This window comes from Miscanthus floridulus, chromosome 5, assembly GCF_019320115.1.
Source record: "Miscanthus floridulus cultivar M001 chromosome 5, ASM1932011v1, whole genome shotgun sequence".
Taxonomy (NCBI): Eukaryota; Viridiplantae; Streptophyta; class Magnoliopsida; order Poales; family Poaceae; genus Miscanthus; species Miscanthus floridulus.
This window is the reverse complement of record NC_089584.1, coordinates 108459548-108531080: the sequence shown is the minus strand read 5'-3', so window position 1 is coordinate 108531080 and position 71533 is coordinate 108459548. Positions and strand designations below refer to the sequence as shown.

Sequence of the window (71533 nt, the reverse complement as noted above, 5' to 3'; positions counted from 1 at the left end):
GCTCGGTGTCGGGTTTATAAACCCAGGGTCCCTCAGGGACCGGCTTCCACGCTCAGGCTCAACCTAGGAAAACAACATGTAGTTCATGGGCCAACCCAATAACCTAAAGCATAACAGGCTGGGAGGGCAGTCTGGTTGCCGACCGGAAGGTTTACCCAAAAAGAACAAGCACCCGCTCATCAACTTCTTCGGCCCACCCCTCTGACCGGAGCACTCGCTTCAGGCACCAGCTGTCTTCGAGTGGTCTCTCCAAACGGAAGGCCTGGCCCAAAACACTGCTTCCTACTCCGACCCCACGACTCTGACCCCACGACTCTGACCCGGCGATAGGGGCTCGTGGGAACCCTACTCACCGCTCTTCTCCGACCAGCGCACTGGAGCCGACTGGAGCCATCCGACCGAGGGCACCCTGTTCAGAAGGAACCAAAAGACATGCGGAGAAAGGAAAGGCATGGCTTACAAGTCAAAACCACTGCACTAGGGACCATACCCTGCATGAAACAATGCTCTACAGCCACCCTGACACAAAGTATTGTAGAGGCCGCTAAAACTCCCATACGGTAAGCCCCCCGCGTGTTTCTGGACATCGATCGTAGTATGGGCTCCAGGATTTGCCGTACCAGGAGAACATAGCGCGGCTCCTCACATGCCACTAGACATCAAAAAGTATTTGCAGGTACCGGCGTCCATCCTCCCTGAAGAAGATAGCTCGACCTCCTATGTGCATCTAACATTCTACAGCAACATCGACAGTGTTGGGGGGTGCCAACCATGATCCACTCTTCATCAGCGTGGGCAACAAGGCTTAGAAACATCCGTACTCTCTCCCTCTCACCTGTAAAGCCATCCCCTTTATCTATAAAAGGGGATGTGCTCCCTCCAACCAGGGAGGTCGACTTCTTCAAGTTTAGACTCACTAGATCGATAGTTTACAAATCCTCAAGCACACGCTCGAATACCTAGCTCGTAGCAAACTTCCTGTCACTCTCGGCCCTTCCGATCGGAGCCGACCGGACCTCTTGTACACCCCATCTTTCTCCCTCTTGTTTGTTACCCCATTATAGACTTTGAGCACCTAGGCTCAGGAATAAAGTCACTGACCAACCCCAACTGGACGTAGGGCACGTTGCCCGAACCAGTATAAATCCTATGTCATTGAGTGCTAGGCCATCTCCGATCACAACGTACAACAAAACTACAAATATTTACTAGTTGGCCACTTTCTGCACCGACAGTTGGCGCCGTCCATGGGGAAGACATTGTACGTTCAACACTTTTTGGTCATTGGATGGCCCACCTTTCCGCTAACCTCGCCGTGATGGGCTCGGGTGATACGATTCGCTTTGGCTCGTTGGAGTTTCCCGTGCTCTCGCCCGCCGGAGCATGGGTTCCACCCGTCTTCGAGCCATCCTAGGCCTTCCTCTTCAAAAGCCTAGACTTTGTCGCTGACCAACTCGACATACTCCACCTCCGCGAGGAGGCCCGCAACCAGGCACCCATCGGAGGGATGTCCTCCATCGACTCTGGGATGCGCGACTTTGACGGCGCGGCATCTGCGCTTTATTCTGAGTAAACTCTCTGCTCAAACCCTGTTGTAAGTAATATGCGTACTACTACTCGCTCTTTATTTACTATCTCTCACCAATCACTCGGAGGGAATGTACCGCCCACGCCACAAACGCCATCTGATCATTTCCCCTACGGTCTAGCGTCCTCCATGGGCGCATACGCTTAGGGGCTCCGAAGGATGCTGGCGCCATCCCTCCCTCATGTCCGAGTTCGTGGGAATGGCAGGCTGCATTCCTGCCACTTCCCACGAACTCCCGGATGGTGATAGCGAGAGCGATGGTTCCAGCATTAGTGACCTAGCGCCCTGCCACTGTCTGTCCCAGGAGTGCGCTATGGCAGACGCTCCAGGACAACCGCCAATGGTTGTAGAGTCTGCGCAAACTCATAGCCCTTCGGACCCGTGTGCGGGGGCCCTCACGTCTATGCAAGCACATGCTGAGGAATTACGACAATGATGGTAGAACCAGCCACCGCCTACACTGGCGCCATCAGTATAGCCCATTGCGCCCCATGCGCATGGCCCGGCGGCCGGCGCCTGAGGTCACACTCGTCAGGTCCAACACGACATCATGAACGAGGGGGACGATCTCCCTCAATTCGCTCGGGCTAGCCAGAACATCGCCGTCGTGGCAATGCTTCTATGCGGTGTTCCCGAGCCCATCGACCCCTAGGAGCGAGCAGTCCATCGAAACCTCCAAGTTCTGGTAGAAGCCGCTGCCGTCCAACAGGCATGGGCACCAGACGAATTGCTCCATCCACTCGCCACCACAGCCATCAGGCCCGACTCAGGGTGCGGCGGTCACACCATGGTCCAACCTGGTGCCTGCCCCAAGCCAACCACTGGTACATGAGCGGCCCTATCCACATCAGGATGCCCACAGCGTCATCAACAACCGGCGTCAGGCTCGACGTGATGGTGACGTCCACCGTGCGGTAGCAGGCGACATGGACCCTGGCCAAACCATCAAGGGAAGTGGTGAAATGCACCCCAGGCGTGGCCGCTGGCCAGACTATCGGAGCCCCAGCCCTGAGGGCCCAGGGCCATGGGCCTTTAGCTGGCGTATCCAGAGAGCACCGTTCCCGCAGCGTTTTCGGCTGCCCACCAACATCACCAAATACACTAGGGAGACCAACATAGGCATTTGGCTCGAAGACTTCTGGCTCGCCTGTCGGGCCGGAGGAGTGGATGATGACTATTTCATCATCCAATACCTTCCCATTTGCGTGGGGGAACATGTTCGGGCATGGCTCGAATTCCTTCCGCATGACAACATCCGCAACTGGACGGACCTCAAGAGGGTCTTCATTGGGAATTTCTAGGGGACGTATATTCGCCCAGGAAACTCCTGGGGCCTCAAGAGCTGTCACCAGGAGCCCAACAAGTCCCTACGGGATTACATCCATAGGTTCTCCTAATAATGCAACTCCCTCCCCGATGTCGTCGACGCAGACGTCATCAGCGCATTCCTCTCCGGGACAAACTGTGAGTCCCTAATCCATAAGCTTGGCTACTTGAAACCCCGTACCACCCATGACCTACTCGACATCGCCACCAACCACGCCTTGGGCAAGGAGGCGGTTGGAGTGGTCTTTGGTGGAGGCCAGGACAAGCTCGAAGCCAAGCACATGGACCCGAATGAAGGCCCCTCTATGTAGAGGGGCAAGAAAAACAAAAAAGATCAACGCCGGTCGGACAGCCCCGCGCTGGTTGCCGTGGCTGATCACGCGGCTAGGGAGCCCCAGCAGGGACTGCCTAACCACTTTAACAAGCTTATGGATGGCCCGTGCCCCAACCATACATACCCCATCAAACACCTCTACAAGGAGTGCAAGCTTCTCAAACGTTTCCTCTAACAGGCTGGCAGGCCAAAGGACGGAGACGGCAAGGAGCCGGTAGCCAAGAGGGGAGGCGCGACAGGCAAGGACGAAGATGGCTTCCCCAAACCCAAAGAGTGCAACATGATCTTCGGTGGGTCCGACGCCATTTGGACTAAATGCCAGCATAAGGTACGCTACAGGGAGGCATGCGCTGCTGAAACAGCCATCCCCTCCTTCCTCAGCTGGTCAAAATCCTAGATCACTTTTGATCAGAGGGACCATCCCTCCTACATCGCAAGACTGAGACACTACCCACTCGTCATCAACCCCATTGTCCATAAGAAGCGCCTCACCAAGGTGCTAATGGATAGAGGTAGCGGTCTCAACATCCTATACATCGACACCCTCAATGCCATGCGCATCCCCTCGATTAGAGCTCCACCTGACGGGCTCCCCCTTCCACGGGGTAATACCAGGAGCACAGGCATACCCGCTTAGACAGATCGATCTGCCCGTCATGTTCGACAGCTGGGCCAACTTCCGCTCGGAGGTCCTCACCTTTGAAGTGGTGGACTTTCTAGGGTCCTACAACGCCATCTTGGGGCGGCCATGCTACGTGAGATTCATGGCAATCCCCAACTACACTTATCTCAAGTTGAAGATGCTGGGACCAAACGATGTCATCACCATGAGTAGCACCTTCTCGCATGCCTTTGAGTATGACCGCGAGCACTATGAGATCGCCACCGCAGTCGTTAACTCGTCTGAGCTCCCGTAGCTTGGGGAATCGTTAACCCTAGCAGTCCCAGACTGGAACAAACCAACCTCCTCGACAGCCTTCCACTCCCTCAAGGAAACCAAGGCAGTGGGTGTCGACCCCACTGACCCAGCTAAAATGGTGCAAATCGAGACCCAGCTCTCGGCCCAATAGGAATGCGAGCTTGTCGGCTTCCTGCGCGATAATCGCGACGTCTTTGCATGGTAGCCTTCTGACATGCCGAGGATACCATGGGAGGTCGTCGAGCACGCACTACGCCTTATCCCAAGCTCAAAGCCTGCCAAGCAATGCCTGTGTTGTTTTGATGATTAGAGGCACAGGGCCATAGGCGAAGAGATTGTTAAGCTCCTAGCAGCTAGATTCATCAGGGAGGTTTTTCACTCCGACTGGCTCGCCAATCTCGTCATTGTTAGGAAAAAGACCGGGAAATGGAGAATGTGCGTTGATTATACTAGACTCAACAAGGCATGTCCAAAGGATCACTTTCCTTTGCCACGCATAGACCAGATAATTGACTCCACTTCGGGTTGCGAGATCCTCTCCTTTCTAGACGCCTACTCAGGCTATCACCAAATCGCGATGAAAGAGTCCGATCAACTTGCAACCTTGTTCATCACCCTGTATGATTCATATTGTTATGTAATCATGCCTTTTGGCTTAAAGAATGCTGGCGCCACCTTCCAAAGGTGCATGCAGCAATTCTTCGCCGACCAAATTGACCCGCCCGATCAGCCTGATCAGGCAGAACGGCCGAAACCAACAATCGTCGTCTATGTTGATGACATAGTGGTCAAAACGGCTTGAGCATGCGATCTGATCGCAAACTTAGCCGCAACATTCGCGAACCTCCAAAGGTTCAACATCAAGCTGAATCCCAAAAAATGTGTTTTTGGGGTTCCGAAGGGGAAGCTGCTCGGATACATCGTATGTATCCGAGCGTGACGTCGAGGCCAACCCTAAAAAGATTGCATCCATCTCCAATATGGGTCTCATATGCAATGTCAAGGGCGTATAGAGGCTCACTGGCTGCTTGGCTGCCCTAAGCTGCTTCATCTCCCGGCTCAGCAAAAGGGGGATGCCACTCTATAAGCTCCTCAAAAAGACGGATGCCTTCGTCTGGACTGAGGAAGCCTAGCAGGCTCTCAAAAGCCTCAAAGCGTCCCTAACATTGGCCCCAATCCTCATCGCTCCTGAGCAGGGAGAACCCCTCCTCCTTTACGTAGCGGCAAGTAACCATGTGGTGAGCGCCGCCCTGGTCGTCGAGAGGGAGGAACCGGGACACCAACTCAAGATACAGCGACCCATATACTTCATTGGAGAAGTACTTACCGACCCCAAGGTTTGGTACCCTCAGGTGCAGAAACTCCTATACGCCGTACTGATGGCAACTAGGAAGCTCATACACTACTTCACCAACCACGAAGTCATAGTTGTCACCTCATACCCGCTCGAAGACATCATCCACAACCGCGACGCTGTGGGACAAATCTTCAAGTGGGCACTTGAACTCATGGGCCATGACATTAGATATAGCCCCCGCACCGCTATTAAGTCTCAGGCTCTTGTGGATTTTGTTGCCGAATGGACAGAGGTCCAGCTACCGACCCCGGACGTCACCCATGAGTACTAGACAATGTACTTCGATGGGTCCATGATGGCGCCTGGCTCGGGGGCCAGGGTGGTTCTGATCTCCTCGGATGGGAGTAGGCTCCGCTATGCCATCTGCCTCCACTTCTCGGCTTCAAGCCTTCAAACAATGTCACGGAGTACGAGGCCCTTATCAACGGGCTCCACATCGCCATCGACCTCGGAGCTACACGACTCTATGTCTGCGGTGACTTAGAACTAGTCATTGATCAGGTCATGAAGGAATCCTCCTGCAAAAGCCCACTCATGACAACATACTGCCAAGAGGTGCGCAAGCTCGAGGAGAAATTCTAGGGGATCGAACTGCATCATGTCCCTCGAAGGGACAACGATGCCGCCGATTTCCTTGCAAAATTGGCCACCAGATGGGATCCATCCCCAAGCGGGGTCTTCATCAACGACATCCATGAGCCATCCGTCCGCATCCCGGGAGGTCCGACCCAAACACACCCCGATGCCTCGCCGGCACTCGAGGGCTCTGCTCCTAATGCCTAGCCAGCGCCCAGGGACTTTGACCCTAGTACCCCTACGTCACCCGCGAACATCGCCGTACTAGCACTCGATCAAACCGAATGGTGAGTACCGCTACTCGTCTACCTCCTCGAGGAGATTCTCCCACCCGAAAGGGCTAAAGCCCGACGGATCGCTCGATGCACGAAGACCTTCATCGCGCTTGGTGACGAGCTCTACAAATGGAGCCCATCAGGAGTACTCATGAAGTGTATCCCCACCGACCAAGGGAGGCAGCTCCTCCTCGAGGTCCATGCCGGCATTTGTAGGCATCACGTAGCCCCAAGGTCGCTGGTCGGAAAAACCTTCTGCCAAGGTTTTTACTGGCCAACCGCGCTACGAGATGTAGAGGAGGTCGTCCGCAGGTGTGAAGGATGCCAGTTCTACGCTTAGCAAACCCATTTGCCGGCATAGGAGCTCCAAACCATCCCCATCACCTGGCCGTTCGTGGTCTAGGGCCTCGACATGGTAGGACCCCTCAAAAAGGCCCCAGGTGGTTTCACTCACCTACTCGTAGCAATCGACAAATTCAACAAGTGGATAGAGGCCAAACCCATCACCAATGTCCGGTCGGAGGAGGCCATCAAATTCTTCCTCGACATCATCTACCGGTTCGGTGTTCCTAACTGTATCATCACTGACCACGAGACCAACTTCACTGGAAAAAAGTTCCTAGACTTCAGCAACGAATATGGTATCAGGATCGACTGGGCTTCGGTCGGACATCCACGAACTAACGGTCAAGTTGAACATGCCAATGGCATGGTCCTCCAAGGACTCAAGTCGCACATATTCAACCAACTCAATAAGTATGCTGGGCATTGGGTAGTAGAGGTTCCAACGATCCTCTAGAGCCTAAGAACGAACCCAAACCGATCCATGGGATTCACACCCTTCTTCCTGGCCTACGGGGCTGAGGCAGTATTGCCCTTCAACCTCGACCATGGTGCACCAAGAGTGAAGGCTTTCGACCACAACCGAGCCATGGAGGCTCAACAAGACACGGTCAACCTACTCGAAGAGGCCCGTGAAATGACCGTCATCCGCTCCGCTCGCTACCAACAAACCCTCTGCAGGTACCACGAAAGGAAGATTAGGGGAAGGATACTCGAAGTCGGCGATCTCGTGCTCTGGAGGACCCAATCAACAAAGGAAAAGCACAAGCTCTCTCTGTCATGGGAAGGGCCCTATATGGTGATCAAAGTAATCTGACCAGGCACCTACCGACTAGAGGACAACAATGGCAACGCTCTCACCAACACTTGGAACATTGAACAGCTACGCCGTTTTCCCCTAAATATGGTCCAAACCGTTTTTTAGTTAGAACATGCTCCCGAAAGAGCACCCCTGCCCGAAACACTTTCGGTCTAGGTCGCTCGGGGGCTCCATAAGGGTACAATATTGTATATTACCTCTCTCTTCTTTTTTCATCACATAACAAACAAACTTTGTCCCCAAACAGAAACACATTCCATGTCCTTGATTACCCTACATAACTCTGTTCTTACTATGAATCGAACGCACCCCACCTTTTCCCTACGGACACAAGCAGTCGAGCCCCACGGGCCACGCCCTAGACTCCCAAGGTCGCACCCTATGGGACAAATGGGCAGGTATGAGGGGGAAAGGGTAAGAACAAAAGTTATGCTAGGATATGAATAGGGAAAGCACATCATGGTTCTGTCACAAGGACAGTACTGATGTATTCATTAAATACAAAAAATTGTTCACACGGGGACTCACCCACAAACTTAACTTTTACATTTTGTACTACTACAAATACCACTGCGACCGCCAAGGACCCACTCGGTTCTGCTCCCTTGGCTTCGGCAAGCACAAACGAATACCTCAAGGGTGTCGCACCCGTAGATGTTCAGTAGGAGAAAAGGGGATCAAGGCCCTCTGAACCCTGTCACTCCAATCATTAAGGTAAGTACTATTGAACCCCCTCTATTTTATTACAAATCATTCATACATCCATACGTGCATTCATCTCATACGCCTGAACCCCCCAGACGGTTAGGGCATGAACCGCCTAGGGGCTCGGGAACTAAGCATCGCACATGCAGCGAAATGCATCAAAACACTCCGTGTTGCGCCATGAAGCGGCGGTTGCCTCATTTGACATGAGCAAACAATAGAGCTAGGGGAGAAAATTGTAGATGAGCACCGTGCAGTCTTCGCCTGGTCTAGCAAACCGAGTCATCTCAACCTTCTCGTTTGATCTTGAACCTCTTGCTAAGCCCATAGAATCTCCATCGAGGGGAGGCCATTAGGCCACCCGGGTCGGTCTCCGAAACAACCTAGGCATCTATCGGGTTGTAGGTAAAGGAGTAGTGGAATACCACAAGAGGGCTATGCCGACCCCGTCACGAACGATGGACCTAGATTTCGCTCGATCACACCCATTAGCGAGCTCACCGAGCTAGTCTTCGAGCCCAAACGATCAGGACAGGCGACAAAACTCAGCCCCTCCAGTTGTGAGGAACCAGATGGGGTAGCGCAAAACAACTCACATCAACCCCCATGAAGGCCCAGCAAGGCTCGGGGGCTCAAATGCCAAAAACCTTGGGACCGTGACTCCAAACTCGCATTGACAGGATATATGACATCCGGCTATGGCTTGGGACCGCGACTCCAAACTCACATAAACGGCTTCACTTTCGACTACGCTACAAAAAAAATCCAGGGACCACGACTCCAAACTCGTGTAACAACTTCACTTTCAACAAAAAACCTAGGACCGTGACCCTGAACTCACGTTGATAGGATCTACGACATCTGGCTATGACCTGGGACCGTGACTCCAAACTCACATAATGGCTTTACTACTGACTGCACTCCAAGAAACCCTAGCCAGGGACCACAACTCCGAACTCGCATGAAAACTAACTGAACTAACTACCTCGGCTGCCCAGGCCGCACCAACATCAGGACCCACGGGCTCCATCTTGTCCATCCCTAGAACTAAGCTATCTCTGCTCACAGCACGTACCAACGTCAGGATCAGTAAATTCTGTCTCAATCCAATCCCCACTCCTAAAAATGCCTCAGCTGCACATCGACACCGTGGTTGAACAAAATTCCGTTTCAAAAACTAAAAACATGCACGCTCGCTAAGACAACACCCCCTAGATGATTCTGCCCAAACCACCCGGGGGCTCGAAGGCTACACCCACGGGTGCGCTCGCACGCACCCACTGGCAAGACAAAAAATCCCCCGAATGATTCGGCTCAAATCGCCCAGGGGCTCGGGGGCTCCTGTCGGGTTCATAAACCTGGGGTCCCTCGGGGACCGGCTTCCACGCCTAGGCTCAACCTAGGAAAATAACATGTAGTTCATGGGCCAGCCCAATAACCAAAAACACAATGGGACGGGAGGGCAGTCCAGTCGCCGACCGGAAGGTTTACCCAAAAAGAACAAGCACCCGCTCATCAACTTCTTCGGTCCACCCCTCCGATCGGAGCACTCGCTTCAGGCACCAGCCGTCTTCGAGCGGTCTCTCCAAATGGAAGGCGTGGCCCAAAACACTGCTTCCTACTCTGACCCCGCGACTCTGACCCCACAACTCTAACCCCACAACCGGGGCTTGTGGAAACCCTGCTCACCGCTGTTCTCCGACTGGCGCACTCGAAGCTGACTGGAGCCATCCGACCGGGGGCACCCCATTCAAAAGGAACCAGAAGACATGCAGAGAAAGGCAAGGCATGGCTCACAAGTCAAAACCACTATACCAAGGACCATACCCTACACGAAACAGTGCTCTACAGCCACCCTGACACGAAGTATTGTAGGGGCCGCTAAAACTCCCATACGGTAAGCCCCCCGTGTGTCTCTAGACATCGATCATAGTATGGGCTCTAGGATTTGCCATACCAAGAAAATATAGCACGGCTCCTCACATGCCACTAGGCATCAAAAAGTATTTGTAGGTACCGGCGTCCATCCTTCCTGAAGAATATAGCTTGACCTTCCATGCGCATCTGACATTCTACAGCGACATCGATAGTGTTGGGGGGCGCCAACCATGATCCAATCTTCATCAGCGTGGGCAACAAGGCTTAGAAACATCCATACTCTCTCCCTCTCGCCTGTAAAGCCATCCCCTTTATCTATAAAAGGGGATGAGCTCCCTCCAACTAGGGAGGTCGACTTCTTCAAGTTTAGACTCACTAGATCGATAGTTTACAAATCCTCAAGCACACGCTCGAATACCTAGCTCGTAGCAAAGTTCCTGTCACTCTCGGCCCTTCTGGTCAGAGCCGATCAGACCTCTTATACACCCCATCTTTCTCCCTCTCTTTTGTAGCCCCACTATAGACTTCGAGCACCTAGGCTCAGGAATAAAGTCACCAACCGACCCCAACTGGACGTAGGGCACGTTGCCTGAACCAGTATAAATCCTATGTCATTGAGTGCTATGCCACCTTCAATCACAACATACAGCAAAACTATAAATATTTACTAGTTGGTCACTTTCTGCACTGACACTTGGTGAGTTCGCTAATGGGTATGATCGAGTGGAATCCGGGTCTGTCATTCGTGATGGGGTCGGCATAGCCCTCTTGTGACATTCCACTGCTCCTTTACCTGCAACCCGGTAGATGCCTAGGTCATTCCAAAGATCGACCCGGGTGGCCTAACGGCCTCCCCTCAATGGAGATTTTGTGGGCTTGGCAAGAGGTTCAAGATCAAATGAGAAGGTTGAGATGACCCTATCTGCCAGACTGGGTGAGGGCCGCACAGGGCTTATCTACGTTTTTCTCCCCTGGCTCTGTTGGCTGCTCATGTCAAATGAGGCTACCGCCGCTTTGTGACACAACACGGAGCGTTGTGATGCATTTCACTGCATGTGCGATGCTTAATTCCTGAGCCCCCAGGCAGTTTAGGGCCTGAATCATCTAGGAGGCATGGGCGTATGGAATGAATGCACATATGGATGTATGAAATGGTTATAAAGAGATAGCAGGGGTCGGTACTGTTACCTTGATGACTTGAGTGATGGGGTTTGAAGAGCTCCAGTTAGAAATGTCTGACCAGGACCCATGCTCATCGTTCGTGATGGAGTCGGCATGACCTACATAGGGCATCCCTTTGCTCCTTACCTGTCCCTCGGTATTTTTTCCTGAGCCGTTTGATTGCCTTAAGAAGCCCGACGGTCTCTCCAGGTGGATATCTTGTTTTTGGGTTTTTTAGTCCTACCTAGGGATGCAGAGAGCCACCTGTGTGCGATGGCACTTTGGCTCTTGTGCTCGGCGTGCGGTAGTGGCTGGCGTGCGGTAGTGGTGGGCCATACCCAGGCCACGTCCCATCTGATCAGGAGTCATTCCGTCGGGCAGGGCATGTCTCATCGGTTAGGGCGCGTCTTAGCTACATTAAATGGGAAAGAGAGAGGGGTTTTTTGCTTCGTTGTTTCATCTTTCCTGATCGGCGCGCCCTCGCCTAACTATTGTACCCTTTTCCTTAAGTAGGAGAAGGGAGAAGGTTTTTGCCCTGTTCTTTCGCCTTTTCCTCATCTGTCGCCTATAGATGTCAATGGGGCCCGTTCCTCAAATCCCTATAGGGAATTCACCCATTAGGGGATGGGATGGTATAGATTCTACCCCCATAGGGGATTAAACATGGCAGAAGTTATCCCCATCGAAGATCATGGGGGCGGGGATGGTATGCAGGCCCCCGTCCCTGCTCCCTGCAGGGACCCGATTCCAAAGGCCCATATACTGGCAATGCCCAATACCTATGATATATAAGCAGTGTTGTAACCCTAGCTCCTATCGAAACGATCAACGGAAATGCGAAATGAAAGTTACATTTCATAGTCCCGTTATATCACTTAGGGTTTTAAACCAATTTTTATTAAGCGAAAATGCTATAGAACATATATGTGCTACTTAAATAATGTTTGAAGTGCAAACTTTATAGATGATGATGAAATACCTACGGCCCATGGGGATCCCCATGGGGACTAATTCCCCGTGGGGATGGGGATGGGGAGAAAGTCTCCCCCGTGGCACTTTGACATGGATAGGGATGGGGAATTTTCTTCCCCACGGGGATGGGGATGGGGAGGCACTCCCCAACAGGGAATTCCCCATTGACATCTGGACTAGCACCTCCTTTCCTTTTCCTTCTTGCCATGAGCGTTCTTGAGAGCCACGGTGGTTTCAAGGAAAGAAAAGGGAGAGAGCGAAGGAGAAGAGAAAAACTCACCAATCCTTTTGCGATCCCAGAGCAAAATGTCGGACTAGAGGTCGTCCACTGTGAGGGAGTCGGTGTTGAATGCCTTCATCGCAAAGGGGTTCCTACCATCGAAGGAGGTGGCGCACAGGAGGGTTTTTGGGAGGGAGGAGTTCCCGCAACCTCGGCCTGACAAGGTGGTGTCCTTTCTCACCTTCCATGAGCGTGGGTTAGGGTACCCCGCGCACTGGTTCCTGTGTGGGCTCCTCAATGAGTGGGGTCTAGAGCTATAGCACCTTAATCCGATGGGGGTGCTACACATCACTGGCTTCGTCACCGTCTATGAGGCTTTTCTCGAGATGGAGCCACACGTGGATTTCTTCCGGCGGCTGTTCTTTCGGAGAGCCTTAATGGCGAGGAATCCGGCTGAGATCACATCGATGGGGGGTTTCGCCCTATAGACAAAACCAAGCGCGGGAGGTTCGTATCCCGCATACACTCCCTATGACTCCAACCGAGGGTGGCATGGGGAGTGTTTTTACATCAGGAATCTGGTGGAGGCGCTGTTCCCGGCGTTCACCAGTGGGAGGCCAGAGAAGTAGGACAGTTGGTCTTGGGGTTGTGCTCGTAAGGAGAAGCATGTGGGGGTCATCGAGGAGGAGCTCCAGAAGCTCATAAAGCACGACCTTGATGGGGTGCGGGTGTTCCACACCCTCTACCGCTGCTGGGTTGCGCTATTGGCGGAGAGGACGCGACCGATGTGGATGTACAGCGACCCATCGGACCCGGACCATGCGTCGTCGGAGGATCTGCTAAACGACGAGGTCTAGAGTCACCTTGGCCAGGTGTTGCAGCTGAAGCCCAAAGAGAGGGTCGATGAAAAGCCCGCACCTTTCAACTCCACGATCATGTCGAGACTGGTATGCTCCCTTCTATTTCGTCCATGCTTCTTCCTCTGCTTTTCCTATTTCTTGATTTCGGGCCATCTGTTCCATAGGAGCTTGGAGTTTACAAGTCCTGGCCGAACCTTCACAAGGGACCAGAGGGCGTCGCCTGATAGGCCACCTAGAAGGAGGCGGCAAATGCCAAGAAGAAGAGAGGTAGGGAGGTCTGGCGAAAGCAGGAGATTGCCCAGCATGCGAAGGCCTGGGAATGTAGGAGCGACGTCGAGTTGGAGCTCATGTTAGAGGATCCCATAGATGTGGATGATATGGTTGAAAGGATCAAGATGCCCAAGAGGGGGGGGGTGAATTGGGCTAATTCTAAATTCTCTTGCAATAATCAAATCCTACGGATAGCCCAATTAATCCCTTGTGCTTAGAAAAGTGTTTATATCAAACAAATGCACAACAACCTCACAACCTATGTTCCAAACTTACTCTAGCAAGCAATTCTATGAATGTAAAACAAGTATTGAATTGCTCAACTTAAATACTCAAAGTAAGTGCTCAAAGTAAATAGAGAGAGAAAGGAACGTGGCGATGTTTTGCCGAGGTATCGGAGAGTCGCCACTCCCCACTAGTCCTCGTTGGAGCACCCATGCAAGGGTGTAGCTCCCCCTTGATCCGCGCAAGGATCAAGTTCTCTCTATGGGTTGATTCTTCGACACTCCATCGCGGCGAATCACCCAAAGCCGCTCACAACTTGAGTTGGGTCACCCACAAGCTCCGCCGGGTGAACACCAAACTCCCAATCACCACCAAGCCGTCTAGGTGATGGCGATCACCAAGAGTAACAAGCATGAACTCTCACTTGACCACGTGAAGCCTAATGAGAAGATAGATGCACACTTTGCTACTCTTGATTTGCTAGTGAGGCTACTCCCTTAGATTCTCAAATCACAAACACCTCACTAGGACCTTGCTCTTCTTGGCACTCACAAATGTGTTTCTCAGTTGTTGGAATGAGCAAAAGTTGCTCCACTCACGAGTGGAGCTTCTATTTATAAGGCAGCCTGAAAAATGAACCGTTATGAGCTTCTGCGGGATGACCGGACGCTCCGATCGTTTTGACCGGACACTCCGGTCAGTTCATCCTACGTACAGTTTTCAAGTGATGACCGAACGCTGTCAGAGTCCGGTCAGTACCGACCGGACGCGTCTGGTCGCTCTTGGATGCTTACTATAAATGACCGGACGCTGGATACTTAGGGTCCGGTCACCACTGATCGGACGCGTCTGGTCACTCTTTCCCAAGTCTGGACCCTTACTAGAGTCGACCGAATGCTGGCCCTCAGCATCCGGTCACACGACCTTCCAGCGTCCGGTCACACCAGACTTGATTACCTCAGTCAAATGAACTGACCGGACCCTACGGCCAGCGTCCGGTCGCACCGGAGCCAGCGTCCGGTCAGTGTTTGACACTCTATTCACTTCCAACTTTCGAACATATGTGAATGAAGTTTGCTCCAAAGGATCTTAGGCATTCATAGGAGCTACCTAGAGCTAGTTTTAATAAGTGTGCACCACACCTAACTCACTAGACTCAACTAGGTCAAGCTACCCATTCATACCCCCCTTCATAGTATGGCCAAAGGAAAAACAAAGTCCTAAACTACTCTAAATGTCTCTCCAACTCCAATTGACACTTAGAACTAGTCATCCTTAACCTTGTCGTCCATCCTTTGAGAACCGAAATGATTTCCATCGTAGGGGCATGACAACCTCGATTGCCCAATCGATCTCCATTACCATGACCTAACTTAATTGCCTCTGCAAAACACACGTTAGTCATAGTAATCTTGTATTGACATTAATCACCGAAATCCAACTAGGGGCCTAGATGCTTTCAATCTCCCCCTTTTTGGTGATTGATGACAATACCACCTCGAGTATGTTATGGAGTGAGGTTTTTGACAAGCTTGGTTCATATAAGCTTTTGTCAATAAGAACAAAAGAGTTAGTCAAGCTTATATGACCCAAGCCAACACAATGTACTCAAAGGATATGAATTAGGCATGAGTACAAATAACAAAGCTCATTTGCTTCGAAGTATAAACGCAGAAGCAAAAGCAAATGAGCATTACACAAGTGATATGACATATAGATAAAGCAAAGTAGAAGTCACACATGTCAAATATCACAACCACGTAGATAGCACTATCACATATATATAATAATATGCATGAAAGTAAACACACGAATGCATAAGTAATAGTGTATCACACAAATAAGACTCCAAATGTATATAATAAGCAAATACTAGATGACTAGCTCCCCCTAAAACTCGCTCCCCCTAAGTCTACATACTCAAACCCTCTCCCCCTTTGGCGTCAAACACCAAAACCTAAGGGTCGGTCGGCGGGGCTGCAGCGGATGAGTCGGGCGCTGAAGTACGTGGAGCAAGATGGAACTGGGCGCCATCATCATCTGACCCTGAGCTCTGAACTGACTAACCCTCTGAAGCAGGAAGTGTCGCTGAAGCAGTCTGGGTCTGAGCTGGGGCTGGTGCTACCTGTGAAGCTGCAAGTATGTCTGTCGTAGGATCTGACGAGGTGACAGACGAGGGGAGCCTCTGAGTAGTCATGATAGCTAGAGCTGCTGTAGATGGACCGGCAGTATGCATGTGAGGTGGAGTAGGCATGCCGATCAACTCGCTGAATGATGCTCCAAGACTCCTGGAGACTGATGTGTCAGGCACGAATAGCGAGGAAGACTGCTCTGGTGAGAAACCCGTGTGATAAGGAGTGAACTGCGGGGCAACACCAGGTGAGGCTAACCACTAGGACACCTGTACTGGAGGTGACGTGAACTGAGCTAGAGGCTGTCGCTGACTCTGAAGCCCAATGGGCTGTACTGCTGGAGTCGTCGAAGTGGTAGGAGGCTGTGCAAGCTGGGGCGAAGTCTGTGGTAGTGGGATCCCAATGGCTGTCACTACATGCTGCATGAATCCCATGAGCTGCTGCTGCATAAGTAACTACTGGTGCTGAAGGAGCTGTTGCTGCCGCTGAAACTCATCCTGATGAGCCTGAAACTGTGCGAAGTTGGTAGCTATCTCCTATGCCTGTCGTGTCTGATCCTGCTGCATCTGCTCAAGAATAGCTATGAGAGCGGGGTCTATCTGCGGAGCAGGTGGTGCAAAACTGGAGCTACCTGCCTCTGCATCATGTCTACGAGGAGGCATCTGAGGTATAGGCTGGTAGTCGTTGTCAGAGCTATCACTATACTCGCTCACCTCCTGCTGTGCCTCTAGCTCCTCCTCCTCAGTGGCTGCAATCCCTCTGATGATCTCATCCTGCTGAGCTGCGGACTCTGGCACGTCGGGACAACGGCTAGGCTATCTAGGTGCGTGAGGAGTGGCGTGTCTGATCCTCTATGACAGGTTGTAAGCCGGGAACTCTGTGGTGGCACCTGTATACTCATCCATCATACTAGGGGGCTTATCAAGCACAACTCTACGGATGAGGAACGTGATCCAGTGAGCATAGGGAAGCTACCTGCGACCCTTGAATCCCTTAGCTATTGTGTCCTCCATCTCTAAAAGCAGAAGATCCCAGATATCAAATACTATCATCTACATGATGGCATTGAGAAACCAGAGCTGTAAGCGAGTCAGTCCCTCCCTGTATCCCAACCTGGGAAGCAGTGTCCTCCTGATGATAGCCTCTAGTACCCTCGCTGTAGGAGTCAAGTCACTGGGGTTCCTGCTCGACCCCTCACCAAAAGGCTCCTTGAAGCAATGCCACACTAAATCTGTAGGGGGCACCTGCCCTCCATGAGGACGCCTGGGCAGCTCCTGATGTCCATAGCAAACCTCATGCATTTTAACTGGCTGCTCCTGTAGCCTCAGTATCTCTCTGGCTCTACCACTCGTCACTCTGTAGTCTTTGCCTTTGAAAACAAAGTGAATGAATCTGTGATGAGGATCGATGTAGAGCGAGGCATAAAACTGACGGACCCAAGAAGGTACATATATGCCCGTCCGTCCTATCAAATCTGTCAGTCCTAGTAAATATGATAAGTATGGTCGAATGCTCTCTCCGGCTGCTGCCACAATGGACTCTATCTGACAGACCCTCTGAGATCTGAACACTGCCCCACTGTTAAGATATGCATTATAGAAATCCTCCTGTAGTGGCGTGTAGAACCCCTCAGCTGCTCTCTCATCCCTCCTCGGAGGAAACCAGACCTCAAACTCAACAAACCGTAGCTGCTGAACCTGTCTAGCTGTAGCGGCCCTCAAGTTGAGGTGAACCACTGGAGGCGGACCCTGTGGTCTGGGCGGAGGGCGTGAACCCCTGCGCTGTGTAACTGGCCTCGGTAGAACTGCAGCACTAGTACGACTCGAGCGGCGTAGCTGAGGTGCCAGCTTGGTCTCCTGACTCTCCTGAGTCTCCTGGGCTGGCTGAGGCTCTACTGGTGGGGGCTGCTGCTGTGCTGATGGACCCTCCTCAATGGCGACCCGTCGTCCTGCAAACGTGGCAGTCCCAGCTGGACTACTGTGACGACGCTCAACCTCCTCAATCGCAGCTCTGACTGCGGGTGAAACTGGCTGATCTGTAATGACAACTCTGCTGCGGGTACCACCTCTCTCGACACGCTCTGTGGCCTCTACAACAGCTGCTGCTCTCGCTGTCTCCGCGTCGGGGTACTTCCGCTTCTTGGAAGTTACCTGCTTGGTTGACTTGCCCTTAGATCCGGCTGGCTGGTGAGGCAGGGGCCTCCGATCATCATCACCTGGGCCACCACCAACGTTCTTGGTGCGAGCCATCTGAACTGACAAGATGGTAAACTGTCGCTGATGAAGATCAACTGTCAAACTACCGCTTTCGAGGCTTGGCCTCGATCCTTACTCGCGAGCTTGGCTCCGAGTTGACTGCCAACTGCCAGACGAAACACAACGGAACCGACTCGCTACACGATAGAATAGATGGATATACAAATAAATACCATATTGCTAATAGATGCGAAATCCTAATAGAGAAAGCAATATAGATGCGAACTTGAATCGAGTGGCTTTCTACCTGACGACCAGCGATCTAAGAAGAGATAAGATGTCACGCGAGGGATCTCGGAACCGGCTGGGGTTGGGTCAAAAGCCCTGAATGCAATGGGGAATCAGTGCATTGAAAATTTGATCTAGGTCACAATAGTGGAGATCAAGATTGAAACACAAAACTTGCCTTACCAATCAAGGGATGGTAGGGCTAGTGCACTCGGCGTGAAGACGGGCAGCTTTGGCAATGGCGGAGCGGCGAGCTAGGGCGCGAGGGGTTCGGCGTGATGCTGAGCAGGCGCGATGGCGCGTGGGACGGTGGCGCGTGGCTGTGGCGGGTCGGTGCTGACGCGGTGGCGTGCGAGGACGGGGCACGTAGCTTGGCTGTGGGCTCGGCTGGAGCGCGGTGGCTGTGGGTGCGGTATGGTGACGTGTGGCTAGCGAGGGGGTCGGGAGCAGTGGCATGGCGAGGTTGGGCGCGAGGAGGCGGCGACGCGACTATGCGGCTACTCGGGCTAGGGCACGACGGGAGACAGAGGACACGGGTACGGTTAAGTAATCCCCCAAAACGTGACAGAAAAGGAAACGGGGAAAAGAGTCCTTAAGATGCGCGAGATCCACTGACCGGACGCTTCAGTGGTAGCGACCGGACGCTACCACCCAGCGTCCGGTCGATTCCAGAGAGGTCCAAAACCTCTGGAATCGGGACCGGACGCGTCCAGTGGTCCATGATCGGACGCAGGCAGGGTCCGGTTAGTACTGCTTGTCCTTCCTTGATCGACCGGACGCTGAACCCTTCCTGACCAGACGCACAGTCGCAGCGTCCGGTCACTCCTTCATCAGCAGTTCACCTCCTGTGAACTGACTGGACGCTGAATAGCAGCGTCCGGTGCAGCGTCCGATACACCTTTTCCTGCAAATCTTCAACCTTCCTTCGCACTGCCTGTTCCCAATCAAGTCCCAACTTGAATAAGATCAAAATAAACACCAATTGGGACTGATGTGAGTGACCTCTCTCAAACCCTCATATTTTTTAAAATATTTTGCCTTAGGCTATAATTCTTTTTAGGAAAATAGGCAACAAGAGAGCAAATGGAACAAAACGACAAAACAACATTCATGCATATGCAATACTTGTAAGTAAATCTAGTTGCTTGTCAAGTTTGATCCAAGGTTAAGCTTCTTCACACGCTTTTCGGTGGTTATCTTAACCATGTTAGACAAGCCCTATGTGCATTGCCACAAATTAAACATGTTGTATATTACAATGAATGCAAGGGACAACACAAGCTCAATTTTTAGTGAAGTTACTAAAATCAAGTACATTGAGCTCATTCCGCAATCTACAAAATATAGCCTCATCTAGTGGTTTAGTGAAGATATCCGCTAATTGATCTTCGGATCTTACACCTTCTAATGATATATCATTTTTAGCTACATCATCTCTTAGAAAGTGATGGCGGATATCTATATGCTTGGTGCGAGAGTGTTGAACTGGATTATTTGCAAGTTTTACCGCACTTTCATTGTCGCACAAAAGAGATACTTTCTCTAGAACTACTCCATAGTCTAGTAAAGTTTGTTTCATGTACAATATTTGTGCACAACAAGCACCCGCGGCAATGTATTCCGCTTTGGTGGTGGACAAAGCCACACTATTTTGTTTCTTGGAGGACCAAGACACAAGTGATCTACCAAGCAAATGGCACCCTCCGGATGTGCTTTTTCTATCAACTTTGCATCCGGCGTAGTCCGAATCAGAATAGCCAATTAATTCAAATAAAGCTCCTTTGAGATACCAAAGGCCAATGCTTGGTGTGTGCTTAAGATACCTAAGGATTCTTTTTACGGCAATTAAATGTGTTTCCTTAGGACTAGCTTGAAATCTAGCACACATACACACACTAAACATGATGTCGGGCCTAGATACGGTTAAATATAACAAGCTACCAATCATAGAACGATAGAGAGTTTGATCAACCGAGTTACCTCCCACATCTAGGTCGAGATGTCCATTGGTAGGCATTGGGGTCTTGATTGGCTTACATTCATCCATCTTGAATCTCTTGAGAAGATCTTTTGTGTATTTCTCTTGAGAGATGAAGATGCCTTCTTTCATTCGCTTGACTTGAAAACCAAGAAAGAATGTAAGCTCACCAATCATTGACATCTCGAACTCCTTAGACATTAATTCACCAAATTCTTTGCATGAGTCTTCATTTGATGATCCAAAGATGATATCATCAACATATACTTAACAAATGAAGATATGCCCATCAAGCTTCTTGGTGAATAGTATGGTGTCGACCTTCCCAATGGTGAAGCCCTTCTCAATAAGGAAATCCCGAAGGCGCTCATACCAAGCTCTTGGGGCTTGCTTAAGCCCATATAGTGCCTTGGACAACCTATAAACATGATTAGGATATCTAGGGTCTTCAAACCCAGGAGGTTGATCAACATAGACTAGTTTATTAATAAAGTCATTTAAGAATGCACTTTTCACATCCATTTGATATAGTTTCATTTCATGATGTGATGCATATGCAAGAAGGATACGGATGGCTTCTAATCTTGCAACCGGTGCAAAGGTTTCTCCAAAATCTAAACCTTCAACTTGAGAGAACCCCTTTGCAACTAGTCTTGCCTTGTTCCTCACAACAACACCTTGATCATCTTGCTTGTTTCGGAACACCCACTTCGTTCCAATGACTCTTGCACCTTTTGGTCTCTCTTCAAGATTCCAAACTTCATTGCGAGTGAAGTTGTTCAACTCTTCATGCATGGCATTGATCCAATCCGGATCTTTAAGAGCTTCTTCTACCTTGGTAGGCTCATAGCAAGAGACAAAAGAGTGATGAGCAATGAATGAAGTAAGTTTTTGAGATCGAGTCATCACCCCCTTTGTTGGACTCCCTATGATGAGATCTTGTGGATGATCTTGTAGGAGAGGTGTATTTCTTCTATTGACCACTTGAAGAGGAGGTTGTGGAGCATCAACATCTTGTGCTTGTACCACCATTTGCTCATAGGAGATATGAGTATCTTCATTTTCTACTCTCCCATTTTTTTCACCATCTTGTGGTATACTTGATGAAGAAGGTTGGTTAATGATTTGTACATCATCTTCATCATCTTTTGGCTTGATGTCTCCCATCGGAATATTCTTCATAGCCTCCCTCAATGGTTCATCACCTACATCATCAAGATTCTCATGTGCTCCTTGGGAGCCATTAGATTCATCAAATTCCACATCATATGTTTCTTCAACCAAGCCGGTGGCATGATTAAATACTCTATATGCTTTGAACTTCAATGAGTAACCAACAAGAAAACCTATATCACAACGTCTTTGAAACTTCCCTAGGTGTTGCCGCTTCTTGTAGATGTAGCACTTGCAACCAAACACCCTAAAGAAGGAGACGTCCGGCTTCTTCCCATTGAGCAACTCATATGGAGTCTTGACAAGGAACTTTTGAAGAAATAGGTGGTTGGATGCATAACATGCGGTGTTGATTGCTTCCGCCCATAGAGCTTCGGGGGTGTTGTACTCATCTAGCATTGTCCTTGCAAGAGTGATCAAAGTCCGGTTCTTCCTCTCAACCACACCATTTTGTTGAGGAGTATAGGTTGCGGAGACTTCATGTTTGATTCCAACTTCATCACAATAAGCTTCTATGTTTGTGTTGTCAAACTCTTTGTCATTGTCACTTCTTATCTTCTTGAGCTTCACTTCAAATTCATTTTGAGCTCTCTTGGCAAACTTCTTGAAACAAGATGCAACTTTGGATTTGTCATGAAGGAAGAACACCCATGTATATCTTGAATAGTCATCCACAATCACAAGACAATAGAGATTTCCTCCCAAACTCTTGTATGTTGTTGGTCCAAATAAATCCATGTGTAGAAGTTCTAGCACTCTTGTGGTTGACATGAAAGCTTTGGTTGGATGAGTGTTTGCAACTTGCTTGCCGGCTTGACATGCACTACAAAGCTTGTCCTTCTCAAACTTCACATCCATCAACCCTCTCACCAAATCATTCTTCATAAGCTTCTTGAGTGAGCTCATCCCAACATGAGCAAGTCTTCTATGCTATAGCCACCCAAGTGTTGTTTTGGTGAATAGGCAAGTCTTCAAGTTTACATCTTCGGAGGTAAAGTCAACTAGATATAAGTTGTTGTATCTAAATCCATTGAATATCACTTGATTGTCATCTACCTTAGATACAACCACCTCCTTCTCGGTGAACAAGCATTGGAAGCCAAGATCACACAATTGTCCAACGGATAGCAAGTTGAAACTCAATGAAGCAACATAGAGCACATTGGAGATGGAATGATCATTTGATATTGCCACTTTGCCCAATCCTTTGACCTTGCCCTTTGAATTATCTCCAAATGTTATTTTCTCTTGTCCATCTACCTCTTCATCTAGTGAGGTGAACATACGAGGATCACCGATCATATGTTGAGTGCAACCACTATCAATAACCCAATGACTTCCACCGGTCTTGTAGTTCACCTACACACAAGAGATTCAAGCTTTAGGGATCCAAACTTGTTGAGGGCCCTTCATCTTCTCAATAAGTGACTTAGCCACCCAAATTTTCTTAGGCCTACTCTTGTTGGGGGGGACCTAAGAACATGACTTTCATCTTTCCACTTGAATCTTTTCTAAGCATGTAGTGAGCGTTGAAAGCAAAGGGTCTAGCATGCTTGGGCAAGGGTTGTGGTGGTAGAGTTTGACACTCATGAGCAAAGTGGCCTTCTTGTCCACACTCAAAACATCTCTTTGGCTTTGGCTTTGGCTTTGATTGTTGGTGTTGAGCTTGAGCCTTCTTCTTCTCTACACTTGCCATATATCCAATGCCACTTCTATCCATCTTCATGACGATATTCATGAGTAGCTCACTTTAGAGATGCTTGCCTCTAGCAAACTTGCTCAATCCCACCTTAAGATGCTCTTTCTCCATCTTGAGCTTCTTGTTCTCTTCCTTGAGAATATCATTGTTCTTTTCCTCCTTGAGTTTCTTGATTTCTTCTTTTAGCTTCTCATTCTCAAGGATCACCTCTTTATCATGATCAAGAGTTTCTAGCACAATGGTGTTGTGACTTTTCATTTCTTCAAGATCTTTCATGAGCTTCTCATTGTCACTCTTGAGCTTGACATACTCATCATAGTCATTGCACTCAACCACTTGCTTGCCCTTGCTACTAGATCCATGTTCAATGCTTTCATCAATTAAATCATCACATGAGGTAGCTATATAAATCTTAACAACATGGTTAGTAGCATCATGTGGCTCATTTGGTAAGAATTCTTGTGCAATAATAAGGGTATCATAATTGATCTTTAGAGTTGTATATTCATCCTTTAGCTTATTGTGACTAGTGATAAGCTCATTGTGCACCCACTCAAGTTTATCATTTTTATCTTTAAGCTCTTTCTTAGAAGATTTGAGCTCCTTGAGTTTGGATGATATAGAATCATTTGTTTCTTTGAGCTCATCATTAGCCTTTTCTAATGTATCACACTTAGCTAAGAGTGGATTATTTTTAGCATCATGTTTTTCATTTGTAGCTCTACTTTTTCTAATGATCTTAGTATATTTTCTTAGTATTTTGACAAGATCATCATATGTAGGTGAGTCATCATCATCGCTATCGTTATCATCATCACTAGCATGTTCATCATCACTACTATCATCACTCTTAGTTACCTTGCGTTCATCTTTGGCCATAAGGCATAGGTGTGTAGAGGATGATGGCGATGGTGGCGGTGAAGATGCAAGATCAATAGCAATGGCGGCCACCTTTTCATCGTCACTATCATCATCGGATGATCCACTTGATGAATCAATGTCCGTGAGCCAATCACCGACAATGTAGGCCTTGCCACTCTTCTTCTTCTTATAGAAGTCCCTCTTTTTGCCATCTCTCTTCTTGTATGGCTTGTTCTTTTTCTTTTCATCTTCATCGCTTGAATCATCTTTCTTGCCCTTGTTCTTGAACTTGTCTTTCTTGGGCTTTGTGCATTGATGAGCTAGGTGGCCAAGTTCACCACAATTGTAGCAATCCATCTTGGAGATTGGCTTTCTTCTTGAGCTAGTGAAGAACTTCTTCTTCTTGCCATCAAACTTGATGCCACTCTTGTTTAGCCTTTTTAGCATCTTGGTGGTCTTCTTCACCATGAGGGCAAGGCTTTCTTCATCATCTTCATCACTTGAGCTCTCATACTCAAGTCTTGCTTTGCCCTTGTCTTGGCTAGCTTTGAATGCTAAGTCCTTCTCTTTCTTCTTTGTAGAGGATGAGACATCTTGTGGTGTGATGTGCATGTACATCTCATGAGCATTGATCTTTCCCAAGATTTGTGTCGATGTAGCGGTGGAAAGATCACCCAAGATTTTTCTCACAACATCGAATGGTGACATTTGAGTAAGTCCAAGCCCATTGACTTCCTCTACAAGAACATTTAATCGAGAATACATCTCATTAGCACTTTCTTTGGGAAACATCTCAAAAGAATTTAGCTTTTTAATCACAAGATGGTAGCGTTCCTCATGCTCACTCTTGGTTCCCTCATGGAGCGCACAAACGTCCGACCATAGTGCATGGGCATCTTTGTGGTTCCTTACACGATTGAACATATCTTTGCAAAGGCCTCTAAAGATGGTGTTGCGAGCCTTTGCATTCCATTTTTCATAATTCACTTCATCGCCTTGAAGTTGTGCGGCATTCTTAGGTGTTGGGAACCCTTAAGAGGCGGCTCTAAGTATTCCAATGTCTAGAGCTTCTAAGTACGCTTCCATGCGGATTTTCCAATATGGAAAATCATCTCCCTCAAAGATAGGAGGAGGTCCATCCCCGTGAGACATCTTGCTCTAAGCGATTAAGCTTAAAAACATGAGCATGAGGCTCTGATACCAATTGAAAGGATCAAGATGCCCAAGAGGGGGGGTGAATTGGGCTAATTCTAAATTCTCTTGCAATAATCAAATCCTACGGATAGCCCAATTAACCCGTTGTGCCTAGAAAAGTGTTTATATCAAACAAATGCACAACAACCTCGCAACCTATGTTCCAAACTTACTCTAGCAAGCAATTCTATGAATGTAAAACAAGTATTGAATTGCTCAACTTAAATACTCAAAGTAAGTGCTCAAAGTAAATAGAGAGAGAAAGGAACGCGGCGATGTTTTGCCGAGGTATCGGAGAGTCGCCACTCCCCACTAGTCCTCGTTGGAGCACCCGCGCAAGGGTGTAGCTCCCCCTTGATCCGCGCAAGGATCAAGTGCTCTCTACGGGTTGATTCTTCGACACTCCGTCACGGCGAATCACCCAAAGCCGCTCACAACTTGAGTTGGGTCACCCACAAGCTCCGCCGGGTGAACACCAAACTCCCAATCACCACCAAGCCATCTAGGTGATGGCGATCACCAAGAGTAACAAGCATGAACTCTCACTTGACCACGCAAAGCCTAATGAGAAGATGGATGCACACTTTGCTACTCTTGATTTGCTAGTGAGGCTACTACCTTGGATTCTCAAATCACAAACACCTCACTAGGACCTTGCTCTTCTTGGCACTCACAAACGTGTTTCTCAGCTGTTGGAATGAGCAAAAGTTGCTCCACTCATGAGTGGAGCTTCTATTTATAAGGCAGCCTAAAAAACGAACCGTTATGAGCTTCTGCGGGATGACCAGACGCTCCGATCATTTTGACCGGACGCTCCGGTCAGTTCATCCCGCGTACAGTTTTCAAGTGATGATCGGACGCTGTCAGAGTCCGGTCAGTACCGACCGGACGTGTCCGGTCGCTCTTGGATGCTTACTGTAAACGACCAGACACTGGATACTCAGGGTTCGGTCACCACTGACCGGACGCGTCCGGTCACTCTTTCCCAAGTTTAGACCCTTACTGGAGTCGACCGGACACTGGCCCTCAGCGTCCGGTCACACCAGACTTGATTACCTCAGTCAAATGAACTGACCGGACCCTGCGGCCAGCGTCCGGTCGCATCGGAGCCAGCGTCCAGTCAGTGTTTGACACTCCATTCACTTCCAACTTTTGAACATATGTGAATGAAGTTTGCTCCAAAGGATCTTAGGCATTCATAGGAGCTACCTAGAGCTAGTTTTAATAAGTGTGCACCACACTTAACTCACTAGACTCAACTAGGTCAAGCTACCCGTTCATACCCCCCTTCATAGTACGGCCAAAGGAAAAACAAAGTCCTAAACTACTCTAAGTGTCTCTTCAACTCCAATTGACACTTAGAACTAGTCATCCTTAACCTTGTCGTCCATCCTTTGAGAACCGAAATGATTTCCATCGTAGGGGCATGACAACCTCGATTGCCCAATCGATCTCCATTACCATGACCTAACTTAATTGCCTCTGCAAAACACACATTAGTCATAGTAATCTTGTATTGACATTAATCACCGAAATCCAACTAGGGGCCTAGATGCTTTCAATGGTTTTCTTCAATGAGGAGGAAAATTGGGAGGTCATTGTGACCTCGGTGGAGCATCGTGACCCTGCAGCGATGTCTGCTGGTGATGAGCAGGAGGTGGAAAAGCGCGCAGTGGTTCACGTGCTGAGGAAGCGTGCAGCGAGTACGGACATAGCCAGCAAATGGGAGGCAAAGTGGACGCAGTCACCGCGCCCCTTGGTGGTGTCACTGGTCCCGTCCCCACCTACCGTAGACGCGATCGAGCAAGCCAGGTTGTTCGAGAAGCGGACTAGCACTAGTGCATCGCCAGGAGCGGTGCCAATGCGCGACTTGCAGCCGGAGAATGCCCCGCCTGCCATGGACGTGGCCAAGCAAGTTGGGTGGTCCGAGGAGAGGACTGGCACCTGTGCGTCGTGCGACTCATTGCCAGAGGATGCCCTACCTGCTGCTCCGGTCGAGGAGTCTCGAGCCGAGGGTCGCGGCGACCCGTAGGCTAGGCAAGAGCTGATTAGGAGGACTCCACCCCGACTAAAGCGAGGGGGCATGGGTCGCATCCTGAGAGCGACCCTTGCCCTATAGGCCCATCGACTTCATGTCCTGCCTTCAGAGTAGTGCTGCTTACCCCACGGTACGTTTTTTCTTTGTCCCTTTTTGATCTTTTGCTGTTGAGTCTTTTATGACTTATCTGCACTTTTTGTGAGTGGCCAGGCGATGTCAGGGTTGAGCATCGCCCCAACTCCCATGCGGGAGACTTGGAGGCCCACCCTACAGCGTGTCGCAGTGAGAGATGGGGGGAATAGGGTGGCGGTGGTGAAGTCTTCCCTTCTGGGGGTGGTGCCCCTTGGGTCAGTTGCTGGTATGGTGGTAGCAGTGGTGGCGACATTAGTGGCAATCCCGGTGTTGACTATGGAGGTCGTGTCGGAGGTAACTCTCGCGGCCCCTCCTCCACCAGCTATGGTGGAAGAGGCGAGGGAGGTCGAGCTCTCTGCCTCATTGGTTGGAGGGCTGCATGGCTCACCCTTATTGTTGGAGGCAAAGGCATCAGTGGGGGATGTGGCCAGGACAGAGTTGGAACACCCGACGATGGCCCGTGCAACCGAGGTGGTGGATATCCCATCGAACAATGAGGCTGATGACATGGTGGAGCTACCGGTGTCATCGTAGGAGCTGGCGGTAGTTCAATTGGAGGCTAGGCCCTCTGGTGGGCTGCTGGAGGGTGACCTGGAGTGGCCCTGCCCTAAGGACCCAACAAAGGTGTGGTTCATCCTTCAGGATTCGCAGGAGGGTCAGCTTTGGGACATCCTTGGGGGCAAGGACATGTCGCGATGTCTGAACTCGCCAACTTGTCCGCGAGGCTCAAAGACGCCTAGGAGCGAGTTAAGTCTGCTCAGCAGTTAGTCGAGGTCGATCTACAGCTTGCCGTGGAGGTGAGTTTCCCATACTTGTCTTTGAACTCTGAATCTTTTATTGGTTGCCTTAGCATGCTTATTTTTTGTAGAGTCTGAAGGTGATGTCGTCCCATAAGTCCCGCTTCCTCTGAATGGAGCACGCCCTAATGGCTGAGCTTGAGCATCAGCTAGAGTCCACTCACCATGAGTCCTAGGACTAGGTGGCCGAGGCGACCACGGCACGGGCAGAGGGGCAGCACGCAACAGAGCAAGCAACAGCCACCGACCAAGGGCTTGAGGCGGTGAAGACCCGCTAGGCGGAGACCAAGGCGGGGTTGCGGACATCTCTAGCGGACACCAAGGTGGCACTTCAAGAGTCCTTGGTGGCCCTTGAGTCAGAGTGGAGCACCCTGGAGTTAGCATGGAAGGCCCTAGAGTTGGAGCAAAAGGCCTGGTCGGAGGCGAACTAGGAGGTGCTCGCGCTTCAGGGCTGGGTGATGAGGACGAAGGAGGCGAACGCCCGACTGTGCGCGCAGGCGACTCGACAAGTGGAGGAATTCTCCATCCTTGAGAACTTTCGTGTCGGTACATACCTTTTTTGTTTTTCATCATGTTGGTTTTTTCCTTCGGCCTATTTTCGAGCTTGTTGCTCTTCTTTCAGAGCTGGGCGGAAGGGTGAAGATGCTGGAGCAGGACCTAGAGATGATCAAGGCGACCTTCAGTTGGAATGTAGAGGAGCTGGCCAAGTCCCATGAAGAGCATCGTGCTCTCAAGGGGGAACTTGACTAGATCTACAATATTGCCTAGCTCATCATCTCGGAAGTCTTTGGGTTAGTACCAAGCACTAGCGCGCCCGCCATCTAGCTAGCGGAGGTCTCGAATGCGGTCTGAGACCTTATCACGAGTGAACTATTCTACAGGGCATCAGGGGTGCTGACTTCGGTGGCGATGCACCACCTGAACCTGGACTTTGCTACTATCTACAGTGGGTATGCTGAAGGCTTGAGCACAGAGGATATCCAATCGATCAGAGAGAGCTTGCTGCCGCACGCAAGGTCAGTGGCAGAGCAAGTCTTTGCTCAGTGGGTGATGGACGTCCATCGTGAAGACATGGCCAGAAGCATGCATGGGGAGGACGTTGCCCAGCCTACGGATGGCACAGAGCCTAGGTCAAAGGTGGATGTCACCCTAGCTTCGACCGAGCCAAACATCATGCCACCAGGGAGTGAGCAGCCCACGCCTTCACCGATTGCTCTAACAGCAGATGCCGCCGAGCCGGTCTAATAGCTTGTAAAATATAAGTAGTTTAGTGAACGTAAAAAGTTTATGTTCATGGGAGAGCCTCCATGTAAATGTTCCTATGCGCTTAATGACTACAGTTGGTTTCATTTTCTGTGATGGAGTCACTCCATTCGGGGAAGCTTGTTCCCTTTTGTTTCTTAGTTTTCCCTTAGCATAATTTTGTTTTTTATTCTTTCTCTCTTGTACCTATCCGTTTGTCCTGTAGGCTGCAACCTTGGGAGCCCAGGGCATGGCCCGTGAGGCTCAACTGCTCGTAACCATAGGGAAAGGCGGGGTGCGATCGGTCGGAATGTTTTAAAGCAAAGCTACGTAAGGAAAATTAAAGGAATGAGCTCCCCTTTTGGTCGGGTAGGAAGGAATTTCACCATATGATAGTAAACAAAACAGAGAGGTAGTAGGGCACCCTAGTGGAGCTCCCGAGCACCATGGGCTAAAAAATGTTCTGGTCGGGGTGCTTTCCTAGGAGCATACTCTAAGTAAATAATGGTAAGACTGAAACTTAGGGGAAGAAAAACGACATAGTTGTTCCAAGCGTTTGGAGAGAATGTCGTCGTTGTTGTCCTTCAGTCAGTAGGTGTCCGGTTGGATCACTTCAACCTTCAGTCGTTCAGATCCTTGCCCGCTATGCCCCCTTTCTCGATCGCTGCTTCTTCGCCTTTTTCTTCCTTTGGCCAGCCAGCCTGCCGTAGAAGACGCTTGAGGAGTTGGTAGTCCTTGTAGAGGTGTTTGGCGGGGTAGTCGTAGTTGGTGCACGGGCCCTCCATGAGCTCGTGGAAGTGGCCCAAAGGGTCCTGCTGGGGCCGCATGCCCAAGTGATTAGCCGTGGCGTCCAACACGGAGTTGGCCGGTCGGCGGCGATCCTTTCTGTTTTTCCCCCTCTACGTGGAGGGGCCCTCATCCTGATCCTAGCGCTTGGCCTAACCTTTGCCCTAGCCTCCATTGGAGCATGGCGGGAGAGATGCTTGCTGGAGGTTTTGGACATAGGTCCGCGGTCCCGGGCCATTAGGGCTAGGACTCTGGTTGCTGCTATGTGTGTCTTGATTTGGCCCGAGCCACGCGTAGATAGGCGGTCGGTATGGAGCGGTCGTCAAGTCAAGGTGAGGTGCCAATGCAGCCTCCTATGCCGCACTCGGCGACCATCGTGGGGATCGGGTGGAGCGACCCATCTGCTACATCCCTATTCCCCTGGTGGGGAGTGATGTCGTGAGTTGGCGTCGCGATATGGAGCTCTCCGCCTATTGCACGGTGGCGATCTCCACTAGTGCCCGGAGGTTCTGGTGGATCGCCTATTTATGAGGGTTGTTCGGTTCGGATAGGCCGTGCAGAAGCATTGTGTAACAACCCAAAAATCCACACACCAAAAATCCCAACTACAAATTTTTTTCTTCAAAACCCCATGAGATGATGAGTGACATTTGTAGGAACTAACCCTAAGTGTTGCATTAGTCGTAATCTAACTAAACCTACATGACTTGCACAAGTATCTCACCTCATCACCTTGAATTTATTTTACCACATAGCATACATCAAGTTGCATTATATTCAACATGGTGATTTGGATTTTATTTGGGTTTATGTGTTGATTAATAAAAGCTAACAAATACTTGTTTATAAATAAATGTACTAACATGGGATTAATATCCCAACATATACTATGACCAATGTTTATCACCATGGGACATTATACCAAAGGAGAAATATGCCACTTTGATTTATATACATGAAAGAAGTGTAACATAATACAAAAAGAAATAGAAAAAGAAAAGGAAATAGGAAAGAAGAGGGAACAACAGCAGCCCAGGCCTGCTCGGCCTTGTGAGCCAGCCCAGCCAAGCCCGCCTACCCTCCCACTCATGCGCATGGCCCACAAAGCTGGCCCAGCAGCACCCTACCGCCCACGCGCGCACAAGCCACTGACGAGCCGTGCGGTTTGCACCAACACACTAAGCCGAGGGACGAGAGGAGAAGGAGAGGCACAGAGAAGGACGCCGCAGTCAGAGCAAGAAGGGAGGAGCCACCGGTGTGGAAGACGGTGAGTACCTCTATCCCAGCTCGGCTCTGCTACACCGACGACACCGCACCACCACCATCGCCTTTGAGCTCCCCGCGGTGAGCCATCTTGCTGAGACCACCTCCCTAGCCAAATGGAACATGCACCGCCATGATCGAAACCTTGCTGAAGCTTCGAGCTTTAGCCTAGCCCAACTGGTTAGCTAGGGAGACCACCATGGCCATGCTTGCCGAGACCCAGGACGCGCCATGCGTGCTGCCATCAGCCAAAAGGAGGACCCCAGCCATGACATTGTACATTGGAGCAGGAGCACACATGCATGGGCACGCTCACCATGGCCAAGAGCACAACCATGGTGAGACCACTACGTCTTCTACATCGCGGTAAAGGCGACGTTGACACACCAACTGGCTCTGTCATGATGAGAGACACACCGTGCTCACCTTAGCCAAGGAAGAAGCCCACTGGAGCCCTACGTTGCCACACCGCACCCCATCGGAGCGCCACCGCCTCTACTTTGCCCCCACCACCATGGCCGGAGCCACTGGGAGCACTAGGAGCTCCTTCAACACGCCCACCATGGCCGTAGAAGCACCGTGGAGCTCACACGCTCCTCCAACTGGGCTCTCGCTACCACTGCAGCCCTATCCATGCATGCTGATGAACCCACACCGCCGTTCACCATGGCTAGAGCCCTAGGAAGCCCTAGCCATCGCCCTGACCCCATCGTCACAGTCGCCATGGCATGGGGAAGCTATTGCCTACCCTAATCAGACGCTAGCGCCACCGCGGGGGCTCGCCGGTGACCTCACCGCCGACGGGAGCCCCATCGGGGAAGAGAAGGGGATTTTCCCCTTGCCAGCCACACGTCCGTGCACTGTGCGTGCTGATCTTTCGATGAACTTGATGGGAATTCTCTTCATCAACATCTTCCACGACGACACAGCTTCATTGTGACAACGACTCACCATGTACCCATCCATCCAAGGATGAAAGCGAGCCACACCGAGCTCCGACCATGAGCCACATCGACCACGTCCTGAGCAGCTCCGCCGAGCTCTGACCATGACCACGTCGACCACGTCCCGAGTAGTTCCACTGAGCTCCGACCACGACCATGTCGTGCACGTGAACCGAACCCTGGGAAGGAGTAAATGGACCAAGTCCTTCATAGACCGGCTCTGCGGTCTATGGACCAACACATGCGGGTTCACCATGAACCACGCCTCACCTGCGCCCATGGATCATAGCCCATTAGTGGCCCAGTAAGACAACGTGGCCGCACCAGCGCGCGCCACATGGCGGGCCAAGCCTGACCCAAATCCAGGCCCAACCAGCCCAATTGAGGCTCGACCTGTATTGGCCATTGATCGATCAACGTTGACCGTTGACCGAGGCCACATGTTAGTAACACCGCCATGTGGGACCCACCTGTCAGTGACAAACACAGCAGAGGTGATGTCATGATGATGTCATGCTAACGTCAGCTGCTCTAGACCCACCTGTCAGTACCAGAACCGAGATGATGATGTCATGCTAACATCATACTGATGTCAGCATGCCACGTGGACCAACAGGAGTGTGACACGTGTTAGCCCAAGATTAATTCAGCCTTTTCCATTTTCAGAAATGGTTGAAACTTCAGAAATTCATAACTAATTCATACGAACTCAGAAAAATACAAGACCAGGACCAAAATTCATCTAAAATCGAGCTCTACGCAATGAACCCATGTTTGAGTGCATTTGGCTCTTTTGAATTTTCATTGATTTTTGTGCTATTCTATAGACATCGCTAACGTGACTATAATGCGATCATTTGCAGACTTGAAGGAGAACCAGACGGACGAGGACCGAGAGTACCGTGAGGAGTACAGAGACAACTACACTGAAGGTGCCACATCCCACCCAATCTCATAGCACTTATTACGCATGGCTAATATAGAACTGCTATTGCCTTACTTTATCGTTATTTTCACACTATGATAGGACTTGCATGATAGTATGCTTTATTGATGGCCTTTACCTTGATGCAACCTTACCCCTGCTCACCCTACTATTAGGCTAGTCACACGCTCGCTGCTATATTTCACTGCTTATTATTTCTACTACACTATATATACTATATTGAAGCGTGGTGGAAACTGGAGTTATCTGGACTTTGGGGAGAGTGCTGCGTGTGTGACTTGGGTGTGTGGAGGGTGAGGATTGTGTCGACCAAGTTGGAGTATACGATGAGCCTGGGGCAAGTCTTGCCGTGAGGTGCTACCTGGGCACCCCTGGAATGGATACCTGTGGTGGGTAAATGGTGATATGAGGTGGCCCTGGGTGTGAACCTATGATGGGAGGAGCCCAGGGTGGAGGTGTTGTGGTGGCATGGTAAAACCTTGATGAAGACATTCTGGCTTGGTCATCCCTAAGGACTTACTAGTACTCAGACTTACCGAAAAGCCTTACATACCACTCGCCCTATATGGTGCGGGACGGCTGGACTACTTGGTAGGATATTGCCACTACTGCTAGGTTGATAGTGGACAATGCAAGGAGGTACGAGGCACAGAGGATTTCCCCCACACCCTTCTGAGACTTCATGGAGACCATGTGGACCTGGCTCATGACTCATAGTTTCAGCCACCCAAGACTAGACTTGGGGTGTACCAGGGCTGAATGGTAGAGTGGCATTATCCTAAGCTAGCAAGCGGCCGGAATCAGCCCAGTTGACGACGGTCAGCGAAGAAGGCAGATCTTGTGGTTATGTAAAACCTCTGCAGAGTGTATGGTTGATCGATCGATACATATGCCAACTTGTCGGCTATGGACCTTTCCTGGGTTTTGCTTAAACTAGATAGCGAGATGAGTTCTTCTCTTCTTCCCTCGTGAGAGAGTGTCGGTTGTAGCCAGGGGCTACGGGCCATGAGACAGTGCTGAGAGGGAGTTGGCCTATCGACTGAGTGATGGTATGGTGATGATATGGAGATGGTGGTATATCGATCCCAGGATCGGAACCTGGCTCTAGACAGAAATGGGGTGGAATGTGTGTGTGGGAATGGTGTTAAAACTTGACTATACTATTATATACTTGATATGCTAATACATAGGAAACCCCAGCCTTATAAGTTCCTTGTGATTATATCCAACTTGCATCCAATTTCCACAAAGCATTGCTCATAGGGTGGGAGTGGCCAGTACAAATCGTACTGATAAATTTTGGCACACAGGTTCTGCTGAGGAGTATAGCTCTGAGGAATTTGACGATTGAGGGGTTCGTTCCTACGCTCGAGTTTTGGCGATCTTATCTCCAAGCTATTCTGAATGAATGCTACTTTTGATTCCGCCAATGCGGCGATGTAATAATTTATGTAATTCCGCACTATTTGTACTCTGATATTATCGTTGTATGGATGTGGCATTCGACTGGAATTTGGGTAATATGATCTACAACAGTCATATTATACTTCGACTATGTGGATTTTCCTTCACAGAAATCAGGTTGTTTCACATTGCCGCGGCGGTGATGTTCTGACTGGCCCAAGCGAACTGTGGGGGGTTGTTCCCCATATCCATGGTGTTGCGCTGGACCTGACGAGCGTGACCCCGGGCGCTGCTCGCCGGTCTATACGCACGAGGTGTAGTGTGGTGCGTCGAGCACGTTGATGTAGTTAGTGGCTGATGCAGCCACTGCTGTCATAGTGCCTCGCCGTGCTTCTGTGTGAGCTCAGGGGTCTCCGCATGAGAGTCCGATGAGGTGTGAGTCTATGAGGACTCTACTTCTGCCGGTGGGTGTCCCAGAGCGTCCGCCATAGCGCACTCCTAGGATGGACGGTGGCTAGGCGCCATGTCGCTGATGCTGGAGCTGTCACTCTCACCATCATCATCCATGAGGTCAAGGAAACAGGTGGGAGCATAGCTCGCCATTCCCACGAATTCGGATGCGAGAGGGGGCAGCACTGGCATCCTTTGGAGCCCCTAGGCGTATGCGTCAGCGGAAGACGTGAGGCCATAGGGGGAACTAGTCGTATGGCGGTCACGTCGGGGACAATAGGGTTCCTCCGGGTAATTGGCGAGAGATAGAGAATAGTAAGTAAATAACAGCATGTACGTTACTCACAGTGGGGTTTGAGCAGAGAGTTTGCTCAGAATAAATCGCAGATGCCGCGTCGTCGAAGTCGTGCATCCTGGAGTCGATGGAGGGCGCCCCTCCGACGGGTGCCAAGACATGAGCCTCCTCACGGAGGTGTAGTACGCTGAGCCGATCGACGATGAAGTCCAGACTTCTGAAGAGGAAGGCCTAGGATGGCTCGAAGATGGGTAGAACCCGCATCCCAACCGGTGGGGGAGCGGGAAACTCGAGCGAGCCGAAACGAACCGTATCGCCTGAGCCCGCCACGACGAGGGTGGCATAAAAGTGGGCCATCCGATGACCAAAAAGTGTTGAACGTACAACGTCTCCCCACGGACAGCGCCAACTGTCGGTGCAGAAAGTGACCAACAAGTAAATATTTGTAGTTTTGCCGCACGTTGTGATCGGAGGTGGCCTAGCACTCAATGACATATGGTTTATACTGGTTCAGACAACATGCCCTACGTCCAATTTGAGTCAGTCGGTGACTTTATTCCTGAGCTTAGGTGCTCGCAGTTTGCAGTGAGGTTACAAACGAGAAGGAGAAAGATGGGGTGCGCGAGTGGTCCAGTCGGCTCCGGTTGGAAGGGCCGAGAGCGACAGGAGCTCCTCTATGAGCTTAGTGTTCAAGCGTGTGCTTGAGGTTTGAACCTAGCGGTTTTGTGGTTGTGAGCTAGTGAACTTGATCGACACTAGATTAGCCTGTATGAACTTGAATCATCTGAGTCTCATGAGAGAGAGCACGTCTCCTTTTATAGATGAAGGGGGTGACCTTACAAGTGAGAGGGAGAGAGTTCGTATGCTTCTAAGTCTTGTTGCCCACGCCAGCGGGTACGGGAGGATGGTAGGCGCCCACAACACTGTTAGATGTCGGTTGTATGTGGAAGGTTACGTCGTCTTGTTTTGGGTATGATAGATGTCGGCACCTGCATATATTGTTGATGCCTAGAGGCATGTGAGGAGTTTCACCGCGTTCACTCGGTATGGTAAATCCCGACGCCCACAACACTGTCGATACCCAGAGGCATGTGGGGGGCCTTACCGTATGGGAGTTAACGGTGTCCACAATACTGTAGAGGAAAATGTCGGCGCCTACAATACTGTTTATGTCAGGGCGGTTGCAGAGTACTGTTCCTGCAGGTGACAGGGTACGGTCCCTGGTATCATGGTTTTGACTTGAGTGCCTTGCCTTGCTTTCTCCGTTCGTTCCCTGGTCCTTTCCGGGCGGGCGTCCCTGGTCGGTTGGTCCCAGTCGGCTTTGGTTGCGTCACTCGAAGAAGAGCAGTGAGCAGGGTCTTTGCATACCCTGGTCAAAGACGTGGGGTTAGAGTCGTAGGTAGTGCTTTGCCAGGCCTTCCGGTCGGAGAGACCGTCCGGAGGCGGCTAGAGACCGAAGTGAGCGTTCCGGTCGGAGAGGTGGGCCGGAGTCGACAAGCGGGCGCTGTTCCTCCTTAAACAGACCTTCCGATCGGTGACTGGACCGCCCTTCTAGCCTATTGTTTTAGACTTTTGGGTCGGCCCATGAGTTGCGCGTTGTCTGCTTGGGCCGAGCCTTTACGGGGAAGCCGGTCTGTGAGGGACACCGGATTTATGAACCCAACAGTGGATGATGTTGCAAGTTAAAAACATGTTAACAGGTGATGTGGCTTGAGGGCGTGGATAGAGTGCTTGAAGAGATAGTTTATTTCTTTTGAAAAACTTGAAGAGATAGTTTATCATAATTGCACATGTGCATGCAGATTCATAATTACATGCTGGTGGGTTTTTTTTATAAGAGTATATATTATAGATATAGATAGGGGATGAGACGTAATTCTATCATCGATTGAATTTATGTATATTATAGAGTATAGATGGCTCTATCTTGAATGGTAGTAGGACACAATGGTTTCTATCAGAAGAAGCTAATGGATAAAAATACTACAAGCTTAATAAACTAGGTAAAATACACCACGCGTTGCTGCGGGATACCAAGACAATATATTATATAGCAGTTGGTCACAAAAGCATTTGCCCTCGGTTCAAGGAAGTCACTTGTAAGTGAGAACAATTGGCGTGGCTATGAGTAAAGATCAAAGGAAATATTCTATTTTGACATGCTAAGCCTGAATATTCCCTGCACGTTTCGGGATTGTAAATAATGTAAGAAATGAGGAGTCTTCGTTACAATTTTTTATTTTAGTCACAATACAAAATATAACACAATTAGCATTAATCAGTTTTTATAAACAGTTGCTGCAACACAAAAGTATGACCCCGCTCGGCTTACCCCATATTCGACTTGTTTGACTTGTTTTTTTAGCCGGAAGAGTGTTTTTCTCTCACAACAATTCAGTCAAAACAGTGTTTTCAGTCAGTTTCAGCCAAGATTCAGCAAGCCGAACGGAGCCTACATGTGAGAGAAATAATGATCTATTTTCAGGAGTCTAGGCAGGCATGCTAGAGTAGTAAGATAGGACAGACGTCAGGTCAAACACTCCATGTTCTCCGAAGCGAAAGCAGCTGCACATAGAAAATGGTCTCCATGCGTGACCTGACATGTTAACTAAAAGTTTGGCGATCTTTGATCAAGTGATCAATGAGCTAGGATCAAACCATCCTGCTCTATATATCAATCTAGAATCGGAGTCCTAACATAAATAGGTTGTAGAAAGACAGATTAATTAAGTAATTAAGTGTCCTGTAATCATGTATATAATTGATTGATCGTGACACTATCACAGAAAAAATAAAATAATTAACCTGCAACTGTACCTGATCCACTACAACAACGGAGCAATCTGTACACCATGCGTTCTCACCAGAAGATTGGACAGTAACGTTGTCGCTCATGCTGGTGTATTCGTTGGTGGAGCACAAGGAGGTTGAAATGTGTGAATCGATTGATTGGAGGAGAGCAACATGTTGGTTCTATGTGCAAAGCTCCAAGGGACGAAGCGCCGGCAGATGTGTGCATGGGTTGCGACTACTGAAATGTGGGGGAAACATGGTGACGATCAGAGCAGGGAATCGATCATCAACGCGCAACAAAACTGAAGGCTACCAACTGGGATGGATGGACTGGGGCAGCGGTCATGACTAATGAGGAGTCGAGATTTGCTGCTGCCAGCCAGAGGAAGAGGATCGAAGAGTGTCTCATGAGGAGTCGAGATTTGCTGCTGCCAGCCAGAGGAAGAGGATGTAAGGAGAGCATCTCTCATCTACTGCCTCACTGTATTCTATCACGTCATCTACATATAGCTTAATTATTAGTAGTCAGTTTTCGAAGAGGAAGAGAGGAAGTCATCCGAAACAAATGCGAAGTGAATCATTGATGTTAGAAGAGGTTGAGAGAATGCTAGCAGTATGTACGTGCATGGTCATCCACTACTGAAACCGTTTGTGAGTGGGCACTATCGACTAAATATCGTCACCGAGGGGTATACCCACGATGGTAGATTGATTGATAGAGATGCACGTGATTAGGAACTAGATGATAACAGAGACATAAGACACAAGATTTATACAGGTTTAGGCCGTCAAGATGACGTAAAACCCTACGTCCTGTGCTCTGTTGGTTTGTATCGATGAGATAACCGTAGACTAAACCCAGGATTTGTATCTGGGTCTGGATGACCATGGCGACCAGAGGACCGCTGTCCCTCCTTATTTACTCTGAAGGGGTAGAGTTATAAGGAAAGTATCCTAGTCGGCTATATGGTAGGTATTCTATTTGGATTACAACATCTATAAACAGTGGCGGAGGCACAGGGTATGCCAGGTATGCACTGGCATACCCTGCGGCACAGTAACAATCAAGTAACCTGTGGTACAGTAACAATCGAGTAATCAACGACTCTGAATCGAGTAACCTGAGGCACAGCGTTGGTTCAGCTTGCCTGGGCTATTGGCCCATCCAAGAACTGGGCCTGTTCTAACTTCTAAGACAGGCTGGACCAGTTTTCCCACGGCCTTCCGGCTTCATATGCATGGTGCAGTAACTGGGTGACGATCGGGCATGTCATCAACGATACGTCGTCAGGGATCCACGGGCTTCAACAAGCTTAACTGGATGACGATCGGACGGCCCGTGGTGAGCGCGAGCGGCCGAAGAAATTCTCGACGGACCACAAAGTGCATGGCGCAGTTAGCGTAAGCATGACTTTTTGGTTTTCCCTAATCTAATCTCGATAGGCAGTCACGAACAGGCGGAGCGAGAGACACGGTCACTGCGCCGGCGCCGCCGGACACCCTGACGGCAGAGTCACAGAGACACGGTGAGTACGACTACGCCACACTTTCTCAGTTTCCCTGATCTAATCTCTTGTGTTATTTGCTAATATTACAATAATAGATTGCTTCATTATTTAGCATCGTGTTTTTCTAATATTCGTGCAGTTACGAAGAGAACCTCCCACCTCATGTCCTGTTTGGCCACCGGCGGTATCTAAGTGAATTTGTGATCACAGTTGTTCTGGTGAGATTCAATCTTTGTTCTTTGGCTTTTTAAAAAAATTCATGTGTACTTTAATTGCTAATTGCTTAGCGCTAAAATTATAGAATCATCTATCACGCGGCGAGGTGGAGGATTTTTCTCAACATCAGAGTCGATCTTGATTGATCTTTTGTTCAGTACTCATATCATGTGAGTGATCCATAATCGCATCTGAGAGTTCAATCGTGCAAGCGCAATTTATTTAATTATTTGACATTGTGTTCTTTATAATATTTATGCAGTTATGAAGAGAAACGGGGACATTGCATCTCTTTTTCAGAAGCATGCAGCAAAGAAGAAGGCTGCGGCAGCTGCTGCTACTTCTAATCCTGATCCGATTGAACCTGTGGTGGAAGAGCAGATTCATGAGAGAGTAGTTGAGGAAATTATAAATCCTATGCCACCGCCACAACCGTCTTCACTGCCACGAGTTTATGACACCAATCACCTTCCACATGATCCAGGTGAAAGACATCCTATTCTAAAATATCCTGTTAACGATCAAGATGCAATTCGAAGAGCATATATTATTAAAGGTCCATTCAAACCTATTGCACATGATTTTCCAAAAAGAAAGATTTCAGATAGAGATCGGGGATTCAACTATTGTTGGATGTATAATAATGATTGGCTTGAGTATAGTATTAAGAAGGATGTTGTGTTTTGCTTCATATGCTATTTGTTCAAGAAGGGTACTGGGTCAGACACATTTACTGTTGATGGCTGGAAGAATTGGAATATAGGAGAGAAAGCACTTCGCAAATATATGGGTTCTAAGGCACATATTGCAGCTCAAGAGAGATACATTGGCTTTACAAATCCCAAGGTAGCAATTGATTATAATATTGAGAAGTGGAGTGACGAGGATCTTCATCTTTATAAGAAAAGATTGACTTATTCACTTAGATGTATCAAGTTTCTTTTGCATCAAGGGTTGGCGTTTCGTGGACATGATGAAAGTGAAGAATCTAGCAACAGAGGGAATTTTATTGAACTTTTGAAATTTCTTGCCGGAAATAGTGAAGAAGTGAAGAAGTATGTTTTGGACAATGCTCCAGGTAACTGTACCTTAACTAGCCCAGACATACAAAAGCAAATTATTCACTGTTGTGCCCTAGAAACTAGAAAGAAAATAATTGAAGAACTTGGTGATGAGCCCTATGCAATTTTAGCTGATGAGTCTAGTGATATATCACATAAAGAACAACTAGCTCTTTGCTTGCGTTATGTTGATAAATTGGGAAGACCATGTGAGCATTTCATTGGAGTTGTTCATGTAGATGATATTACCTCTTTATCACTTAAGGATGCAATTGAAGCTTTACTTGTTAGTCATGGCTTGACTATGACTCAAATCCATGGTCAAGGATATGATGGGGCTAGCAACATGAAAGGAGATATTAAAGGGTTGAAAACATTGATCATGCAAGAATCACCTTCTGCTTATTATATTCATTGTTTTGCTCATCAACTCCAATTGGTTCTTGTTGCTGTTGCCAAGGGAAATACTGATTGCAAGACTTTTTTTGATCAAATATCTATCTTGTTGAATATTGTTGGAGTTTCCTGTAAGCGTCATGACATGCTTAGAAATGCTAGGCTTGATAATGTCAAGAAAGCACTTGACTGTGGTGAAATTGAATCTGGAACTGGATTACATCAAGAGATGGGTTTGCCTAGGCCTGGAGATACTCGATGGGGATCTCATTACAAAACTGTATGCAGTATCATTACTATGTATGAAGCAATCCATGATGTACTGGTTGATCTTGGGGATGATCCTGCATATAAGGATGATTGGACCAAAATACATTTTGTGACCGGAGCGTTTGAGAACTTTGAGTTTGTTTTCTTTGCATACTTAATGTATATTATTCTTGGATATACAAATGAGTTATCTGAGTGTTTACAAAGAAGGGACCAAGATATTCTTAATGCAATATCACTTATTAATGTGGCAAAGAAAAGAATGCAAAAATTGAGGTCTGATGGTTGGGATAATTTTCTTGAGAAGGTCACTTCATTTTGCGATAAACATGGTGTTGAAGTTCCTGCTATGGATGGTGATTATGTTCCTTATGGAAAATCAGCAAGGAAAGCTCATGCCCAAAAGCAAACCAATGATGACCACTTTAGAAGAGAAATATATATTGGTGTCATTGATCAAATAAGTCAAGAACTTGATAATCGGTTTGATGAGATTAATATGGAGTTGTTGTCTTGTATGTCGGCCTTCAGTCCTTCCAAGTCATTTGTTTCTTTTGATGCACAGAAGCTACGTAGACTAGCTGAGTTCTACCCAAAGGAGTTCTCAAATAATAATTTACTCAAACTTGAGTTGCAGCTAGATAATTATATTGATGACATGAGACATGATGATAGCTTTAAAGGTCTAGACAATATTGTTGATCTCTCAGTTAAGCTTGTTGAAACAAAGAGGCACAAAGTGTACGATATGGTTTATGAGCTCCTCAAATTGGTATTGCTTCTACCTGTGGCAACGGCAAGTGTTGAAACGGTATTTTCTGCAATGGTTTTTGTAAAAACAAAGTTAAGAAATAAGATGGGAGATAGTCTTCTGGATGACTGTCTAGTCACTTTCATTGAGCGGGATATTTTCTTTGAAGTTGATGAAGATGATATAATCAATACATTTATGTCCCTTCGAAAGCGTCGAATAAAATAGTCACAAAAATAGCATTGTAAGTCTCTGGTTCTCTTTTATGCCTTATTTCAATTATTGATATGGCTTTTGAACTATTTATACTATACTTAGTGGATGGTTTGAACTTAATCCATGAATTTAAGCCTTATTGTGTTATTTAGTGCATATATACTGAATCATGTTGTCAATTTTACAATTATTACCGAATTGTTGAAATGGATTTATCGAATTATATATGAAATTTTTTTAGCGGCATACCCTTTGACAAAATCCTAGATTCGCCACTGTCTATAAGAGTCCTAATAAATCATATTTTCTAAATGCCTTGCGGTGCACGTCGACCAGCGCCGTACGCCGCACGTCTTGATCTTGTGGGCTGGACCACTCCTGATGGTGCGGCCCATGTCTTGCGCCCTGGGTACCTGGAGTTATATCTCCCACGGGCACTTGCATGGAGGAATAAATGGATGGACATGATTAAAATTGTGCTTAAGATCAAACGGTCTTAGTCTTAGAGGTGACGTGGCTGGAGGGAATGATGACGTGGAGCGCTGTGGATTGAGAAAAATTGTTAGTGGGGTTTTGTTTTATAGACTATAGATGGCTCTATCTTGGACCGCAGTAGGACACAATGGTTTCGATCAGAAGAAGCTAATGGATAAAAATACTGCAAGCATAATAAATTTGATATATAATCTTGCTGACGTAACAAAAAATTGCAAGTACTAGCCAAGTCTAGAAAAAACTGAGGTGTCTTGTTTCCTAGACTAAATGATCTGGTGGTATTGGAGATGATCTTGAATGTTCTTACATATCTCTCGTCAATACAATTGAAATGCCATGTAAAATATCTAATTTGTAGTCTAAATGAGAACGATCTGGTGGTATTGGAGATGATCTTGAATGTTCTTACATATCTCTCGCCAATACAATTGAAATGCCATGTAATAAAATGTCTAATTTGTAGTCTAAATGAGAGAATTACTAGGTAAATTCTCCGGGCGTTGCTGGGGGAATGTAAAAGTCATTTGAATTGAGTTAGGAGAAATAGGATGTAAGAAATCGCGATGGTGTATAAATAAATACAAGTATATATGTGATATAAGTAGGGAATAGATTTATAAATTTTTGCCAGGGGTGTAACTAAAGACAAAAAACTATATGAACATGAATTGAATGTTGGATCATGGGGGATATATTTGTACCATGACCACTAATTGATTTAATTATACTTACACGAAAATTATTATACATTAAAAGGGTTGCATCAGTAGTCCACCGTGAATGAACTAAATAAAAGGCACCACTCTAATCTTCAATCTTTAACTTCATCAAAGAAAACACGGTCACATGGAGGAGAATAGGAGATTATATATTGTGAGCTAATACACAGCACAGAGATGAGCGGGCTGCATGGGGTGGGCGGCGCGGGAAGGATGCAGGCAAGAAGGGCAGCAGTGGCGGCCTGCAGGAGTGCTGCACGCATCAGCCGGCAGGCGCGGGAGGTTAGACACGAAGTGCAGTAGCAAGCACATCTCTGAGTTGGAGCACCTCGCCGTGCCTCCGTCGTGGCCATCTCTGAGCAGCAAGCACGGGCAAGGACGGGCCGCGGCACTGCGCGCGGGCGTCACCGCACGGAGGTGGATGGGCCGTGTCGGGCTGCTCCTCCATGGCCGCACGGTGGTGAATTCCGGGCGACCTCCGCCCTCCGCACCAGCACTGACCGCGGCATGTGCGCGGGGGGAAGGAGCTGGGCGCACATCCAGAGGACACCGGTGCAGGACGATTGCGGATGCCACAGGAGAGAACCAACTGAAGCTATCAAAATCTGAATCGAATTGGGAGAGGACTCGTCCTTACCTGGGGTTATGTATACACGGTCAGTTGACAGATGAGGAGTGATGGCAGGGAAGACGTAGGGGCGCGTGCAACATTAAGGTTTTGGATGCGTTGGAGTGGAATGGAACGTGACTTAGTTTAATTTTACTTTAATTCACTCCAATACATGTAAATTGAGATGAATACATACGTATCTAAACAAGGCTTAAGTGGACATGACTTGATTGCTGCAATGCATGTTCGCTTCGTGTTCTCAAGGAACAGAGGAGGCTGATGGCTGTTGGCCTCGTGCAGGCCTGCTAGCCTTTGCGTGAGTGGGATGAGAATAAGATGGTGGTGGCGACGCCTGTGCTTGTGAATGCTTCAGATGTGCTTGGAAGATGGTTGAGGTGACATGGCTTAAGGAAATTAGTGGGGGCCTTCGTGATGATGTGGCTTCACAAAATCATAGAGAAATATGGTAGTGGGTTTTGCTTTATAAGAATATAGGATATAAGATGACCATCAAAACTATCTAGCTAAGGAATCTAGATGTTCGATTTTAGTAAAACAAATGATCTAGTTTTGATTGGATAGTTTGGTTCAATTTTACTACACGGTAGCCGTTCTTGTGACTAACCAATGTACATTATCCACTGCAAAACACATGTTAGTCCACAAGCATTTTGCTTATCAATCACTAAAACCCAAATCACCAGATTGGAATCTAGATGCATTATCTTGTTGATATGAATTGTGATAGCATCTAATTCGCTAATCTCCTTATTTTTAATTTAGTATTAGTATATAGTTATTCAACTGAGATGGAGTGGGAAAAAATGATTGTTTATTTTATGAAGTGGGCCACTTTCTTTGAATATGTATGTGCATATGATTCGTCCAAATCCTGACTCTGTCCTTTCCTAATGTAAATTAGATCCGATGCAATAATATGCAAGTTTTGCTAATACATGCAATAATTTTACTTCTAAGAAATCACTTGGACTATCCTTGTAGAAACATATATGTCATAGTGCCTTAAACTTGAGCATAGTAGCAACCACTTATATAGCTGCAACACTTTCAAACTATAGATGCAATATATAAGGTGTGATAATCTCAGTGAGTCTCTTGTAGCAACTTTAAAAATATACTCCTCCTTTTCTAAAATATAAGACATTTTGACTTTTTAGATACATTAGTTTAATTGTATAGCTAGACATAGTGTATATCTAAGTGCATAACAAAATCTATGTATCTAGAAAGCCCAAAGCATTTTATAATTTGGAATAATGGACGAAGTGTTTAACAAGTAATTTAGTTTGAAGATTCTTTACTAGGGTAATAATTCCTAATTTGGTAGCCCAGTAATTAGAACTTATCATTAGTATAAATAAAATGTCTTAAAGCATATTTAAAATGGATAGCCAGAAAGGACAGAGAGTTTTGAAACAGATGACCTTGCCAGAAATATATTCAAAGAAATGGAATGGACTATTAAGCATCTTCCCCACTGTACTAATGGAGTAATGGACATGGTATTACTGTTTATCGATGCTGAACTGGATTTCATATGGGCATATGGCGTGGTAAAAACTTTTGAATGAAAGGACCAAACCAACGGAAAACAAAACAACATGCAAAATCAGCAGTCAAACTAAATTAAAAAGGACAAAAAAAACTGCGGCAAAATCACAACATGCAAAATCAGCAGTCAAACTAAATTTAAAAGGACAAAAAAATTTGCGGCAAAATCACGCCCACCGTGGGGCTCGAACCCACGACCACAAGGTTAAGAGCCTTGCGCTCTACCGACTGAGCTAGACGGGCAATGCTGGTAGGCATATTTGTTAGATCATATTTGATCTGATTATAACGACTGGTTGGTCCGCAGTCTTCAGACCCGTCGCCCCCGCCACGCTACCAACCATTGCGAGTTGCGGCACCTCACTTGGAACCCCACTGCCGTGGCCGAGAGATTTCACACCAGCCAATTTATCAAGCTCGCTCGCCGTCACGCTGCGCCACCAGCGGGGATCCCGCCATGGCCTCCTGGCTCAAGGTCGCCGAAGGTACGAACCCCCCGACGGCCCGACCTCCCTCGCCCTATCTCGCCGCGCCACACAGATCCACCCCTCTCCGCCGGCGAAGATCTGCCGTCCTCCTCTCCATCCCACAACTCTCATGCTTTCCCCGCGCTGATTGCTCCGTGAGACTAGTATTGCCTCTAGCTGTGGTAGTGTGCTCTGTTTGTTCATTCTGCGCGCCTAATTGCACCTAACTGAAACCCATCACTGTTTCCGCCCGCTTGATTGCGCCGTGAGGAATTTGCAATATGGAATCTGAGCGTGGTGTTCCTTTTTTGTAATAGACTTGCTCGAAGTCGTCGACCGGAGGGCCAAGATCGTGGCAACAGAACTGTCGGATGAGCAGCCTACCTCTCAGCCTTTAGGTATCGTGCCTCCTCGGTTTATATACGTGCCCATTTAGCCATTTGGCAGGTAGTTTAATCTCTGCTTGTTGAATGTTTGTTTGTGAAGGACCAAACAACCAAGAAGTGCAAGCAAAGATGGGAAAGCCGAGGGAGAAGGTCACTACTTAACAGCCTTCTTGAGCATAACTTGTTTCTTTACATACCACGCATGAGAGCCATTGTTCAAGCTTTGACATTAATTTCTTTTGCAGGGTCCATTGAAGCTCACTAATGCCGATGGTGGTAACAAGACATCTGCTCAGAAGGAAAGGAGGAGTAGGCAACCGCCGCGAGAGCGGATGAAGATTGAGAAGATCAGGCCTTCGCCGCCGGCAGATTCATCAAGTGTTGATACCAGTGCTAGTGAACCAGAAGTCGCTCCGATCGATGTTAAGGAAGTGGGTAATGAGGGTACGTTGGAGAAAGGAGAGAAAGCTACTGATGATCTTAAGACCGATGAGTCTGGGGCTGTTGTTAATACCACGGTTGAAGTTCAATTGATGGAGAAAAACTCTGACAATGTGGATGGTGTTACACATTCCAATTCAGACATTGCTGTTGAAAGCTATTCTTCAGTTCCAGATGAAAAAAGTGAGTTGAGCAGTAGTAACCAGACTGCTGAGATTGGTCCAGTGATTAATTTGGAGGAGAGAAACTCTGCTGTGGCTATTATCCAGGACAGAAATGTGTCTGAATTGCCAAATACAGAGGTTGCTGGCAAACTGCAAGAATCAAAGAAAGAGAATGTTTCAGATTCACCAGTAAGCATAGAAGATCGACATGAACAGAAATCAGATTCAGTTTCTGTGAGAGAACAAGACCAACTTGATGAGGTACGCTGCTTTTTTTTTCTTTGGTCGAAGACACAGGAGAGCTGCACATCATTTCATCAAGATGCAGAAAATTAGAAACTCAGTGAGCAAATTGTTCTGATTGATATTTGAATATGTTCTCTTGTTCGTTTCTCATTCTTTTGTTGATCTTTTATAGGCTCAGGGATTGTTAAAAAGTGCTGTCAAGACTGGCCAATCAAAAGAAGCTAGGTTAGCTCGGGTAAGGATAAGCATAAGCTCAGTTGCCTCACTACTCGTACTCCATCTATGTGGGCTAATCTGTTTGTTTTCTTGTTTGTTTGTTTTCAACTTACCAATATGTTCTTTTGTCCATTTGTTTTCAACTTATGAATAGGTTTGTGCTGGACTTTCGTCCCGCCTCCAAGAGTATAAGTCTGAAAACGCACAGCTGGAGGAACTTCTTGTTCAAGAGGTCTAATTAGTTCACACACTTTACTGTGGCTACAATTTTCTGTTTATCTCCACTAAACTGTATGCAGTTTCCCCCCTAATACATTAATGTTATTCAACATGCCAGAGAGAGAAATCTACCTCGTATGAGGCTCATATAAAGCAACTACAGCAAGAACTATCAATGTCCAGAGTAGAAGGTTCAAGAGCCGAATCAAATATGGTTGATGCTTTGACTGCAAAAAATGCAGAGATTGAATCTCTTGTTAAATCATTGGACTCTTGGAAGAAAAGAGCAGCAGCTTCAGAAGAAAAGCTTGCTTCTTTAGAGGTTTCATTCATCTTATATTACTCTCTTTCTTCTATAAGCATACTATAACTAGTACCTAAGGCCTAAGGGAACTACGGTTTGTAGCTTATCACCCTACCATTAGTAGTATGTGCTTCTGTATACACTTTTAACACTTCATTTACTCTTGTCCTTAGTGATTTTATTAGTTTACATGTGCTAGTAAACAGCTTACCCTTTCAGGGTTTGATATTCTAGTGCTAAATGCACATTGTTTAATAAACAGCTTACTCTCTGTGTTTCTCAAGCATCAATATTTAGAGACCCTTCATCACAATCTTAGCAACCTTTCTCGCATTGTTCTGTTTAATGGACTGCTTGCTGTTGGAATTATAAGCCCAGCCTGACATGGGCTTTATCAGATGTCATTAGAAATTTTGGACTAGTTACCATTTTGTTACTATATGTTGCTACTTGCTGTGTCTACACTTTTGGGTATAGACCTGAACTGTTTGTTTCATTTTAAGCATTAACTGAGATCGTTTGTTCTGCGCATCAGCACAACACATGTAATTAGTTTTAACTTTTTTTTGGGTGGGGGGGGGGGGGGGGAGGGGGGGGGGGGGGGGGGGGGGGAGGGGGAGTGTTGTGGTCTAAATACGCTTCTTCTTAAAATAATGCAACAATACTCAGCTCTCTTGTGCATTCAAGAAAAAAAAACCTTTAATGACTTACAATTAATAGTGTTTTAGTAGGTAGATATTACAACAACAACAAAGCCTTTAAGTCCCAAACAAGTTGGGGTAGGCTAAAGTTGAAACCTAGCAGAAGCAATCAAGGTTCATGCACGTGAATAGCTGTTTTTCAAGCACTCCTATCTAAGGCTAAGTCTTTGGGTATATTCCATCCTTTGAAGTCTCATTTTATTGCCTCTACCCAAGTCAACTTCGGTCTTCCTCTGCCTCTCTTCACGTTACTATCATGGCTACGCACCGGTGCCTCTGGAGGTCTCCGTTGGACATGTCCAAACCATCTCAACCGATGTTGGACAAGCTTTTCTTCAATTGGTGCTACCCCTAATCTATCACGTATATCATCGTTCCGAACTCGATCCCTTCTTGTATGACCGCAAATCCAACGCAGCATACGCATTTCCGCGACACTTATCTGTTGAACATGTCGTCTTTTCGTTGGACAATATTCTGCACCATACAATATAGTAGGTCTAATCGCCATCCTATAAAACTTGCCTTTTAGCTACTGTGGTACCCTTTTGTCACATAGGACACCAGATGCTTGGCGCCACTTCATCCACCCTGCTTTGATTCTATGGCTAACATCTTCATCAATATCCCCGTCTCTCTGTAGCATTGATCCTAAATATCGAAAGATATCCTTCCTAGGCACTACTTGACCTTCCAAACTAATATCTTCCTCCTCCCGAGTAGTAGTGCCGAAGTCACATCTCATATACTCAGTTTTAGTTCTACCGAGTCTAAAACCTTTGGACTCCAAAGTCTCCCGCCATAACTCCAGTTTCTAATTCACTCCTGTCCGGCTTTCACCAACTAGCACTACATCGTCCGCGAAAAGCATATACCAAGGGATGTCCCCTTGTATGTCCCTTGTGACCTCATCCATCACAAGATACTGATCCTAAAAAAAGATAAATATTCTAATATTAACCCTGTTGTCTATTGAACCAGGAAGATATGGATGGTCGCAAGAGGAACCGTGAACTTACTGAAACTAGGGTTATCCAGGTTAGTAAGGCAAATATGGTTTATGTCAGTTCCATGATGCAGATCAGATACATAACCTCCGAACATCGTTTAATTTAGGCTTTACGGGAGGAACTTGCTACCGCAGAGCGTAGGGCTGAAGAAGAGCGCATTTCTCATAATGCCACAAAGATGGTAATTTGTCAAAGTTCAGTCTATTCAGCACTTTATATTCTCCAGAGTTTCTTCTGTTATATTCTAGTCACTTGTTACAATACAGGCAGCTGTTGAGAGAGAAGTAGAACTAGAACATCGGGCTGTTGAGGCATCAAACGCTCTAGCTAGAATCCAGGTAATTTTACAAGGTATAACTATCATCATGCAAGGATTTTAAAGTCATGCAGCTAATTTTTTGGATGCAAACTGGAAACTAGCACATTGATGCTAAGCAAATGTTTAGTTCTTATTAAGCTCCCGTGTCATATTTGCGCACAATAAAACAATGAAAGCTCATCTATTACTGTCTGGTTCTTTTGGTCTTCAAGAACCATTACAGTCAAATAGGCTGGATGTATAATAACTTACCTGTCTTGTTATGGTTATTCTTCTAAGATAAAAGTTTCTTATGCATACTGTTAGTGGCGGATCTAGAAAATTATCACCGGGTGTGCACACTGCACACTGACCAAGGTAGTAGAACTGGGAATTCAAGAACTGCCATCAAAATTTTGGACATAAGTATGACCGTACATGACTATTGTACTTTTGATCGGTAACAATTTCATAACTTGAAAACCTCTTGTTAAAAGCATTGTTCAGAGTAGGAAAATTTTGCGCCTGTATAGAACTATAGATTGTCTGAAACTACTACTATTCACTTAAGGAGTTCAGGTCCAACCATGAGTCTACCAGTGGTCCAGCGTGAAATCATAATATTTGTCCTAACATCAAAACTTTAGTGGAGAGATGCTACCCAAAAGAATGAGAAAAAGCAAGCAATACATTAAAAGGTACCTATACAAAAAAGAAACTGGATTAGCAGAAGTTTGGGGTTTCATGTCATTGTAGAGCAAGAGCAGTTGTACTGCTGACTTCTGCATATGCATGGGCTTCAGGCTTCAGCAAGCTAGCTAGCCAACTACCTATTTCTTCAGTGTCTTGGCAGTCAGTTTCTTGTCGCCACTGGCTACCTAGGGACCATGGTAATTGGACACCATTGAGCTTCACATGTTTTAGCTGGATGCATACATAGTTACATACTCCCTAGTACCCAGTAATCTTCACGAATTTTTGGGTGTGCCAGGGCACACATTGTGGCCAACCTGGATCCACCCCTGCATACTTCCCTGTTCAGGGACTATTTTGTTTTATTTTTATATGCTGTATTTGTAAACTTCAGGTATGGTTATTTAAACAAGCAGCTGTGAGCATGAACTAATTCAACGCTTGGTCCACCATTGTTATTTAAACTTTTAATACATATTTTACTCATTTAGATTTCAGAGGTTTATACTCAAAATATCAACATAAGTACAATAACAACATAATCTCAACAGAAGTGATGTAACTGACCAACTTCGATGCTCCAAAATTATATTTGTTATACACATTCCGATTCCGCCTCCTATATAGGATGCAGATCTCAGCTTTAATGCTGCTAACTACTACCTCCATTCACAAATAAAGTGACATTTTGGACATGGAGTCATGATCTCCAAAACTCAACTTTGCCCGCTATTTTTTGTTATAATATATTTGCTACACATACTGTCGGGTTCATAAACCCAGGGTCCCTCGGGGACCGGCTTCCGCGCCAAGGCTCGGCCCAAGAGTCTAAATACAACAGGCCGGAAGGACGGCCCAGTCGCCGACCAGAAGGTCTGGGCCAAAAGGAGCGACACCCGCTCATCGACCACTTCGGCCCACCTCTCCGATCGGAGCGCTCCCTTCGGTCTCCAGCCGCCTCCGGACGCCCTCTCCGATCGGAAGGCCTGGCCCAAAGCACTACTTACGACTCCGACCGGGGATCGCAGGAACCCTGCTCACCGCTCTTCTCCAACCGTCGCACTCAGAGCCGACTGAAGCCATCCGACCGGGGACGCCCGCTCGGTAGGAACCGGGAGACGTGCGGAGAAAAGCAAGACAAAGCTCACAAGTCAAAACCACTGTACCAGGGACCATACCCTGCACGGAACAGTACTCTGCAGGCACCCTAACACAAACAGTATTGTAGGTGCCGACATCTCCCTCTACAGTATTGTAGGCGCCGGTAAAACTCCCATACGGTAAGACCCCCACGCCTCTGGGCATCGATAGCGTTATGAGCGTCAGGATTTACCGTACCGGGTGAACATGGTGAGACTCCTCACATGCCTCTAGGCATCAAACAGTATTTACAGGTACCGACGTCTACCATCCCTAAAGAAGGCAACACGACCTCCCATATGCATCTGACGTTCTACAGTAATATCAACAGTGTTGTAGGCGCCTACCATTATCTTGTACCCGCCGGTGTGGGCAACAAGGCTCGGTAGGCGTGGGCAACAAGGCTCGGTAGCATACGTACCATCACCCTCTCACTTGTAAAGCCATCCCCTTTATCTATAAAAGAGGATGCGCCCCTCCAAAAAAGGAGGCCCTTCTTGAAGATAACAAGGACCGATTTCAGTTGATCAGAGTTCCTTAGATCGATAGCTCACAACCACAGAACCGCCAGGTTCGGACCTCAAGCACCCGCTTGAACACTTAGCTCATAGCGAAGTTCCTGTCACTCTCGGCCCTTCCGACCGGAGCCGACCGAATCTCTTGTACACCCCATCTTTTTCCTTCTCGTTTGTAACCCCTTTGCAAACTTCGAGCACCTGGGCTCAGGAATAAAGTCACCGATCGACCCCGACTGGACGTAGGGCATGTTGCCTGAACCAGTATAAATCCTGTGTCATTGAGTGCTAGGCCACCTCCGATCACAACGTACAATAAAACTATAAATATTCACTAGTTGGTCACTTTCTGTACCGACAGTTGGCGCCGTCCGTGGGGAAGATGTACGTTCAACACTTTTTGGTCATCGGATGACCCATTTTTCCGCCACTCACCGTGGCGGGCTCGGGCGACACGATTCGCTTCGGCTCGTTGGAGTTTCCCGCACTCTCACCCGCCGGGATGCGGGTTCCACCTGTTTTCGAGCCATTCTAGGCCTTCCTCTTCGGAAGCCTGGCCTTCGTCGCCGACCGACTCGGCATACTACACCTCCGCGAGGAGGCTCGCGACCCGGCACGCGTCGGAGGGACGTCCTCCATCGACTCTGGGACGCGCGACTTCGACGACGCGGCATCTGCGCTTCATTCCGAGCAAACTCTCTGCTCAAACCGCACTGTAAGTAATATACGTACTGTTATTCGCTCTTTATTTAGTATCTCTCACCGATCACCCGGAGGGAATGTACCGCCCACGCCACAAACACCGTACGATCGGTTCTCCTACGACCTCGCGTCCTCCACGGATGCATATGCTCGGGGGCTCCGAAGGATGCTGGCACCATCCCCCCTCACGTCCGAATTCGTGGGAATGGCAGGCTGCGTTCCTGCCGTTTCCCACGAACTCCCGGATGGCGAGGGCGAGAGCGACGGTTCCAGCATCGGTGACGTGGCACCCCGCCACCGTCCGTCCTGGGAGTGCGCTATGGCGGACGCTCCGGGACAGCCGCCGGTGGTTGTGGAGTCTGCGCAAACTCACACCCCTCCGGACCCGCGTGCGGGGGCCCTCGCGACTGCGCAAGCACACGCCGAGGAATTACGACAACGACGGCAGAACCAGCCGCCGCCTGCGCCGGCGCAGTCGGTGCAACACATTGCACCCCATGCGCATGGCCCGACGGGTGGCGCCCGGGGTTGCGCCCGTCAGGTCCAACACGATATCATGAACGAGGGGAGCGATCTCCCACAATTCGCCCGGGCCGCCCAGAACATCGCTACTGCGGCAATGCTTCTGCGCGGCGTTCCCGAGCCTGTCGACCCCTAGGAGCGCGCAGTCTACCGGAACCTCCGGGTTCTGGTAGAAGCCGCCGCCGTCCAACAGGCGGAAAGCTCCGCGTCGCGACTCCGACCCGCGCCCTCTTTCCCCACCGGGGGAGCGGGGACGCGCCAGACGGGTCACTCCATCCGCTCGCCGCTACAACCGTCAAGCGCGGCTCGGGAAGCGGCAGTCGCGCCACGATCCAACCCGGCGCCCGCTCCACACCAACCGCCGGTACACGAGCGGCCCGATCCGCACCAGGACGCTCGTAGCATCGGGCCCGGCACGATAGTGATCTCCACCGAACGGCAACAGCCGACACGAATCTCGTCCGAACCGTCGAGGGGAGCGATGAAACGCGCCCCAGGCGCGGTCGCTGGCTTGACGACCGGAGCCCTAGCCCTGAGGGCCCGGGGCCACGGGCCTTCAGCCGGCGCATCCGGAGAGCGCCATTCCCGCAGCGTTTCCGATCGCCCGCCAACATCACCAAATACACCGGGGAGGCAAACCCAGACATTTGGCTCAAAGACTTCTAACTCGCCTGTCGGGCCGGAGGAGTGGATGATGACTATTTCATCATTCAATACCTTCCTATTTGCGTGGGGGAACATGTTCGGGCATGGCTTGAATTCCTTCCACACGACAGCATCCGCGACTAGGCGGACCTCAAGAGGATCTTTGTCGGGAATTTCCAGGGGACGTACGTCCGCCCGGGAAACTCCTGGGACCTCAAGAGCTGTCAACAGGAGCCCAACGAGTCCCTGCGGGATTACATCCGTAGGTTCTCCCAACGATGCAACTCCCTCCCCGATGTCGTCGACGCAGGCGTCATCAGCGCGTTCCTCTCCGGGACGAACTGCGAGTCCCTGATCCACAAGCTTGGCTGCTTGAAACCCCATACCACCCGCGACCCTACTCGACATCGCCACCAACCACGCCTCTGGCAAGCAGGCGGTCGGAGCGGTCTTCAGCGGAGGCTGGGACAAGGTCAAAGCCAAGCGCACGGACCCGGACGAAGGCCCCTCCACGCAGAGGAGCAAGAAAAACAAAAAAGATCGACGCCGGTTGGACAGCTCCGTGCTGGTCGCCGCGGCCGATCGCACGGCCAAGCAGCCCCAACAGGGACTGCCTGACCACTTCAACAAACTCATGGACGGTCCATGCACCAACCACGCCTACCCCATCAAGCACCTCTACAAGGAATGCGAGCTCCTCAAACGCTTTCTCCGACAGGCCGGCGGGCCAAAGGAGAGAGACGGCAAAGAGGCGGCAGCCAAGAAGGGGGGCGCGGCAGGCAAGGACGGAGACGGCTTCCCCGAGCCTGAGGAGTGCATCATGATCTTCGGCGGATCCGACGCCATCTGGTCCAAGCGCCAGCACAAGATCCGCTATCGAGAGGCATGCGTCGCCGAGACGGTCGTCCCCTCCTTCCTCAGCTGGTCGGAATCGCCGATCACCTTCGATCAGAGGGACCATCCCTCCTATGTCGCGAGACCAGGACGCTACCCACTCATCGTCGACCCCATCGTCCGCAAGAAGCGCCTCACCAAGGTGCTGATGGACGGGGGCAGCGGCCTCAACATCCTATACATCGACACCTTCGATGCCATGCGCATCCCCCGGTCGGAGCTCCGCCTAGTAGGCTCCCCCTTCCACGGGGTGATCCCGGGAGCGCAGGCATACCCGCTCGGACAGATCGATCTGCCCGTCACGTTCGGCAGCCGGGCCAACTTCCGCTCGGAGGTTCTCACCTTTGAGGTGGTGAACTTTCTGGGGTCCTACCACGCCATCTTGGGGCGGCCATGCTACGCAAAATTCATGGCAATCCCCAACTACACCTACCTCAAGTTGAAGATGCCGGGACCAAACGGCGTCATCACCGTGAGTAGCGCCTTTTCGCACGCCTTCGCGTGCGACCATGAGCACTACGAGCTCGCCACGGCGGTCGTCAACTCGTCCGAACTCCCATGGCTCGAGGAATCGTTGGCTCCGGCAGTCCCAGACTGCAACAAACCAACTTCATCAACAGCCTTCCGCCCGCTCGAAGAAACCAAGGCTGTGGGGATTGACCCCACCGACCCAACCAAGACGGTTCGGATCGGGATCCAGCTCCCGGCCAAATAGGAATGCGAACTCGTCGACTTCCTGCGCGACAATCGCGATGTCTTCGCATGGCAGCCTTCTGACATGCCGGGGATACCGCGGGAGGTCGCCGAGCACACACTACGCCTTATCCCGGGCTCAAAGCCCGCCAAGCAGCGCCTACGTCGCTTCGACGACGAGAGGCGCAGGGCCATAGGCGAAGAGATCGCCAAACTCCTGGCAGCCGGATTCATCAGGGAGGTCTTCCACTCCGACTGGCTCGCCAATCCCGTCCTTGTCAGGAAAAAGACAGGAAAGTGGAGAATGTGCGTTGATTATACTGGACTCAACAAATCGTGTCTGAAAGATTACTTTCCTTTGCCGCGCATAGACCAGATAATCGACTCCACCTCGGGTTGTGAGATCCTCTCCTTTCTGGATGCCTACTCAGGCTACCACCAGATCGCGACGAAAGAATCCGATCAGCTCGCAACCTCGTTCATCACCCCGTATGGTTCGTACTGCTACGTGACCATGCCCTTCGGCTTGAAGAACGCTGGCGCCACCTACCAAAGGTGCATGCAGCAATGCTTTGCCGACCAAATCAACCCGCCCGATCGGCCTGATCAGGCCAAACGGCCGAAACCAACAATCGCCGTCTATGTTGATGACATAGTGGTCAAAACGGCTTAAGCTTGCGACCTGATCGCGAACTTGGCCGCGACATTCGCAAACCTCCAAAGGTTCAACATCAAGCTGAACCCCGAAAAATGTGTTTTCGGGCTTCCGGCATCGAGGCCAACCCCGAAAAGATCACGGCCATCTCCAACATGGGCCCCATACGCAACGTCAAAGGCGTACAAAGGCTCACCGGCTGTCTAGCTGCCCTGAGCCGCTTCATCTCCCGGCTCGGCGAACGGGGGATGCCACTCTACAAGCTTCTCAAAAGGACGGACGCCTTCGTCTGGACTGAGGAAGCCCAACAGGCTCTCGACAGCCTCAAAACGTCCCTAACGTTAGCCCCAATCCTCGTCGCTCCCGAACGGGGAGAGCCCCTCCTCCTTTACATCGCGGCAAGTAACCATGTGGTGAGTGCCGTCCTGGTTGTCGAAAGGGAGGAGCCGGGACACCAGCTCAAGATACAGCGACCCGTATACTTCGTCGGAGAAGTACTTACCGACCCTAAGGTCCGGTACCCCTAGGTGCAGAAACTCCTATACGCCGTGCTAATGGCAACCAGGAAACTCCACTACTTCACCGACCACGAAGTTACGGTCGTCACTTCGTACCCGCTCGGAGACATCGTCCGCAACCGTGACGCAGCGGGACGAATCTCCAAGTGGACACTTAAACTCATGGGCCATGACATCAGGTATACCCCCCGCACCGCTATTAAGTCTCAAGCTCTTGCGGACTTTGTCGCCGAATGGACGGAGGTCCAGCTACCGACCCCGGACGTCACCCACGAGTACTGGACAATGTACTTCGACGGGTCAGTAATAGCGCTCGGCTCGGGAGCTGGAGTGGTTCTGATCTCCCCGGACGGGAGTAGGCTCCACTATGCCATCCGCCTCCACTTTTCGGCTTCAAACAACGCCGCGGAATACGAGGCCCTTATCAACGGACTACGCATCGCCATTGAGTCCGGAGCTACGCGACTCTACGTTCGTGGCAACTCGGAACTAGTCGTTGATCAGGTCATGAAGGAGTCCTTCTGCAAAAGCCCCCTCATGACAGCATACTGCCAGGAGGTGCGCAAACTCGAGGACAAATTCCAGGGGATCGAGCTGCATCACGTCCCTCGAAGAGACAACGATGCCGCTGATTTCCTCGCAAAACTGGCCGCCAGGCGGGATCCGTCCCCGAGCGGGGTCTTCATCAACGACGTCCACGAGTCGTCCGCCCGCATCCTGGAAAGTCCGATCCAGGCACACCTTGACGCCCAGCCGGCGTCCGGGGCCTCCGACCCCGACTCCCGGTCGGTGCTCGGGGGCTCCAACCCCAGCGTCAAGCCAGCGCTCGGGGGCTCCGATCCCAGCACCTCTATGACGACATCACCTGCGAACGTCGCCGTGCTGGCACTCGATCAAAACGACTGGAGAGTACCGTTACTCGCCTACCTCCTCGAGGAGGTTCTCCCGCCCGAAAGGACTGAAGCCCGACGGATCGCTCGACGCGCCAAGACCTTCGTCGCGCTCGGTGACGAGCTCTACAAACGGAGCCCATCAGGGATACTCATGAAGTGTATCCCCACCAACCAAGGGAGGCAGCTCCTCCTCGAGGTCCATGCCGGCATTTGCGGGCATCAGCGGCCCCAAGGTCGCTGGTCGGAAAAGCCTTCCGCCAAGGTTTTTGTTGGCCCACCGCGCTACGAGATGCGGAGGAGGTCGTCCGCAGGTGTGAGGGATGCCAGTTCTACGCTCGGCAAACACATTTGCCGGCACAAGAGCTCCAAACCATCCCCATCACCTGGCCGTTCGTGATCTGGGGTCTCGACATGGTAGGACCCCTCAAAAAGGCCCCAAGCGGTTTCACTCACATACTCGTAGCGGTCGACAAATTCACCAAGTGGATAGAGGCCAAACCCATCACCAACATCCGGTCGGAGGAGGCAGTCAAATTCTTCCTCGACATCATCTACTGATTCGGTGTTCCTAACTGTATCATCACTGACCACGGGACTAACTTCACCGAAAGAAAGTTCCTAGACTTCAGCGACGGATACGGTATCAGGATCGACTGGGTTTCAGTCGGACATCCACGAACTAACGGTCAGGTCGAACGTGCCAATGGCATGGTCCTCCAAGGACTTAAGTCACGCATCTTCCACCGACTCAACAGGTACGCTGGGCGATGGGTTGCAGAGGTCCCAACGATCCTCTGGAGCCTAAGAACGACCCCAAACCGATCCACGGGATTCATACCCTTCTTCCTGGCCTACGGAGCTGAGGCAGTGTTGCCCTCCGACATCGACCATGGCGCACCAAGAGTGAAGGCTTTCAACCGTGACCGAGCCGCGGAGGCTCAACAAGACGTGGTCGACCTACTCGAAGAGGCCCGCGAAACGACCGTTATCCGCTCCGCTCGCTACCAACAAACCCTCCGCAGGTACCATGAAAGGAAGATCAGGGGAAGGATACTCGAAGTCAACGATCTCGTACTCTGGAGGACCCAATCAACGAAGGAAAAACACAAGCTCTCTCCACCATAGGAAGGGCCCTATACGGTGATCGAAGTAATCCGACTGGGCACCTACCGACTGGAGGACAACAACGGCAATGCTCTCACCAACACTTGGAACATTGAACAACTACGTCGTTTCCCCCCCTAAATTGGGTCTAACCACCTTCTTTTTACTATCAAATAATAAACAACTTTGTCCCCGAACGGAAACACATTCCATGTCTTTGATTACCCTACGTAACTCTGTTCTTACTCCCAACCGAACGCACCCCGCCTTTCCCTACGGATACGAGCAGCCGAGCCCCGCGGGCCACGCCCCGGACTCCCAAGGTTGCACCCTACGGGACAAACGGGCAGGTACGAGAGAGAAGGGATAAAAACGAAGATTATGCTAGGATATAAACAGAGAACAAATATCGTGGTTCTGTCACAAGGGCAATACTGATGTATTCATTGATACAAAAAACTGTTCACACGGGGACTCACCCACAAACTTAACTTTTACATTTTCTACTACTGCAAATACTACTGCGATTTCAAGGGATCTGCTCGGTTCCGCTCCCTCGGCTTCGGCAAGCGCAACGGGTACCTCAAGGGCGTCGCACCCATAGATGCTCAGTAGAAGAACATGTAGCTCCTGACCTTCTCATGCAGTCAAGGCAGCTCCTGGGTAGGGGCGCAACCACCAAGGTATGGCCACCGTGGCTGAAAGAAATATCATCAAACTTTATTAACTGGACAACCTAAGACACAGGTAGGAAGCAAAGGGACGCCCTATGCGGGCCGTGCCGACTCCGTCACGAACGACGAGCACGGGTCCCGGTCGGACATTTTCCGACTGAAGCTTTCCGAGCCCCGTCACTCCATTCGTCAAGGTAAACATTATCAAACCCCCTCTATTTCTTTAAATCATTTCATACATCCATACGCGCATCTTATTCCATACGCCCGTGCCTCCTGGACGATTCGGGCCCTGAACCGCTCGGGGGCTCGGGAACTAAGCATCGCACATGCAGCGAAATGCATCACAACGCTCCGTGTTGCGTCACGAAGCGGCGGTTGGCTCATTCGACATGAGCAACCAACAGAGCCAGGGGAGAAAACCGTAGATGAGTCCCGTGCGGCCCTCGCCTGGTCTGGCAGACTAGGTCATCTCAACCTTCTCGTTCGATCCTGAACCTCTCGCCAAGCCCACAAAATCTCCATCGAGGGAAGGCCGTTAGGCCACCCGGGTCGGTCTCCGGAACGACCCAGACATCTGCCGGGTTGCAGGTAAAGGAGTAGTGGAATGTCACAAGAGGGCTATGCTGACCCCGTCACGAACGACGGACCCGGATTCCACTCGATCATACCCGTTAGCGAACTCACCGAGCGACGTCGTTCGAGCCCGAGCGATCGGGACAGGCGACAAGACTCAGCCCCTCCGATTGTGAGGAACCAAGGATGGGGTAACGCACACAACTCACATCGACCCCTACGAAGGCCCAACAGGGCTCGGGGGCTCAAGACAAACGCCAGGGACTGCGACCCCGAACTCGTTAGGATCCACGACTCCGACTCGCCCGGTCCCACGGCACGCACTGACGCCAGGATCCGCGAGCACCGCCTCGTCCGATATGTAAACTAACCAACTACGCTTCCGACTGCACTCCAAAAAACCAGGGACCGCGACTCCGAACTCGCGTCGACTCCGAACTCACGTCATCCGGCTACACTTCCGACTGCGCTCCAAAAAACCAGGGACCGCGACTCCGAACTCGCGTCGACTCCGAACTCACGTCATCCGGCTACACTTCCGACTGCGCTCCAAAAAAACAGGGACCGCGACTCCGAACTCGCGTCGACTCCGAACTCACGTCATCCGGCTACACTTCCGACTGCGCTCCAAAAAATCCAGGGACCGCGACCCCGAACTCGCGTCATCAGGATCCACGAGCACCGCCTAGTCGCCTCGTTTGATCCCAAAAACTAACTACCTCGGCCACCCGAGCTGCGCCGAGGCCGGGATCCACGACTCCGACCCGCTCGGTCCCACAGCGCGCACCGACGCCAGGACCCACGGTCTCGGTCTCGTCCGACCCCTAAACTAACTATTTCAAAACCACGGCACGCACCGACGCCAGGGTTTGTCCGAACTAACTCCCTCACCCGATCCCACGGCGCGCATCGACGCCAGGATCAGTGAGCTCTCTCACGCCCGAACTAACTCCCTCACTCGATCCCACGGCGTATCGACGCCAGGATCAGTGAGCTCTCTCACGCCCGAACTAACTCCCTCACCCGATCCCACGGCACGCATCGACGCCAGGATCAGTGAGCTCTCTCACGCCCGAACTAACTTCCTCGCCCGATCCCATAGCGCGCATCGACACCGGGATCAGTAAGTGCTGTCTCAATCCAATCTTCTTGCCTAAAAACGCCTCGGCTGCACAACGACGCCTTGGTTGACAAAATTCCGTCTCAGACTAAAAACACCCCCCGGACGGTTCTGCCCGAACCACCTAGGGGCTCGGGGGCTACACCTGCGGGTGCGCTCGCGCACACCCGCCAACAAAACAGAAAGCCTCCCCTGATGACACAGAAAACCCCCTAGACGGTTCCACCCGAACCGCCCGGGGGCTCAGGGACTACACCCGTGGGTGCGCTCGCGCGCACCTGTCGGCAAGACAAAAAATCCCTCGGACGATTCTACCCGAATCGCCCATGGGCTCGGGGGCTCCTGTCGGGTTCATAAACCCGGGGTCCCTCGGGGACTGGCTTCTGCGACAAGGCTCGGCTCAAGAGTCTAAATACAACAGGTCGGAAGGACGGCCCAGTCGCCGACCAGAAGGTCTGGGCCAAAAGGAGCGGCACCCGCTCGGCGACCACTTCGGCCCACCTCTCCGATCGGAGCGCTCGCTTCAGTCTCCAGCCGCCTCCGGACGCCCTCTCCGATCGGAAGGCCCGGCCCAAAGCGCTACTTCCGACTTCGACCCTGCGTCTCCGACCGGGGATCGCAGGAACCCTGCTCACCGCTCTTCTCCAACCGTCGCACTCAGAGCCGACTGGAGCCATCCGACCGGGGACGTCCGCTCGGAAGGAACCGGGAGATGTGCGGAGAAAAGCAAGGCAAGGCTCACAAGTCAAAACCACTGTACCAGGGACCATACCCTGCACGGAACAGTACTCTGCAGGCACCCTGACACAAACAGTATTGTAGGCGTCGACATCTCCCTCTATAGTATTGTAGGCGCCGCTAAAACTCCTATACGGTAAGACCCCCCACGTGCCTCTGGGAATCGATAGCGTTATGAGCGCCGGGATTTACCGTACCGGGTGAACGTGGTGAGACTCCTCACATGCCTCAAGGCATCAAACAGTATTTGCAGGTACCGACGTCTACCATCCCTAAATAAGGCAGCACGACCTCCCACATGCATCTGACGTTCTACAGTAACGTCAACAGTGTTGTAGGCGTCTACCATTATCTTGTACCCGCTGGTGTGGGCAACAAGGCTCGGTAGCATACGTACCCTCACCCTCTCACTTGTAAAGCCATCCTCTTTACGCTCCCTCCAAAAAAGAGGGGCCCTTCTTGAAGATAACAAGGACCCCGATTCCAGTTGATCAGAGTTCCTTAGATCGATAGCTCACAACCACAGAACCGCCAGGTTCGGACCTCAAGCACCCGTTTGAACACTTAGCTCATAGCGAAATTCCTGTCACTCTCGGCCCTTCCGACCGGACCTCTTGTACACCCCATCTTTCTCCTTCTCGTTTGTAACCCCTTTGCAAACTTCGAGCACCTGGGCTCAGGAATAAAGTCACCGATCGACCCCGACTGGACGTAGGGCACGTTGCCTGAACCAGTATAAATCCTGTGTCATTGAGTGCTAGACCACCTCCGATCACAACGTACAACAAAACTACAAATATTCACTAGTTGGTCACTTTCTGTACCGACACATACCAAAGGTATACTGCTATGAAACTACTTTTCGATACATATCTACTACTATCATTTTCAAACATCCAAACTCGAACTCATCAAAAGTACGTAATCTGTAATCAAAGTTTGAAACAATTAATAACTTCATAAAACCCCAAGACACCACTTTTTTTGTGACCAGAGGAAGTAATTGGTAACATATACTTTCTTAATATAACTGATGATACTCTAATGCTGATCTTAAGTGTTCTGATGTCATCCAGAGAGCTGCTGATCGAAGCTCATCAAGAGCTCTGGAATTGGAGCACAAGGTCGCTGTGCTTGAGGTACATTCCTTCCCACCTTGTGTTTTGCACACTAGGCTATGAGCTGGTTTGTTTATCCTATTTACCGTGAATATTCTGGTTATCCTAGGTTGAATGTGCTTCATTGCAACAAGAACTACAGGAGATGGAGGCTCGTAATCGCCGTACACAGAAAAAGCCTTCCGAAGAAGCTAATCAAGTTCTTCAGGTCAAAATTAAAACATCCTTTTGTCTTTGAGGACTCAACTTTGAGTTGTACTTCATGCCTTTGATGTGGAATGCACTTGTTGCACAAGGTGTCTTACTGGTCAGGGTTGTCCTAATGTGTGTATATCTCTTACTGGTGTGGGAACAGATGCAGGCTTGGCAGGAAGAAGTTGAGCGTGCACGCCAAAGCCAACGAGAGGCAGAGGCAAAGATATCGTCCTTGGAGGTGACATTAATTTCATCACCCAACTAAAGATTCAGTATTTTCTTCATATTTTTTGTTGTACTGCTGGATGTGCATGGTTTGATTTTTAAGTTATAGATAGGACTATCAAATTTTATTTTCATGATAACCTTTGTTAAGGGTATAGTTTTGTATTTACACATTACTGCTCCCTTATTTTCACAATGCAGGCTGAGTTACAGAAAATGAGAGTTGAAATGGCTGGAATGAGAAGAGATGCAGAACATTATTCTAGACAGGTGAAATATTTGTTGCTAAGTTGTTGATGTTACTTTCCTTGACCCTAACCAAGTCATACAGATTTAGGTTGTTAAATATCCTACGGAGCACTTATTTCTGTGAATGTTTGAATGTTTCTTGTTTTTTATTAGGAGCATGTTGAGCTTGAGAAGAGATACCGTGAGCTAACTGACTTGCTGGTATGCAATCAACCTGTCCGTTTCTTCTGCGTCCTTGGCACTCTTAACATTGAGAGCTAATTTGATTCTGTATGGATCCTTCTTCCAGTACCACAAGCAAACACAATTGGAATCCATGGCCAGCGAAAAGGCCGCATTGGAGTTCCAACTGGAGAAATCATTGAAACAATTTCATGAAGTGCAAGTTGTTATTTTCTCATCATTCTGTTGCTGTTTGTCCTAACAAGTTTAACTGCAGATTTTCTTATCTTGCTGCCCTTTTGTTATGGCCTCCATTTGATAGATCGAAGCAGAAAGGAGTAAAGCTACTCGCAGATCAGCATCTTCGTGGGAGGAAGATACTGATATCAAGGCATTAGAGTACGTTAACTGTTTCGCACGTGAAAATTGTGTTTCTCATCATTCTTGGATTTCATGATAATTGATGGCATCCAGTCTTAAGTGTATCCATCTATTTGTAAACTCTAGTACATTCTTAGACAATTAAGTATTGCATATTGTAGGCCTCTTCCTCTACATCATCGACACATGGCAACAGCAAATCAGCAGGTAGACATGACCAGTGCTAGTCTGAAGATTTACACCCTTTTAAATTATAGGAAATGAATTGTCAAGATTAACCTTGTTTTCTATACATCTTTGTTCCAGTTACAAAAGGCTGCGAAGCTTTTAGATACAGGAGCTGTGCGTGCAACAAGATTTTTGTGGCGACATCCCGTTGCACGAGTCAGCCTGCTATTCTATCTGGCATGAACCGCGCAACTTCAATTTCCTCTATGTTAGCCCCTTTTTAAAAAAAAATCAAATTAAGACTTCTTTCTGACTATAAATCTGTTTTGGCCACACCAGGTGTTCGTGCATTTGTTCTTGATGCACTTGTTACACCGCCTTCAGGTACTCAACCATGCTATCACATATGCTCATGCTAGGTGGACTAGATTCATGTGCATATAAACCTTCAACTGAATTTTGTTGTTCAATTTGTTTGAATGCTACAGGACTTCGCATCCAGAGAAGGATCAGCCATGGGGGATCTGGCCAGGGCAAACCTGCCATAGCCCATAGTCTCTGCGCCCTTCTTATATCTTGTTGATTCAGGCATTCCCCACTTATTCTAGCTCCACACGCCTTGAATGCCCTATTAACCCTCCTATTTCTTTTTCCCCCTATTATTTTCTTCATCTTCCCCATCTTTTGTAAAGTATAGTAGCATTCGTTGTTTGGCCATGGGCTATATAATCCATTCTTTTACACTCATTGATGAGTCAGACTAGTCTGAGTATGTACCAGCTTGTATGCACACCTTGGCATAATATACCACACAACACAACCTAATTGAGCCAGTTCCTGTACTCTCGAGTCTCGAGTAAACTGTCGGGCACTTGAAATCTAGAGGGATCTTTCTTTCATTAATACTAGCCACTGTTGTCCGCGCTTTGCTGCGGGTGATGTGCTTGATATAGGAGATTTGAAGTGTTTCAAGTAGAGAGAGTACAATCAAGTGGCAAATGCCTTAGCCTCTTCAGCGAGACGTTGTAAACATTGGCAACGACAAGCACCTGCGTGTGCTCTGTCCTTCCATCATGCCGTTTGTAATTTGCGATGGCTAGCTAATAAAGCTTCCCTCTTTGTTCGGGCAAAAAATCTCATAAGATACTGTTAAGGAAAAGGGCAGATGATTTCCACCACTAAAAATCAAAAATAGACTGCGTAAACACCCAAGATTCGACCAAAATCACTGAAAAGTTTGGGTGCTAGAACCCAGAGGGCTCTTGGTTACGTTACCAGTCTGCCACGGACCAGACTTTAAGCCCAATTAAAAATGGGGCCAGACAGCTAGATACCTCCACCACCACCTGCTCCGTCGCCTCCCCCGTCGTCCACGCCACCATGCTGCCACCGGCCGCGCGCCTTGCGGCCCGCCGCCTCCTCGGCCTCGCCTCCGCATCTGCGTCGGAAGCAACCGGCCGTCGGCTAGCTTCGTCTCCGGTTAGTCCTCTTCTCTGCCCAACCCCTACCCCCACCATTTCCCCAAACTAATCGTCTAATCTCCTCTGCGGAAAATTTTCCTTCCAGATCGCCGTCGCAGGCTACTCCGCCGCCGCCTCTAGGGGCTCCGTCTCCAGCACCAGGGCCTTCTCCACGGCTCTTAACTACGTGAGCACTCCTCGGATCCGTTCCCCCGTGTTTGCCTGATCTGGTTGGTGGTTGATAGCTCAGCTGAGTTGACGTTTTCTATTGTTGTTGCAGCACCTTGATTCGCCGGAGAACAAGCCGGACATGAAATGGGAGTTCTTGGATGCGAATACGAAGAAGGTACCGAGTTACTGACTACCCTTGCCTTTGTTTGTCATTCGCCTACACCTCTACTCAATAGGGTAAATTGGCTAGGTTTGGATTGATCATGTCAGATGTTGTTCATAACTGTGCTTGGATCCTCAGTGTCTCAGATATGGTAGTGAGGATAATGTATTAGTGTTTCCAGTGGGATGGTGGTGTTAGTGGATTGGCCGGCTCACTTGGATGTTGAAGTTTTCAGTTTGAGCTGATTGTTAGTTTATGAGAGGGAGATATCCTTGTAATGTGACACTTCACCAATGAGCTCATGTAATATGGCGATGGGCTTAATGCTGGACCTTGTTGACCTAATAACATGCTTGGTGAATGCAGCTATATGTTCAATTAGGACCACAGAGAACTTATACACCATCCAATTTTACACTTAAATTTATACGGCTTCCAATTTATACGGTGGAGCATATATTTCTTTCTCGAACACGCAGGAGAGCTGTGTATCATTTCATTAAAAGGAAAAGAAAGAGTCGTACATAGACCCAAACACACACACACGCACCTCCTAAAAACTTGATAAACTGATCACCTGGAAATTTTAAAAGAAATGACCGGACCAAAACCAACAGCCCCTAAGAGACCCCCCTGGCAGTGAGGAGGGAGAGGCCCTTCACTCCTGCCAAACACCATAACTCAGCTTCTTCCTTTGCAAGGAGCAGCGTTGTGTATAGTCTGGAGGTGGCTCCACTGAAAAAACAATTATTTCTATGCCTCCAAATGGTCCATGCACCAAGCGGATGAGGGTGTTCGACTCTTTCCTTCTACCACCGTCTACAGTAGCTTCTGCTTTCAACCACCAGTCCTCCCAGGAGAGTTTTGTTGCTTGTGGGGTGAGAATAGAGAGTCCAACACGATGCAGAAGAGAATACCAAAACTATCTTGCAAACACACAGCCAATGAGAAGGTGCTGAATGTCCTCATCTTCTTGGTCACACAATGGGCATTCGCTTGGATGGGGAAGGCCGCGTCGGACCAACCTGTCTGCTGTCCAGCCGTGATTATGAGCAACCGTCCACAAAAAGAACCGACACTTTGGAGGGGCCCATGTTTTCCAAATACGTTCGTAAGGCCCAAAGCTAACAGCACCCTGAAAAAGAGCATCATAGGCTAACTTTGTTGTGTGTTCTGCTGACGCTATAAAGCGCCAAACTATTTGAATCGATGCTTCTGGTCGGCCTCAAATTGTTTATCGCTGCTTGAATGGGAACCTAAAATCTGGAAATTGGTAAAGACAGGATACCTATTTTTATTTTGGCTTCATAACTCACCCGAAGTCGTCAGTGAACCTCAAATTGGCAAAGCATACAGTACAATCAGTCTTGGCTAACGAGAATCTGTATGGCCCATATGCATTCAGAGTTTATAATAGACAGTTAGCTAATCGAATGCTGCATAGTGGATGCATCCATCATCAGATACCAGCGCAATTTAAGGTCTTTGATTTTATTTTATCAGGTTGGTTGCTGAGAACACTAAAACAACGATATTTGGCCTGTTCGCTGGTTGGTTTTTGGGCTGGTTTGGGCTGGCTGGTGCTGGTTTGTTGTGAGAGGAAAACACTGTTGGCTGGCTGATTTGGGATGGCTGAAACCAACAAGCGAACAAGCTGATTGTTTGTTGCACGAGTAAAAGAAATGTTCTTTAGTATAACTTAGCTTGTAAAACAGAGAAAGATTCTAAGTAATAAGAAGGTTGTGAATTTCAGAAACAAAGAAAATAATTATCAAGAAAGGAAAAAGAAATTAGCTTCTCTCGTCATGCGAAGTGACCTGTTGCAAGTTGCTATCCCTTCCTGATGATAAGAACACCTACCTTTTTGTTACCTGTGCAGTTGTGCTTCTCTATCAGTTGCTTTTTAGTTGTCTTTCTTAGCTCTACTTGTCATAGCCAGATAGGCTTCAAGCATGCTTTTTCATGGTATGATTACTTTTTTCAGTGATCTGACAGAACTTCCATTTGGCTCTATGTCCACCTATTGAACTCTATAAAGACAAGGTAACAATTATTACTTTGCCATCACCACAATGTACCTCCACTATCAACCCTCAAATTTGTTTGCAATTTCTGTTTATTTCTATATCTTAGGGTTTTCTGCTTTGGGTTAGCAAGTAGGAACCACTTACTTTTGAATCAAATTTGGTTTGTACCTCAACCATCAAAATTTAGTCCCTAAATTGTCGTATAGCCTGCAATGTAGTATTATCTTATCTACAATAATTCAGTAGGACAGGAGACATGAAGCCTAGAACTGAATTTTCATGTTGCATCTTATGGTTTGTTCTGAATTTTGATTGCTGCAAACTTGCCTAAATGTAGAATCCTAAAATGGTCAAAACTATTTGCATTGTGAAAACATGATTTAGCAGGGTACAGTTCATATATTAACAGGTCAATTAGTGGTTGTAGATATTTAACAATTTGATCTGTGAATGTCATCTCAAGCAGAGCACTCAGTTTCAGTGTGCGTCTCAAGTACAAGGCTATAGAAATTATGGAAAACCTACCATGTTGCAAGCAAGCTTCGCCGATGTTTTTGAAAATCAACATCTCGTGACAAATGTATCCAGAAAATTGCTCAGGTGTTGTACATGAGAATATGTTAATTTCCACTTTATCTGTCAAACATTTTGAAAAAGGGGAATTTGTGAACTGCCAGTTGAATATACAAGAACAAGAGTGAGCTGGCAAACAAGAGCGCACAACCTATATCGACGCGGTGGCTCCCCAGCGCGGTGGTGTGCTGGCGCCCTATCTCTCTACCCCGAAGGCGAGGCAGCCACAACCGGCGGTGGTGGTTCCGCACGAAGGTAAGAACCGGCTGCTATGGTTGCATACTGAAGCTAGGGCTAGTGACGGCGTGACACACGGAGGCAACGCTAATCGGTGGCTGTTGTGCAGGGAGGCTCAAAGGGGAAGGCCACGCCTATGACCCCATCAGTGCTCGCCACCCCCTATAGGTGCTCATGTAAGTTTCTGGTTCCTCTTGCTTGGAATTTTACAAAAACGCTAGCTAAATAGACTGTTTTCGCACCCCATGTTAGTAGGTGTTGGGTGAATTTTGGTGCTGCACGTGTTTGTATTTACCATTCCAATAGGTGTTTATGGTAGGGCTTCAATTGGCAGCGCCAGACGCGATCACAATTACAGTCAACAAATAGATCAATTGGACCTAACACCACATGCACAACTAATTCTCATTGGACATAACACAAGAATGGATAGTGGGTGTAACATACGAAGAACTATTTCTCACCAAAAAGGAAACCACAAATCCAAGGGATGGTCCCTCTCAAAACAATTGTTCATTGCCTAGGAAGCTAAAAAAATACTTCTTGTTGTTCCCACGATGGTCATCAGTTAGGGCAGCTGCCTCAACGCCGGCGGTGGCACCAGCACCATCAGTACCTGGCACTGTCGGCACCACAGGTGGTGCCGGCAGTGCTCCTGGTACTGCACGACACATGAGGGGTGCGAGGAACAGAGCACACCTTCGGCTGTAGTCTGCAGCGATCACCCTGATGGTGGCTATGGTGAGGTGGATGCGAAGGTGGTCAGGGATGGCAGGGCGTTGGACAGCCGGGAAGTTGAACTTGCGTTGTCTGGGGAGGCACTCACCATAGAAGCAGAACATGGTGGCATCATAGGCCAGGGCCGCCTCAAGGGCATGCCGAAACCTGCCTATCCATAGCCTGAGTCAGGTGTGTGGGATGCGGATCTCTGTAGCCCAACTACCCCAACTCTGCTCTCGCACGCCCGTCCAGCCTAGGGCCTTCTATGGGTGATGGCGAGTGGACATTGTTGGCACCGTAGCCGGATGCCCTCCGTAGTACCGCTGGGAACATCCCCTCCTCACTGGTGCCACGTTGCTGGTTGGCGTGGCTGCTGCGGGCATAGCTCATCACCTACAGCGTGCAAGAAACTTGAGCGAGGGCAGAGCGGTGGTGTTGAGTGGAGATGAATGGGATAGAGGGTGTGTTTTTAAATGCGCGGCCAGAGATAGACCGGTGTGCTGGTACCTGACTGGTTAATAAGTGAAGTACGAAGTTAAAAAATGGAGGTGACCATATTTTGATGTTTTGTAAGCACCGACTCGAACCTGAACTTACTGGTGTGGTTGTGCTAGATTCTCTTCTCAGGTAGTAAATGCATACACGTACCATTTTAGAATTCTATAGGCTGTTTTACTTGCTGGCCAAGCATAGTTTTCTAGGTTTGTTCTTGTTCCCATGCTTGTTACCTGCCAGCCATTCAGACCTGCACCTCTTACACCACAGTGGTTATTAGCACACAAGGTTAGTGATGCTCTGATAAAGGTTTTAGGTGTGGGTGTACTGAGCGTGTTTCATTCGATGCCAAATTAGTTGTTCCGCTTTCTTGTACTTTTAAACATCTGATTAGAGCACCACT

At 49.0% G+C, this 71533-nt stretch overlaps 2 protein-coding genes and 1 non-coding gene across 5 annotated transcripts; 2 read left to right on the top strand and 1 right to left on the bottom strand.

The window, feature by feature from the left end:
• The first annotated feature begins 27629 nt into the window (after positions 1–27629).
• Positions 27630–42970, top strand: LOC136455099 (uncharacterized). Its single transcript, XM_066455258.1, has 5 exons — positions 27630–28048; positions 29197–29331; positions 40086–40164; positions 40463–42640; positions 42959–42970. Exons 1-5 carry the CDS (start codon positions 27630–27632, stop codon positions 42968–42970), a joined length of 2823 nt encoding a protein of 940 aa, XP_066311355.1.
• A 3452-nt stretch (positions 42971–46422) lies between these two features.
• TRNAK-CUU (transfer RNA lysine (anticodon CUU)) lies at positions 46423–46495 on the bottom strand. The gene has a single exon. It is a non-coding gene; the product is annotated as a tRNA-Lys (tRNA).
• Positions 46496–46596: 101 nt separating this feature from the next.
• LOC136450446 (golgin-84-like) lies at positions 46597–67384 on the top strand. Of its 3 annotated transcripts, none has more exons than XM_066450884.1 (22): positions 46597–46737; positions 47037–47117; positions 47206–47255; positions 47351–47971; positions 48129–48191; positions 48327–48404; positions 48510–48713; positions 50378–50434; positions 50513–50587; positions 50673–50744; positions 63863–63925; positions 64014–64112; positions 64260–64337; positions 64526–64594; positions 64727–64774; positions 64863–64952; positions 65058–65134; positions 65278–65323; positions 65423–65668; positions 65773–66763; positions 66851–66931; positions 67025–67384. In XM_066450884.1, exons 1-19 carry the CDS (start codon positions 46710–46712, stop codon positions 65525–65527), a joined length of 2004 nt encoding a protein of 667 aa, XP_066306981.1. In that variant the 5' UTR covers positions 46597–46709; the 3' UTR covers positions 65528–65668; positions 65773–66763; positions 66851–66931; positions 67025–67384. The 3 variants fall into 3 exon arrangements, with proteins under 3 accessions (XP_066306981.1, XP_066306980.1, XP_066306982.1); XM_066450883.1 differs by having other exon boundaries at positions 64863–64958; positions 67025–67373; XM_066450885.1 differs by lacking the exons at positions 65773–66763; positions 66851–66931; positions 67025–67384 and having other exon boundaries at positions 64863–64954; positions 65423–65516.
• Positions 67385–71533: the final 4149 nt, after the last annotated feature.

Excerpts from the sequence above, each read along its gene's own strand:
- LOC136455099 (XM_066455258.1), top strand. The coding sequence starts at position 27,630 with ATGCGGGAGACTTGGAGGCCCACCCTACAGCGTGTCGCAGTGAGAGAT. Across the intron at positions 28,049-29,196 it reads GTGGAGCTACCGGTGTCATC|GGCATCAGGGGTGCTGACTT; the intron begins GTAGGAGCTGGC and ends ACTATTCTACAG. Across the intron at positions 40,165-40,462 it reads TTGTGATCACAGTTGTTCTG|AAGCATGCAGCAAAGAAGAA; the intron begins GTGAGATTCAAT and ends TCTCTTTTTCAG.
- LOC136450446 (XM_066450883.1), top strand. The coding sequence starts at position 46,710 with ATGGCCTCCTGGCTCAAGGTCGCCGAAG. Across the intron at positions 48,192-48,326 it reads AAGAAGCTAGGTTAGCTCGG|GTTTGTGCTGGACTTTCGTC; the intron begins GTAAGGATAAGC and ends ACTTATGAATAG. Across the intron at positions 48,714-50,377 it reads AAAAGCTTGCTTCTTTAGAG|GAAGATATGGATGGTCGCAA; the intron begins GTTTCATTCATC and ends CTATTGAACCAG.